This window comes from Nannobrachium achirus, assembly GCF_963921795.1.
Source record: "Nannobrachium achirus genome assembly, chromosome: 24".
Taxonomy (NCBI): domain Eukaryota; kingdom Metazoa; phylum Chordata; class Actinopteri; order Myctophiformes; family Myctophidae; genus Nannobrachium; species Nannobrachium achirus.
In genome coordinates, this window is record NC_137831.1 from 5,531,697 (window position 1) to 5,603,785 (window position 72,089).

The 72,089-nt window shown below is 41.4% G+C and overlaps 1 protein-coding gene across 1 annotated transcript; it reads right to left on the reverse strand.

The window, feature by feature from the left end:
* Positions 1 to 1,360: 1,360 nt before the first annotated feature.
* On the reverse strand, positions 1,361 to 57,635 carry LOC308279912 (NACHT, LRR and PYD domains-containing protein 3-like; the record flags this gene model as incomplete). The annotated part of the gene is made up of 13 exons (XM_080720133.1): positions 1,361 to 1,392; positions 11,194 to 11,285; positions 30,352 to 30,465; positions 30,628 to 30,832; positions 37,316 to 37,362; positions 40,046 to 40,216; positions 40,836 to 41,009; positions 43,406 to 45,221; positions 47,042 to 47,086; positions 48,747 to 49,037; positions 50,312 to 50,608; positions 54,149 to 54,445; positions 57,491 to 57,635. 13 exons carry the CDS (start codon positions 57,633 to 57,635, stop codon positions 1,361 to 1,363), a joined length of 3,726 nt encoding a protein of 1,241 aa, XP_080576259.1.
* Positions 57,636 to 72,089: the final 14,454 nt, after the last annotated feature.

Sequence of the window (72,089 nt, forward strand, 5' to 3'; positions counted from 1 at the left end):
CATAACTTCTTTCAACACAGGTGTACTTTATAGTTACAATCTGAATCACTCACACAGGGCCGTTCTCCCCCCATTAAGATTTGTGTCCGATTTAGAGCTAAATGAGGGGGGTCCAAACCTTTTTCAAAGGGGACCACATTGGAAAATATGAAAACACTGAAGGGCCGACTATATCTCCTGACAAAATGTGCTTTTGGTCGGACCATAACTATCATCAAAACACAAAACACAAATAACTTACATTACCAAATGTAACCAGACGTGCAAGGTAAAAGAAAATCAACAAAGTAGCCTTTCTTCGAGCGCTTCAGATTGAGACAGAAGGAATCTGAGTAATTATACTATAAAATGTGTCCTTGGATGGATTATAGATATAACTGTCTATAGCTATCTGATCATTATACTACTGTTGAAATGAATAGATTATAGATATAACTGTCTATAGCAGGGGTCTTCAACAGGGGGTCTGGGACCCCTAGGGGGTCCTCAGAGTTACTACAGGGGGGCCGCCAAATCTTTGTGTGATAAAAAACTTTTTTAATTTTTTTTATATTAACCACTTGAACCCTGGCATCCCTATTCTGAGTGGAACATTATCCAAAAATAGCCGATCTACAAGCTTACAACGCCGACTGTTAATTAAACAGTCGGATTCCCCTGGTCCGCACCAGTTCTAAGTCAGCTGCTAGGCGCCAGCCGAGGCAGCCCGCCGATCTACAAGCTTACACCGCCTCGGCATTGAAAGCTTGTAGATCGGCTATTTTTGGCAAAGAGGTTTGTAGAGGGAAAAGAAGAGCAGACTAACGTATTTGACGGTTCAAGTGGTTAAATGTCTGAAAATACACATTACTCCAATAGGATGACAGTGGTGCCAAACAAGACTAAGCTGTCTAAGAAATGGTTACACCCCGCCATTCCGAAACACCGCTATTCCGAACGTTGACTTCTAACCCTAACCCTACCCCTAACCCTAACCCTAACCCTTACCCTAACCCTAACCCTAACTAACCCTAACCCTACCCCTAACCCTACCCCTAACCCTAACCCTAACCCTAAACCTAACCCTAACCCTGCTTCGGAATAGCGGTGTTTCGGAATGGCGGACTGTTGCCCTAAGAAATCTATGAACATTTTTAATCTTCAACACAATTGCATACAATATGTAGTGGGGGTCCCTGCTTCATCTCTCTTTCAACTAAGGGGTCCTTGGCCTGAAAACGTTGAAGACCCCTGGTCTATAGCTATAGGATCATTATTCTACTGTTGAAATGAATGGATTATAAATATAACTGTGCATCAGTTTGTGACTTATGACATTTGTGTTTGACCTTCAGGGTGGATCCACTGTTGAGGGAGTTGATCAGGATCCTGATGCAGAGAACTTCACCTTCTCTACGAGACCACACCATGTTAGCGTGTTACCAGAGGGTAGGAAATTAACCAACACACCATTTTAGAGTGTTACCAGAGGGTAGGAATTTAACCAACACACCATGTTAGCGTGTTACCAGAGGGTAGGAAATTAACCAACACACCGTGTTAGCGTGTTACCAGAGGGTAGGAAATTAACCAACACACCATGTTAGAGTGTTACCAGAGGGTAGGAAATTAACCAACACACCATGTTAGTGTTACCAGAGGGTAGGAATTTAACCAACACACCATGTTAGTGTTACCAGAGGGTAGGAATTTAACCAACACATGTTAGTGTTACCAGAGGGTAGGAATTTAACCCATACACCATGTTAGAGTGTTAACAGAGGGTAGGAATTTAACACGCACACACCATACATATATATCCTAAACACCACAAGAATTGACCCTAACATCAAAGGGCCATTAACACTATAACGATGACCATATGGTTCACCATTGTATTTCATAGTGCTCAGTGTGAACTGCCCTCAACACCACAAAACAACACTTTTGGGACATTAAAAACGGGTTCTGTATGGGCATATTGTTAATGTTATTTTAATTGAATGGTTAATTGGAAATGTTATTAATTAATTGATTGTGTTTTCCTTTAATAATTATATCTGAAACACAATGGAATTTCTTTTGACAGACGTTTATTAATATGCATTTGAGGCAATAAAGATGTCATGAAATCAAATCCCACCTTGTCGTGTTTTTGGATGACATAGGATTAGTTATGTTTTTGACAGTATTATTTTACATTATTTTGTCATAGGATAGTGTCATATGATTTTCTTTTTTTTACTATATTAATGGTTGTATTGAATGTAGTAAATTATGACATGAAGGTTTTTATGTTGTAACAAAGACTATGGAATAGAAGTGGTTGGAATCTATTTTATGTAAGTTTCAAGTCAAACAGGCAGGATGCTGTCTAGAATCAGTTAAAAAAGTGAATGCAGTTGATAAGTATGTGGCTCGGCTTATAATTGTTCATTATTGTGATATGCTGCATGCCATGAGTGATATTTTTCAGTTAAACTGCATGGCATGAGTGATATTATTCAGTTAAACATTTACGTTTGGGTTTTAGTACGACACGTCTGAAACTTTATAGCCATTAATTAGTTTAATGTAAAGACCAAAATGGTTGTAAAACCCCAAGTTTGATTCGAAAATAACTTTTCTAATCAAATTACTCATATATAAATGGTAAATGGTGCATGTACAGGTATATAGCACCTTTCTCCAAGGTGCTTTATGATGGAAAAAATAGAAACCACATTAATAAATATGCGAATATTTAAATATTTGTATGTTTTGACCTGCGGTTTCTTGCCTCGACTTCAAATATGACCTAAAATATCTTCTAGGTGTGAAAGTCCTGGTGGTGTAGAGGTAACACACAGGACTCGTAAGCAGATGGTTGGGGGTTTGAATCCGGGTCTCAGCATCTTCATATTTTTGTCCATAAGAGGAGTCTAGCCTGCCTCCCTCAGGTGGTAGAGGGAGGGGCTTAAAAAAAAAAAAAAGTTTTGTTTGCTTTTTCCTTATCCCCTTCTTCCCTGCCTCCTCCTTTCGTCACCGCCAGCTCTTCTTCTCTGCCCACTTTCGTCCCTCCTTTCGTCACCGCCAGCTCTCCTTCTCTGCCCACTTTCGTCGCCGCTAGCCTGCGGCACCGTCGCTTTTGGAATCTCGTAAGTGTCTGACATTTTACTTTCTGATGTTTCCCATCTTTCGGGGATTTGCCAGTTCTGCTTTGACCTTTCGGAAATTCTCCATTTTGCCATCTTTTAGGTTTCTTCTTTGCACTTTCACCATCTTTCGGGGTTTCTTTGCATGATTTACCCATGTGCTCTCTTTCTGGGTTTTTTCTTGAACCATTTTCAGCCTGTACCTTCACCATTTGTGAGGTTCGAACTCGCAGTCTTTGAACTTTGAGTCTTTTTTCTTAACCACTGCACCACTGGTTCATACTTAATCTGTTGTCTTGCATGTTTTTAAGTGAAAGATCAGAGGTAAAGGTACAAAACTTTGGAAAATCCCTAACCTGGGATTGAACTAGGAACCTTCTGCTTCTGCATCCAGTAACTTCTCCACCACACTACCATGGCTCATACAGGATTTGCTCTCCTGCACAATTTCAAGTAAATATTAGTTAAAGTTATAGGAACAATGTAAGATTTTAAATGATTTCCTTGACATTTGCCAGGATTGAACTAGCAACCTTCTGGGCTAAAGGCTTTAGCCTTAACCACTACTCTATGAAGGTCTGTTTGAAATCTCTTCTTTTGCACATTTTCACTATAAGATTAAATAAAGGTGCAAGAGTGAGATAAAAACAAGAAGGATTCCTTGCTGGATTTGATCTAGGATCCTAAGGATTGCCAGTCAGGGATCTTACCACTGAACCACTGGAACTTTCAAAGTATATTCTTTCAAGTTTAAATAAAGCTAAAAGAACTAGATGAAAAACGGAGAATATTCCATGCTGGTTTTGAACCCAAAACCTCCTGCTTATAAGGGCTGCAACTTAACCATTATACTATCAAATCTGATATCTGGTCTGTCCAATTTTACAGATTTTACTGAAAGATGAAGTTACAAAAGCCAGGCAAAAGTAAGGTAACAGAGCCAGATAAAACTGACAGAAAGTGATAATCCAGGATTGAACTGACAACCTCCTGGCAGCAAGACCCAGACCATAACCACTCCTCCAACTATGGCTAACTTTTTGTTGTGTCTCTTGCACATTTTTAATAAAAGATCAGAAAATGTGTATGAGTAATGTAAAAGGTGGAGAATATCTATGCTGGGTTTTACCAAAGACTTGCGAACTATGTTTTTACCATTGCACTCAACCACCAGGGTAAAACTTTAATTAACATCCTTGACTATAGCAAGATTTGAACTAGTGACCTCCTGGTCATGAGACTTTTGACTTGATTTGATTTAATCTAGGACCCTTTGGATTGCCAGTCAGGGATCTTACCACTGCACCACTGGAACCTTCCAAGTATCTCCTTTCAAGGTTAAATAAAGCTAAAAGAACAAGATGAAATACGGAGAAAATTCCATGCTGGTTTTGAACCCAAAACCTCCTGTTAATAAGGGCTGCATCTTAACCACTAGACCATTGAATCTAATATCTGGTCTGTCTAATTGCAGTTTTTAATGAAAGATGAAGAACATCCTGATTATCCACTGCATCAAAAAGCCAAATAGAAAGAGGAAATAAAGAAAGATAGAATAAATAAACAACACATGGTTCTGCTTGTGGTAATGCCGGTTCAACCTTGAAAAATACACCTAGCAGTTTCGAACCCAGAACCTTCAGAATATAAAACCTGCACCTTAACCACTACCCCACCATGGCTTGTCATGATGAGCTCATTTGTATGTTTTGTTTATTAAAACATTACATAAAGGTATAAAGGTAAACTATGTTTTTATCATTGCACCAACTGTAATTTGCACCTCATTTGGTCTCTTGTGTTTTCTTCAATGTAAGATTAGATAAATGTAAAATATCTAGGTAAAAGTTGGAGAACAGGCAATATCAGTTTTGAACCCAGGAGTTTCTACATTGCAGGTCTGTTTCTTAACCACTATACCACCAACTCACTGCGATAATTGACTGGTTTTCTTTTCAAAATGTTAGTAAAAGATAGGGTTACAACTTAAGAGCCAGTTGAAACTTCGGGAAACTGTCCGGTCTGGAATTGAACAAGGGGCCTTATGTTTTTCAATCACATTTCTTCACCACTGCACCATCATGGCTTATATTTAAACCGTCACCTTGCACAGTTTCCAGTGAAAGATTAGTTAAAGGGGCCCCACCATGCTTTTCAAAATATATATTTGATATAAATGTTTGTCCATATAGAGTTTTGTACAGGTTTTAGCCTAAACAACCACTCTGATATTTAAATTTCCATGTTCTGTCTGTCTCTAATTCCAAGCCATTTCAGATGCAATACCAAGACGTACTTTGTTTGCAACACGGCACTGTCTTTGGGCTAAAATTGGAACGATACAGCGAAGATCAGCATGGTACCACAATGAGAACCGTGTAGAGTCAATCCAATCCAAGCCAATGTTAGTACCACTTTACCTCATGGTTCCAACTCATATAAATATATAGTGTCAATAGAATATTGCCTCCCGAAAAGTACCGCCCCCTTCTCGAGGGGTTCGATTTCAAAAGAGTACCGTTCAGACCTGCCCATTCAGAAAATCACTGAAATGAAAGGCAAGGCTTAGGCCGGCTACAGACCTAAAGGCACAAAAACGAGTGCGTGTCGTGTGGGGGAGGCGGGGGGCAGACACAGCACAATGCATTGCGGATGGAAGTCGAGTGGTTTGAAGTCGAGTGCGAGTCGTGTGGTGTTGTGTGGTTGCGTCCAACTTGCTCACGACTCGCACTAGACTTCAAACCACTGGACTTCCATCCGCAATGCATTGTGCTGTCTCTGCCCCCCGCCTCCCCCACACAACTCTCACTCAACTTGTGCGTTCCAGTCTGAGTGCAGCCTCAGAGTTAATGAATGGGTTTTTTGGGGGGCTGGAAGAGACACTGGGAAGACCATGAAAAAAAATTAAAAATGTGAAATTCATGGTGGGGCCCCTTAAAAGTGGGCATTGTACCCAGAACCTTCAGTGCACAAGACTTGTGTCTATACCACTGCTCCACTAGTTCTTGTGGTAGTTCCAGTTTGAACTCGGAAAAACATGGTCAATGGATTCGAACCCAGAACCATCAACATGAAAGACTTGTTTCTTAACCACTACGCCACCATGGTTCCCACCCATCCTCTCGCATGATCTTGACTAAAATATCACATGGCAATAAGGCCCATTCCATAACCACGACTACATCAAAGTTAACTCAATGAAACTACTCTTGTACGTTTTTAAAGGGGTCCCACCATGCATATGGTAATATCTTATATAAATATTGGTCCATAATACATGTTATACATGATTTAGTCTAAACACCCACTCGGATATTTAAATATTATATTATGCTCTCTAATTCCAAGCAATTTCAGATGCAATACCAAAATGCTCTTTGCTGGCACCAGGGCACTATTTTCAGGTTATCATTCGAACCATTCATAGAAGATTGAAGTTAGGCAACGTAAGTCAATTAAACCATGTAGAGTCAATCCATTCAAGCCAATTTTAGTACCACTTTACCTCATGGTTCCGTCTCACATTCTAATTCTATGTCTTTACCACTGCACCACCTGTAGTTTGCATTTCATGTGTTCTCTTGCGTGCTCTTCAGTGTAAGATTAGATGAGGGTAAAAGAGTCTGGTAAAAGTTAGAGAAAACGTGATGCTGGATTTGAACTCAGAACCATATGTGCAAGGATGTGTTAGATTTTACACTTTTTAGTGAAATATTACACAGTTAAAGACATTACACATAAGCTACTTAATAAAATTATGGCCAGTATTTACAATCATTATTATTGAGTAATATTGGCTTGTAATTACATTACTATGACTCATATTAGTTCATTTAATGTAATTTATATTCTAATACTGTGTTTCTTCAACATAAGTCATATATTATCCACAACACAACTTGTTTTAAGTTTAATTTCAATGTCCAAATCAAGAATATGCATATTTCCAATTTTGGTTTTATTGATAATATCATACATAATATATTCAATGGAGTGGTTCAAGTTTTTTTTACATATTTCATATGAGTTGGAACCATGAGGTAAAGTGGTACTAAAATTGGCTTGTATTGGATTGACTCTACATGGTTTATATTATGGTACCATGCTAATCTTCTCTGTATCCCAATTTTAGCTCAATGTTAGCTACCCATCGCCAAAGAAGGCCATTTATGTATTGCATCTGCAATGGCTAGTAATTAGAGACAGACAGAACATGAAATATAAATATCTGAAATGATGTTAAGGCTAAAACCTGTATAAAGCCATGTAACCCCAATCTTTGACTAAAATTTTCAAACCAGTTAAGTATCACAGTAATTAATGGTGTAGTGGTTTAAATACAGGTACCGGTATTGACTGTTCCCCATCTTTACCTAGCTATTTTACATTTATCTAATCTTACATTGAAGAACACACAAGAGACCATATGAGGTGCAAACTACAGTTGGTGCAATGGTATAAACAGAGTTTGCAACATTAAAGTCCTTGGTTCAAACCCATATAGATATTCTCCACCTTTTACAATACTCATGCATCTTTTTCTGATCTTTTAGTAAAAATGTGCAAGAGACATGAAAAAATGTCAAGTGTTGTTGAAGGAGTGGTTATGATATGGGCCTTGTCGCCAAGAGGTTGTTGGTTCAATCCTGGGAAAGATCTTTCTGTCACTTTTATCTGGCTCTGTTACCCTTATCTAATCTTTTAATCAAGAACATGCGGGGGGACTTAACAGAATGAGCCATGGTGGAGCAGTGGTTAAGGTACAGTTCTTACAATCTGAGGGTTCTGGGTTCTAAACCACTAGGTGTGTTTTTGAAGTTTGAACCGGCATTACCACAAGCAGAACCATTTGTTGTTTATTTATTCTATCTTTCTTTATTTGGCTTTTTGATGCAGTGGATAATCAGGATGTTCTTGGCCAGCAAGATATTAGATTCAATAGTCTAGTGGTTGAGATGCAGCCCTTGAAAACAGGAGTTTTTGGGTTCAAAACCAGCATGGAATTTTCTGTTTCATCTAGTTCTTTTAGCTTTATTTCACCTTGAAAGAAAATGCCTCAAAGGTTCCAGTGGTGCAGTGGTAAGATCCCGGACTGGCAATCCATAGGGTCCTGGTTCAAATTCAGCAAGGAATCATTCTAGTTTTTATCTCACACTTGCACCTTTATTTAATCTTATATTGAAAATGTGCAAAAGAAAAAGTTTAGAATAAACCTTCATAGAGTAGTGGTTAAGGCAAAAGCCTTAAGACCAGGATGTCACGAGTTCAAACCTGATGAATGTCAAGGATGTTATTTAAAATCTTACTTTGTTCCTATAGCTTTAACTAATATTTATTTGAAATTGTGCAGGAAACCACTTATGTAAAAGCCATGGTAGTGTGGTGGAGAAATTACTGGGCTAACAAGCAGAAGGTTCCAAGCTCAATCCCTGATTAGGGATTTTTCAAAGTTTTACCTGGCTCTTGTACCTGTACCTCTGATCTTTCACTTAAAAATGTGCACAACAACAGATTAAGTATGAACCAGTGGTGCAGTGGTTAAGAAAAATGCCTCCGAGTTCAAAGACTGCGAGTTCAAACCTCACCAATGGTGAAGGTAGAGTCTGAAAATGGTTCAAGAAAAAACCCAGAAAGAGGGTACATTGGTAAATCATGCAAAGAAACCCCGAAAGATGGTGAAAGTGCGAACCATGCAAAGAAGAAACCCGAAAGATTGGTCAAATGGAGAATTCCGAAACATGGTCTAAGCGGACTTGGCAAGTCCCCGAAAGATGATAAACATCAGAGAATCAGATGTCAGACACTAACGAGATTCCGAAAGTGCCAGCCCAAGCTGGCAGAGACAAAAGTAGGCAGAGAAGAAAAGCTGGCGGTGATGAAAGGAAGAAGAGAAAAGGAGCAGGGAAGAAGGGGAAAAGCAATACAAAACTTTATTTTATTTAAATTTTAAGCACCTCCCGAGGCGGTCTAGACTCCTCTTATGGACAAAAATTAAAGCTGCTGAGGCCCAGATTCAAACCCCAAACCTTCCACTTGCAAGTCCTGTGTGTTACCTCTACACCACCAGGTCTTTCACACCCAAGCAATATTTTAGGTCATATTTGAAGTAAAAGCAAGAAACGGCAGGCCAAAACATACAAACATTTAAGTATTCGCATATTTATTCATGTGGTTTCTATTTTTTCCATCATAAAGCGCCTTAGAGAAAGGTGTTATATACATGCACCATTTACAATTTTTATGAGTAATTTGATTAGAAAAGTTATTTTCTAATCAAACTTGGGGTTTTACATCCATTTTGGTCTTTACATTAAACTAATTAATGGCTATAAAGTTTCAGACGGTGTCGTATTACCCCCAAACGTAAATGTTTAACTGAAAAATATCACTCATCATGCCATGCAGCATCACATTAATGAACAATTATAAGCTGAGCCATATAGTTACCAGTAAGACTCCCTAATCGGGAGATAAGCGACCGTCAGGTCACAGCGTGATTTTTGGGCAAAATGTGTAGGAGCAGTGTCCAAAAATGTGGTTGGAAAAATCAGCCTGATGGTGGCACTATATGGGACATCCATATTGATGAGATGAGTGTAGACATACTGTGTACCGATTTGCGTGATTTTAGGGCAAAATCTGTAGGAACAGTGTCCAAAAATGTGTTTGAAAAATCGGCCTGATGGTGGCGCTATATAGGACATCCATGTTGATGACATGAGTGTAGACATACTGTGTAGCGATTTGCGTGATTTTAGGGCACAATGTGTAGGAGCAGTGTCCAAAAATGTGTTTTAAAAAATCAGCCTGAAGGTGGCGCTAAATGGGAGAGATCGGTGTTGATGACATGAGTGTAGACATACTGTGTAGCGATTCGCGTGATTTTAGGGCAAAATGTGTAGGAGTAGTGTCCAAAAATGTGTTTTAAAAAATCGGCCTGAAGGTGACGTTAAATGGGAGAGATCCATGTTGATGATATGAGTGTAGACATACTGTGTAGCGATTTGCGTGATTTTAGGGCAAAATCTGTAGGAGTAGTGTCCAAAAATGTGTTCTGCAAGAATTGGCCTCACGGTGGCGCTAGAAGAGGGCCATGTGAGAGATGGGTGGAGGTTGTGGTTTGGCAGGCAAGGAGTGTGTGTGCAAAATTTGGCATGGATCGGGGCAACGGTTGCGGAGATATGAGCAGGGCAAAAGTGTGACGTGTGACGTGTGACAGACAGACTGACTGGCGGACGGACTCACAGCTGGTCGAGGTTTTGACAGTAACTGCGACCTGATGGTCGCAATCAACTGCATTCACCTGCATTCACTTTTTTAACTGATTCAAGACAGCATTCTGCCTGTTTGACTTGAAACTTACATAAAATAGATTCCAACCACTTCTACTCAATGTCTTTGTTACAACATAAAAACCTTCATGTCATAATTTACTACGTTCAATACATCCATTAATATAGTAAAAAAAACTCATATACGATGTATATATGTAATATAATACTGTCAAAAACATACTGTAATATAATACTGTCAAAAACATATAACTTACTTAACCCTATGTCATCCACAAACACGACAAGGTGGGTTTTGATTTCATGACATCTTTATTGCCTCAAATGCATATTAATAAACGTCTGTCAAAAGAAATTCCATTGTGTTTCTTTGTGTCGTGAGTGTGTGTGTGTGCGTGTGTGTGTGTGTGTGTGTGTGTGTGTGTGTGTGTGTGTGTGTGTGTGTGTGTGTGTGTGAGGAGAGCAGATATAATTATTAAAGGAAAACACAATCAATAATACATTAATTAATAACATTTCCAATTAACCATTCAATTAAAATAACATTAACAACATGGCCGTATAGAACCCGTTTTTAATGTCCCAAAAGTGTCGTTTTGTGGTGTTAAGGGCAGTTCACACTGAGCACTATGAAATACAATGGTGAACCATATGGTCATAGTTATAGAGTGAATGGCCCTTTGATGTTAGGGTAAATTCTTGTGTTGTTTAGGATATATATGTATGGTGTGTGGGTTAAATTCCTACCCTCTGGTAACACTAACATGGTGTGTTGGTTAAATTCCTACCCTCTGGTAACACTAACATGGTGTGGTCTCGTAGAAAAGGTGAAGTTCTCTGCATCAGGATCCTGATCCACTCCCTCAACAGTGGATCCACCCTGAAGGTCAAACACAAAGGTCATAAGTCACAAACTGATAAACAGTTATATTTGTAATCCATTCATTTCAACAGTAGTATAATGATCAGATACTATAGCTATAGACAGTTATATCTATAATCTATTCATTTCAACAGTAGTATAATGATCAGATACTATATCTATAGACAGTTATATCTATAATCTATTCATTTCAACAGTAGCATAATGATCAGATAGCTATAGACAGTTATATCTATAATCCATCCAAGGACACATTTTATAGTATAATTACTCAGATTCCTTGTTCCCTGTCTCAATCTGAAGGGATGGAAGAAAGGCTACTTTGTTGATTTTCTTTTACCTTGCACGTCTGGTTACATTTGGTAATGTGAGTTATTTGTTATTTGTGTTTTGATGATAGTTATGGTCCGACCAAAAGCACATTCGGTGTTTTCATATTTGCTAATGTGGCCCCCTTTGAAAAAGGTTTGGACACCCCTCATTTAGGAGGTCTAAATTGGCCTCAAATCTTAATGGGAGGAGAACGGCCCTGTGTGAGTGATTCAGATTGTAAGTACGCCTGTGTTGAAAGAAGTTATTCATTTATAATCAGTGACCTGCTGCCATTTGCTATACAGCATTTACCCTAGAACACTCACAGCCTAGAACACTCACAGCCATGGTACTTTGTTTCAGTAAAATAGTCTGATAACAACAAAATGATGCTCAAATTGGGGCAGAGGTTCTTCCTTGACCTACTGGGAGTGTGCATGCAGAGTTTGAGCTGCACTCGCACATGCGCACACGTCGTTCACACAGTGTGAAGGGAGCGGTGCCGTTCATGAGTTAACAACACACATTGAGCACTTTGTGCCAAGATGTAGGCCAGATGTAGGCCACGCTTCAGAGCCCGGACAAAGCCAGATGTTGGAGCTTAGCTCCTTCCAGGAGCACGCTTATAAACGACATCTGTCCCATCTGCACTGGGACCACAACGCTACACCATTGATAAATAACATCATAATCAAACAATAGATTAAAACCTGGATCAGTGACGTTACAATGAAGGCATTTAGCAGACACTCCAGAGCGACTTACACATAGACCTACAGTACATAGAATGCAGAGAGATGGTGCCTCAGTAAACTATAGGATCACATACTGTAGAGGGGGTCACAAACAATAGGCCTACAGTACATAGAATGCAGAGAGATGGTGCCTCAGTAAACTATAGGATCACATACTGTAGAGGGGGTCACAAACAATAGGCCTACAGTACATAGAATGCAGAGAGATGGTGCCTCAGTAAACTATAGGATCACATACTGTAGAGGGGGTCACCAACAATAGGCCTACAGTACATAGAATGCAGAGAGATAAGTGTAGTGCCTCAGTACACTATAGGATCACATAGAGACAGTGTAGTGTCTCAGTAAACTATAGGATCACATAGAGACAGTGTAGTGTCTCAGTAAACTATAGGATCACATACTGTAGAGGGGGTCACAAACAATAGACCTACAGTACATAGAATGCAGAGAGATGGTGCCTCAGTAAACTATAGGATCACATACTGTAGAGGGGGTCACAAACAATAGACCTACAGTACATAGAATGCAGAGAGATGGTGCCTCAGTAAACTATAGGATCACATACTGTAGAGGGGGTCACAAACAATAGACCTACAGTACATAGAATGCAGAGAGATAAGTGTAGTGCCTCAGTACACTATAGGATCACATAGAGACAGTGTAGTGTCTCAGTAAACTATAGGATCACATAGAGACAGTGTAGTGTCTCAGTAAACTATAGGATCACATACTGTAGAGGGGGTCACAAACAATAGACCTACAGTACATAGAATGCAGAGAGATGGTGCCTCAGTAAACTATAGGATCACATACTGTAGAGGGGGTCACAAACAATAGACCTACAGTACATAGAATGCAGAGAGATAAGTGTAGTGCCTCAGTAAACTATAGGATCACATAGAGACAGTGTAGTGTCTCAGTAAACTATAGGATCACATACTGTAGAGGGGGTCACAAACAATAGGCCTACAGTACATAGAATGCAGAGAGATGGTGCCTCAGTAAACAATAGGTTCACATAGAGACAGTGTAGTGCCTCAGTAAACTATAGGATTACATAGAGACAGTGTAGTGCCTCAGTAAACTATAGGATCACATACTGTAGAGGGGGTCACAAACAATAGACCTACAGTACATAGAATGCAGAGAGATGGTGCCTCAGTAAACTATAGGATCACATACTGTAGAGGGGGTCACAAACAATAGACCTACAGTACATAGAATGCAGAGAGATAAGTGTAGTGCCTCAGTAAACTATAGGATCACATAGAGACAGTGTAGTGTCTCAGTAAACTATAGGATCACATACTGTAGAGGGGGTCACAAACAATAGGCCTACAGTACATAGAATGCAGAGAGATGGTGCCTCAGTAAACTATAGGATCACATACTGTAGAGGGGGTCACAAACAATAGACCTACAGTACATAGAATGCAGAGAGATGGTGCCTCAGTAAACTATAGGATCACATACTGTAGAGGGGGTCACAAACAATAGACCTACAGTACATAGAATGCAGAGAGATAAGTGTAGTGCCTCAGTAAACTATAGGATCACATAGAGACAGTGTAGTGTCTCAGTAAACTATAGGATCACATACTGTAGAGGGGGTCACAAACAATAGGCCTACAGTACATAGAATGCAGAGAGATGGTGCCTCAGTAAACAATAGGTTCACATAGAGACAGTGTAGTGCCTCAGTAAACTATAGGATCACATAGAGACAGTGTAGTGCCTCAGTAAACTATAGGATCACATAGAGACAGTGTAGTGCCTCAGTAAACTATAGGATCACATACTGTAGAGGGGGTCACAAACATTTTACATTAACCACTTAATAACTTAACCAGCATCCCTATTCTAGTGCGAACATTCGCCAAAAATAGCAGATTTACAAGCTCACAACACGTCGCAGTGATTTGGTGAAGAGGGGAAAACCAATACAAGTAGCCAAAGGTCATGTTAAATGTCTGAAAATAAACATGAACATGAATCCAACACAACAACGATGACAGCGCTGTCAAACAAGTCTATGAAATCCATCAGAAGGTTTGATCTGTACACTGAAACTATGGGATAGCAGGTAAACAATGAACCTAGCATCAGTCTAAAGTGTGGTCAGGAAAAAACAAGCCTAAGTAAACACAAGAATGACCAGCATATACAGTATGTACATCTGCATGGTCGTCATATCTAGGTCAGTCACTAACATCAATCGAGCACATTGTGGAAGAGACACGCTCTCTTCTCCTCCAGGCTAGTTTGTTAGTCCAGTGGTTCTCAACCGTGACCCCCAAAATAATCATATTTGAACTGGGGACCCCCCACCCTGACAAGCACTGTCTTGTAATTGTAAGAGTTGAGGCATTACATTTAGTTTGACTCGGTTCCACAGATATTGTGAAAATAGCTGATCGACAAGCTCAAACCGCTGCGAGGGATTGTGAACTTGTAGATCGGACATTTTCAAAATGTTTTCCTCTTTCTTATATTATTTGACAATTTGGCCAATGTTTGACCAGTTTTTATAGTATAGTTAATTAATTTTGATACAATAACATTGATATTTTTCTTAAAAAGTAATGGTATTTACAGTAGACAGGTCAGGGGGGAGCCGGAGGCTACTCCCTCCAAAATCATGTGGGGACCCCCTTGGGGGTCCTGACCCACAGGTTGAGAACCACTTTGTTAGTGGAGCAGCCACAGCCCACTCTGTAGTCACTAATGTCAGCTGTTATGGTGGAAACACTGAGTGAAGGCTTACGGGGAGGGGTGTGCGATATGGAAAAATACAATATCACAATATTCTTCCAAGCTGTATCACAATAATACACAATCTCATTATGATTCTTTTTCATGTTGGTTTTTATGGTTATTTTTCAATTTACTTAACAGTACAACCATCTACAAGGTAAAACATAAATACAAGAAAAAGCAGTAACAGACCATTTAGACCAGTGGTCCTCAAAGTGGGGTCCAGGGACTCTCTGGGTTCCTTTTGGGAGGTCTAAATGGACCCTTACAAGTATGTAACTCTGACAGTGTACAAATGAAACCAAATGGACCCTTATAGGTCCATTTGGTTTAATTTGTATACTGTAAAAGTTAGTGGAGACCTTGACATTTTAAAGTTTGAGAACTATACTGATTTAGACCAAAATTTAGGTTTAAATGCATTCTGCAATGAATCTCTGTATTAACAATTCAACTGGATTTTCTATAAGGCTCCCTCATTGTATCACGACACATAAAATATCTCTTAAAAGGAATATTGTGGAGATATTGTATCGTCTCAACGATATTTATCACCATATTGTCCACCCCTACTGTAGTTACGGGTTGAGGTGGAGTCTGAAGATGTGTACGATGGAAAGTCAGGAGTGATTCTGCAGTTCTAACTGCAATGGGGAGTTACTGTAGATCCACAGTTTGTGAGCCAGAAGGGAGAAAGAAGAGTCCGGGACATGTGGAGCGTTGTCCCGGATGTTGTACCAGAGTGAAAACCTTGGCTGGTTGGAGACCAGGCATGCTGCATTTGCTGGGGTTTCAGTGCACAAACATGCTGGGAGGGCCAGTGAGGGGCCGAGTAGTGAGTAGCAGTAGTTTTGATAAGATTGAGGTCTGAACCTTACAGCGTTACTGAGCAGTGGTTCCCAAACTGGGCGTCGGGACCCCCAGCCGTGTCCCCAAATGTTGTTTTCTCACTCAACAGCAAACCAACACACAAAGTGTATACATTGGTATCTGCTCATTATTTAAGTTAAAATGTAATGATTTTTAAGGCCTTTTAAATACCAAATATTACATGAGAGAGAGGCAACCGTCCACCCACCACGGAGGTTGTGGGTTTGAATCCACAGCGGTGCATGCAGACTTTGTCGAGCATCTGCATGCAACACAACAGGGCCGTGTTCAGGGGAGAGAAGCCGGGCAGGGGGAGGGTGATAATGGTCACTGCATGTACTCCTACAGTATGATGGGGGGGGGGTTAGGGTGGGGGGGCACCCGTCAGCGTGGAGTATTAGGCGGGAGGAGTAGGACGAAGGCTCCACCACAAGTTATCAACTGGCATAATTGTGGGCTCGCCTATAAGGCGAGCACACTTTAGATATTGTCATTATTGTGGGCTCGCCAGTACCTGGCGAGCACACTTTAGATATTGTCATTAGTGTGGTTGCCCAACAGGGCAACACACTATAGTTCTAGGGAAACTTTATTTCTTTCTAGGGTAACCAAAAGTTTGACGGCTTTCTTCGCCCACAGTTTTTGCGCCACACACTCGCGCCATATGTCAAATCGACCAGCTTCATCGGGAATCGTGTGCTATGATTTTGCTAAGAGAATCGTTGTATAGTTTAATTGATATTAATTTATTAGTGAATTAATTTTCCCCATTGACTTATAATGGGAATCGCAAAAACTCACATTCAATTATTTTTCCCTCGCAAACCATAGGGTCTACAGTTTCAAAACTTGGAGAGGAGATTCATAATAATTGTAAGAATTAATTAAAAAAAAATTACATCAGTCGGCCACATGGTGGCGCTATAACACCCCACTTTACGTTTTGCCCTATAACTCTTGAACCGTAGGTCGGAAAATTAAAATTCCTTTTTCCCTGGATTCGTTGGGTCATGACGCAACTCCCCATATAGGCCACGCCCATTTGCGTCAGGATAGATTTTCCGCCATTTTGAATTTTCTTCAAAACACACTTTTTGCTCCTTTTCCCGCATATTTTCTCCAAATGTCACAAAAATCGGTACATGAGATCTCTGGACCCATGCGATGAATATATTAAAGCGATATTTCGAGAGTCCATACCGTTCGTCCGGAACAGGCTTACGAAGTTAGCGAGAGGGGCCTGTTTCGCCAAAAATAGCCATAAATCACAAACGAAACATCCAGTCAACACCAAATATTAACCACAAGTCGGGGATGGTATACTCAACAAATCCCCAAAAGCATTTCCATTTCGACCCTTGGGGGGCGCCACAAACGCGAGAAACATAACCATTCCGTGCCAAAACGCGTTTTTCGGGGGGAACGACCCCCTCAAAACGAAACACAGACGATATCGGGAGCGACGTAACAACGCAATCGCCTGGCAAAACTCGTGGGAGGAGCCTATTTCTTAAAAACAAGAAGCCGTATCCTTACATCAAGAACGCAGGATCCCAACGGCACCTTTTCGAATCGCGCGTCGCGCGGCCCCGACGGTATCCGTCCAGAAGTCCTCTCCCTCGGGCCCCGGCGTTTTCCTCGGGGTCCCGGAGGCGCATCCTGCCGCACGCGCCAGGGCGGGGCGGGCAACCACACTCGCAATTTCCCAAATTGCAAATTTTCTAGTTATTTATTTATTAGTGTGGTTGCCCAACAGGGCAACACACTATAGTTCTAGGGAAACTTTATTTCTTTCTAGGGTAACCAAAAGTTTGACGGCTTTCTTCGCCCACAGTTTTTGCGCCACACACTCGCGCCATATGTCAAATCAACCGGCTTCATCGGGAATCGTGTGCTATGATTTTGCTAAGAGAAAAGTTGTATAGTTTAATTGATATTAATTTATTAGTGAATTAATTTTCCCCATTGACTTATAATGGGAATCGCAAAAACTCACATTCAATTATTTTCCCCTCGCAAACCATAGGGGCTACAGTTTCAGAACTTGGAGAGGAGGTTCAAAATGCAGACAAGGATTAACTGAAAAATAATTACATCATTTGGCCACATGGTGGCGCTATAACAGCTCACTTTACGTTTTGGCTTATAACTCTTGAACCGTAGGTCGGAAAATTAAAATTATTTTTTCCCTGGTTTCCTTGGGTCATGACGCATCTCCCCATATAGGCCCCGCCCATTTGCGTCAGGATAGATTTTCCGCCATTTTGAATTTTCTTCAAAACACACTTTTTGCTCCTTTTCCCACATATTTTCTCCAAATGTCACAAAAATCGGTACACAAGATCTCTGGACCCATGCGATAAACACATTCAAGCGATATTTCGATAGTCCGTACCGTTCGTCCGGAACAGGCTTACGAAGTTAGCGGGAGGGGCCCGTTTCGCCAAAAATAGCCATAAATCCCAAACGAAACATCCAGTCAACACCAAATTTTAACCACAAGTCGCGGGTGGGATATTCAACAAATCCCCAAAAGCATTTCCACTTCGACCCTTAGGGGGCGCCACAAATGCGCAAAACGTAACCGTTTCGTGCCAAAACGCGTTTTTCGGGGGGAACGACCCTTTCAAAACGAAACACAAACGATCTCGGGAGCGACGCGACAACATAATCGCCTTGCGAAACTCGTGGGAGGAGCCTATTTCTTTAAAACGAGAAACCGTACCCTTACGTCAAGAACGCAGGAACCCAACGGCACCTTTTCGAATCGCGCGTCGCGCGGCCCCGACGGTATCCGTCCCGACGTCCTCTCCCTCAGGCCCCGGCGTTTTCCTCGGGGTCCCGGAGGCGCATCCCCGCCGCTCGCGCCGGGGCGGGTCTGGCAACCACACTCGCAATTTCCCAAATTGCAAATTTTCTAGTTTATTTGTTTATCTAGTAAGTAGACGGGATTTTCGGTTCCTTTCTACTCCTACATACTTAGTGAGAAAATGAAAATAAAAACATCAATGTGTTCAGCTTACAGTGGTGAAGTGTGCTATTACTTTTTACAGCAATCGGCCAAATGGTGGCGCTGTAGGAAGCCTTCGAAAGTGCGATCTTTGAACAGGTATAGCTCATGCTGTGTTTGAGGTACAGCCATGAAACCTGTATACACTTATGCGTCTCCTCATGCCGAACAACTTTTACCCTCTAACTTTTGACCTCTGACCTTTAGGTCTCCCACAATTCGGAATTATATGAAAAACAGTAAAAATCTATCTCCTCCTGGGATTTTTGCGATACGCGCATGAAACTTTTTTCACATGAACTTTGGACCAATACGGTCAAACTAATCTCGGCGGATTTCTTTTAAAGTGAAACATTATTTTTTAATAATTCAATAAATATTGCGGTTTTATGCAAATTATTCTTCTGCCTCTAAATCATGCATGCAAAGTTACACGTTCATGGCATTTGGCAAAGATGTAGAGGGTTAGTCAAAGTATCACTAAAACCAATTTTATTCCAATCGGCCAAAGGGGGGCGCTATACAAAGCGTTTGAAAATTCAAATTTCAAACGGGCATAAGTCATGACTCGTTTCATTTGAAGACACGCAACTTGCTTACACGCGTGCTTTGACTCAAGCGGAAGACATCTGTGTCTTTGTTAAGTAAGCTCCGCCCTTACATTTTCCGCCATTTTGAGCAGTTTGTAAAACGCTTAAACACGCTTTTATTCTGGAATTTTCGCGTCATGTGCACAAAACTTTTTTTACATGAACTTTGGACCAATATCTAAAGATCTGTCAGATCGGATTTCTTTAAAATTGAAACATGCTTTTTTAAATAAATTCAATGAATATTGCAGTTTTATGCAAATTATTCTTCTGCCTCTAAATCATACATGCAAAGTAACATGTTCATGGCATTTGGCAAAGATGTAGAGTGTTAGTCCAAATATCACTAAAACCAATCTTACCCCAATTGGCCAAAGGGGGGCACTATATCATTTTGAGCAGTTTGTGAAACGCTTAAACCCGTTAGGATTTTTTTTTGCAATTTGCATGAAACATTCTACACACAATCTAAGGACCTTTATCTAATATGCCTATGAAGTGCACACACACACAAAAAAAAATAATAATAATGAATATAGCTGCAAGCAGCGATAAAGTGGCCAAAGCCAAAAACACCTCAAATCATGAACACAGCCTGCAATGTGCGTGAAATCTTGCAAGCACATTCCCAATAGGTCAAGGAACAGATACCACCCTTCTTACATTGGCCTGTTATAGCGCCACCAGCGGGTCAACTTTTGCACAACACATTTTTGGAACAAAATGGACCAATCTTTGACGTCAGTAACGTCAAAGAGAGCACTGCCTGCGATCTTGACGTTTTGTACTTTTATAGCCATTGTTTTCCGGCTTGAAGCGAGCCCACAATTGTTTCGAAGGAACAATATTTTTCTAGTTTATCTATCAGTCAGTCAGTCAGTCAGTCAGACAGTAGACGGGAACTTCGGTTCCTTTCTACTCCTACATACTTAGTGAGAAAATGAAAATAAAAACATCAATGTGTTCAGTTTACAGTGGCGAAGTGCGCTATTATTTTTTATAGCAATCGGCCAAATGGTGGCGCTGTAGGAAGCCTTCGAAAGTGCGATCTTTGAACAGGTATAGCTCATGCTGTGTTATACATACAGCCATGAAACCTGTATACACTTATGCGTCTCCTCATGCCGAACAACTTTTACCCTCTAACTTTTGACCTCTGACCTTTAGGTCTCCCACAATTCGGAATAATATGAAAAACAGTAAAAATCTATCTCCTCCTGGGTTTTTTTCGTTACGCGCATGAAACTTTTTTCACATGAACTTTGGACCAATACGGTCAAACTAATCTCGGCGGATTTCTTTTAAAGTGAAATATATTTTTTTAATAATTCTATCAATATTGCGGTTTTATGCAAATTATTCTTCTGCCTCTAAATCATACATGCAAAGTTACACGTTCATGGCATTTGGCAAAGATGTGGAGGGTTAGTCAAAGTATCACTGAAACCAATTTTATTCCAATCGGCCAAAGGGGGGCGCTATACGAAGCGTCTGAAAATTCAAACTTCAAACGGGCATAAGTCATGACTCGTTTCGTTTGAAGACATGCAACTTGTTACACGCGTGCTTTGACTCAAGCGGAAGACATCTGTGTCGTTGTTAAGTAAGCTCCGCCCTTCGATTTTCCGCCACTTTGAGCAGTTTGTAAAACGCGTAAACCCGCTTTTATTCTGCAATTCTCGCGTCACGTGCACAAAACTTTTTTTACGTGAACTTTGGACCGATATCTAAAGATCTGTCAGATCGGATTTCTTTAACATTGAAACATGCTTTTTTAAATAATTCAAACAATATTGCATTTTTATGCAAATTATTCTTCTGCCTCTAAAACATACAAGCAAAGTCACATTTTCATGACAAAATAGTGTAGAGGGTTAGTTCAAATATCACTGAAACCAATCTTACCCCAAATGGCCAAAGGGGGGCGCTATATAATTTTGAGCAGTTTGTAAAACGCTTAAACCCGTTTTTATTCTAGGATTTTTTTTGCAATTTGCATGAAACATTCTACACGCAATCTAAGGACCTTTATCTAACATGCCTATGAAGTGCACACAAAAAAATTATAAAATAATAATAATAAATATAGCTGCAAGCAGCGATAAAGTGTCCAAAGCCAAAAACACCTCAAATCATGAACACAGCCTGGGATGTGCGTGAAATCTTGCAAGCACATTCCCAATAGGTCAAGGAACAGATACCAACCTTCTCACATTGGCCTGTTATAGCGCCACCAGCGGGTCAACTTTTGCACAACACATTTTTGGAACAAAATGGACCAATCTTTGACGTCAGTAACGTCAAAGAGAGCACTGCCTGCGATCTTGACATTTTGTGCTTTTATAGCCATTGTTTTCTGGCTTGAAGCGAGCCCACAATTGTTTCGAAGGAACAATATTTTTCTAGTGACAATATCTAACCGTCATATCAAGTTCTCCTCAAAACTTCGGTTCCTTTCTACTCCTACATACTTAGTGAGAAAATGAAAATAAAAACATCAATGTGTTCAGCTTACAGTGGCGAAGTGTGCTATTATTTTTTACAGCAATCGGCCAAATGGTGGCGCTGTAGGAAGCCTTCGAAAGTGCGATCTTTGAACAGGTATAGCTCATGCTGTGTTATACGTACAGCCATGAAACCTGTATACACTTATGCGTCTCCTCATGCCGAACAACTTTTACCCTCTAACTTTTGACCTCTGACCTTTAGGTCTCCCACAATTCGGAATTATATGAAAAACAGTAAAAATCTATCTCCTCCTGGGATTTTTGCATAACGCGCACAAAACTTTTTTCACATGAACTTTGGACCAATGCGGTCAATCTAGTCTCGGCGGATTTCTTTTAAAGTGAAATATAATTTTTTAATAATTCAATATATATTGCGGTTTTATTCAAATTATTCTTCGGCCTCTAAATCATACATGCAAAGTTACACGTTCATGGCATTTGGCAAAGATGTGGAGGGTTAGTCAAAGTATCACTGAAACCAATTTTATTCCAATCGGCCAAAGGGGGGCGCTATACGAAGCGTTTGAAAATCCAAACTTCAAACGGGCATAAGTCATGACTCGTTTCGTTTGAAGACATGCAACTTGTTACACGCGTGCTTTGACTCAAGCGGAAGACATCTGTGTCGTTGTTAAGTAAGCTCCGCCCTTCGATTTTCCGCCACTTTGAGCAGTTTGTAAAACGCGTAAACCCGCTTTTATTCTGGAATTTTCGCGTCACGTGCACAAAACTTTTTTTACGTGAACTTTGGACCGATATCTAAAGATCTGTCAGATCGGATTTCTTTAACATTGAAACATGCTTTTTTAAATAATTCAAACAATATTGCATTTTTATGCAAATTATTCTTCTGCCTCTAAAACATACAAGCAAAGTCACATTTTCATGACAAAATAGTGTAGAGGGTTAGTTCAAATATCACTGAAACCAATCTTACCCCAAATGGCCAAAGGGGGGCGCTATATAATTTTGAGCAGTTTGTAAAACGCTTAAACCCGTTTTTATTCTAGGATTTTTTTTGCAATTTGCATGAAACATTCTACACGCAATCTAAGGACCTTTATCTAACATGCCTATGAAGTGCACACAAAAAAATTATAAAATAATAATAATAAATATAGCTGCAAGCAGCGATAAAGTGTCCAAAGCCAAAAACACCTCAAATCATGAACACAGCCTGGGATGTGCGTGAAATCTTGCAAGCACATTCCCAATAGGTCAAGGAACAGATACCAACCTTCTCACATTGGCCTGTTATAGCGCCACCAGCGGGTCAACTTTTGCACAACACATTTTTGGAACAAAATGGACCAATCTTTGACGTCAGTAACGTCAAAGAGAGCACTGCCTGCGATCTTGACATTTTGTGCTTTTATAGCCATTGTTTTCTGGCTTGAAGCGAGCCCACAATTGTTTCGAAGGAACAATATTTTTCTAGTTTATTTCTATACTAAGCAGTGCAAGTATCCCAAAAACTTCGGTTTCCTATAACTCCTACATACGTAGTGAGAAAATGAAAATAAAAACATCAATGTGTTCAGTTTACAGTGGTGAAGTGTGCTATTACTTTTTACAGCAATCGGCCAAATGGTGGCGCTGTAGGAAGCCTTCGAAAGTGCGATCTTTGAACAGGTATAGCTCATGCTGTGTTTGAGGTACAGGCATGAAACCTGTATACACGTATGCGTCTCCTCATGCCGAACAACTTTTACCCTCTAACTTTTGACCTCTGACCTTTAGGTCTCCCACAATTCGGAATAATATGAAAAACAGTAAAAATCTATCTCCTCCTGGGTTTTTTTTGTTACGCGCACAAAACTTTTTTCACATGAACTTTGGACCAATACGGTGAGATTGATCAACCAGATTTTTTTTAAAGTGAAATATAATTTTTTAATAATTTAATCAATATTGCGGTTTTATGCAAATTATTCTTTGGCCTCTAAATCATACATGCAAAGTTACACGTTCATGGCATTTGGCAAAGATGTGGAGGGTTAGTCAAAGTATCACTGAAACCAATTTTATTCCAATCGGCCAAAGGGGGGCGCTATACGAAGCGTTTGAAAATTCAAACTTCAAACGGGCATAAGTCATGACTCGTTTCGTTTGAAGACATGCAACTTGTTACACGCGTGCTTTGACTCAAGCGGAAGACATCTGTGTCGTTGTTAAGTAAGCTCCGCCCTTCGATTTTCCGCCACTTTGAGCAGTTTGTAAAACGCGTAAACCCGCTTTTATTCTGGAATTTTCGCGTCACGTGCACAAAACTTTTTTTACGTGAACTTTGGACCGATATCTAAAGATCTGTCAGATCGGATTTCTTTAACATTGAAACATGCTTTTTTAAATAATTCAAACAATATTGCATTTTTATGCAAATTATTCTTCTGCCTCTAAAACATACAAGCAAAGTCACATTTTCATGACAAAATAGTGTAGAGGGTTAGTTCAAATATCACTGAAACCAATCTTACCCCAAATGGCCAAAGGGGGGCGCTATATAATTTTGAGCAGTTTGTAAAACGCTTAAACCCGTTTTTATTCTAGGATTTTTTTTGCAATTTGCATGAAACATTCTACACGCAATCTAAGGACCTTTATCTAACATGCCTATGAAGTGCACACAAAAAAATTATAAAATAATAATAATAAATATAGCTGCAAGCAGCGATAAAGTGTCCAAAGCCAAAAACACCTCAAATCATGAACACAGCCTGGGATGTGCGTGAAATCTTGCAAGCACATTCCCAATAGGTCAAGGAACAGATACCAACCTTCTCACATTGGCCTGTTATAGCGCCACCAGCGGGTCAACTTTTGCACAACACATTTTTGGAACAAAATGGACCAATCTTTGACGTCAGTAACGTCAAAGAGAGCACTGCCTGCGATCTTGACATTTTGTGCTTTTATAGCCATTGTTTTCTGGCTTGAAGCGAGCCCACAATTGTTTCGAAGGAACAATATTTTTCTAGTACAAGTGAGCTTGTAGATCGCCTATTTTCACAATATTTATATGTGGAACCGAGTCAAACTAAATGTAATGCCTACAATTCCAAGTGCTTGTCAGGGTGGGGGGTCCCCAGTTCAAATGTGATTATTTGAGGGTCACAGCCTGAAAGATTGGGGGACCCTTGATATAGAGTGTAAACCTACAGGATCGGAGAGCTGACTGTCCAGGACAACACCAAGGCTCTGAATGAATGAATGAATGACTGTCCAGGACAACACCAAGGCTCTGAATGAATGAATGAATGACTGTCCAGGACAACACCAAGGCTCCTGGCTGTTGGAACCGAAGTCACCAGAGATGGAAACAGTGAGATCCTGCATGGGGCAGGACTTACCTGGGAAGAAGAGAAGCTCAGTCTTGTCTGGGTTCAGCTTGAGGTGGTGAGAAGAAAACATCCACTGTGAGATGTCAGCCAGACATGCAGCGATGCACTCTTCAACCTGAGTGGTAGAGGAGTGGAGAGAGAAAAACTGTTCAGTGTTTACAACGGTTACAATCAACCAATAAATAGTAAGGACTTTAAGGATCAGATCCTACTGTAGATCAGTGTCACCATCATGACATTTCACTTCATCACTGATTGTCATACAAATAATTGCACAACAATTTACTTTTCTTTTTTCCTTTGAACATAGGAAGGAATATATAAATGATGTTTCTGTTTAGCTTTTCAAAATAAATAATATGCTATGGCCAAAATATCATAAATATTTCAAGTAGTGAAAAATAGTAGTGGAAATAGCCGATCTACAAGCTCACAACGTGTCAGATTGCGATGCATTGTGAGCTTATAAAATCAGATTTGTAAATATAATAATAATAATGCCCTCCTGTGTCAGTGACATTGTGAAATGTAAGTAATGTCATCACAGCCATTCTAGGGCGGAAGTTGTCAGACAGCGTCCATACTCACTCAGAAACCTGTTGAAATGTCTCCCACCCTCTCTTCTCCTCCAGGCCAGCAGCCACAGTCCATCTGGTAGTTATTAATGTCAGCTGGTTATGGTAGAAATACTGAGTGAAAACCCAGCTCCAAACACACAGACATTTAGATTTAATTCATAAACATCTCTGTTTTCACCTGTTTCTCTCACCCACAGACTGTTTTCCTTCCTGCTTCTTTTAGCCCCACCCCCTCTTGTACCTGTCAGGTTGTCTAGAGTTGATTGACACCTGGATACCCAATGATTGCTTCCAAGATCTTGGTATAAATCTAACACATAACTGACCAAGTAGCTGCATGTCTGCCCCCTTGTGGACCTGGTACTTTAGTGCAGCTGCAGTGAAATGACAAACCTGGGTTCAAATCCTCATGTGAACTCTTGTCTCTGATGTTTGATGATCTCAAGGTTAAGAGATCAAACTTCACTCTGACTCTGACTACATTTAAAGTGTTCATATGAAAATAATAATACTGGTAGACTGGAATGTAACAGGTAGGCTAAAATATCATGCGCTCCATTTATGTTAAGTTAGTAAATCAATATTAAGCTCATCTGCTATTTGTTGGGCTCGAGTTTATGATTTAAGCATATACTGTGTTTTCCTCCCATGCACACCTTTTGATACTTGAAGATTTTAGTTCAAAATAAAATAAAAAAGTGTAAATATATAATGGTCATTAAAAGCAAACAGATAAAGAGTCAGAAGGAGAATGGTAGATGGAAAACGACTTTATTGTTTTATTTTATTTTGTACAAGAAAAGACATGAATGTAAAATTTACACAAATACAACATACCCTGAATAAAATAGGAAAATAAAAAAACACAGGATGAAATACATCAACATTGTTTCAACTGACTGGTTTTCATCAGAGCAAAACTTTCTATGACAGAGTTTAAACAGCAACACACCATAACAACAACATCCCATAATAAATGTACTGTTGAATCTATGCATTATTGATGGATTATTATGTTAAACATGTTGAACAAATGCAAAAGGAAACATGGGTCAATCTTCACACTCTGAAGCCCATATGAAGCATATTATTTACAAAGTGTAAATATAATCATCATTACATTGTATTCATACAAGCAGTGGTGGACAGTTACTGAGTACTGAACTGAAGTGGGAGCAATCAGGGGTTCAGTGTCTTGCTCAAGGACACTTCAACACTAACTCTGAGGAAGCCCGGGATCGAACTAGCAACCCTCTGTTTCCTGAGCGGCCTCTCTACCTCCTGAGACGCTGGACACATATTCACACCTCGGGTGGCATTTCTTCCACACCCACAATTATGACATGAGAGCAAAATGGCCGCCGTGTGAATATGGTATATACTCTAACTCAAGTAAATACTCAAGTATTCAAAAGCACACATACACCCTTATTGTGAAGGGCTGAAGGCAGAAGTTTCTAAACCTCGCGCACAGCATGTGTCCGCGTTGGTTAAAATAGCTGATCTACAAGCTCACGTTGTCTCAGGGATGCGACGCGTTGTGAGCTTGCAGATCAGCTATTTACGCCGTGCAACACACATACGACAAAGTATAGTCAGGCTTGCTAGACGTAACGAGGAGGACGAGGAGATTCACAGTGCAGCTGCAGAGTGCAGACAGCACCGCATATCAACGTTCACGAGGAGCTGCGTGCAGTGCGTGCTATTGGAGCATGTGAATGAAAAGAGAAACGAGAGGACAGACGACCACGGAGGCGCGGACCGCCGAATGAACGGCCGAACGCCGTTCACGGGCGTCAGAATGACCGTGTTCGACAATATCGTTCATCAAGCGAAAACAAGAACGTTCAGTTCACATTCGCCCAAAATATGAACTTGTTCATGAACGATCGTTCTTTGAACGCGTTCGGGTACAACACTGGCTAAGGGTCCTTGAAGACCCCTGACACCATAACAGAACACCATGTTATCTTCATTATTTATTTACCAACTAAGGGTCCTTGAAGACCCCTGACACCATAACAGAACACCATGTTATCTTCATTATTTATTTACCAACTAAGGGTCCTTGAAGACCCCTGACACCATAACAGAACACCATGTTATCTTCATTATTTATTTACCAACTAAGGGTCCTTGAAGACCCCCGACACCATAACAGCACACCATGTTATCTTCATTATTTATTTACCAACTAAGGGTCCTTGAAGACCCCTGACACCATAACAGAACACCATGTTATCTTCATTATTTATTTACCAACTAAGGGTCATTGAAGACCCCTGACACCATAACAGAACACCATGTTATCTTCATTATTTATTTACCAACTAAGGGTCCTTGAAGACCCCTGACACCATAACAGAACACCATGTTATCTTCATTATTTATTTACCAACTAAGGGTCCTTGAAGACCCCTGACACCATAACAGAACACCATGTTATCTTCATTATTTATTTACCAAGTTCCGTCACAGACAGGACAAAGGCAGGGCCCTTAGCCAATGAGGTGCAATTGGCGGAAAAACATCTGGGAGTGGTGTTAGCTGGAGTATTGGTTGAGCTTCACATGACAGTTAGCACGCTGCAGAATATAGTCACGTTGGTAAACATTAGGGGTGTAACGATACATTTTAATAGCGATTCGGTACATATCACGATACATGGTTGACGATACGATACATGGACGATATTGGTTCATTCATAGCGATACGATACGATTCGATTCAATGATTTAAAATCGATATAGTAACTATTTAGCAAAGCAATTAAATATGTGTGAATGGTGTGAATAGTGCAGGTTTTTAAGGAAAACATGTATTATTATGGATATAAATAAGTAAACACAGTGATTATCTGCCAAATACATGGACATTGTATATTGACAAACCTGCACCTTGACATGAACCCAGAGATTACACACATTTATCGATAGACGATATGGAAAGAAAAAGTAATTAAACCCCTCGTTTTACATTTTTCTTTAAAAAAATGCTAAATACGTTAAATACGATGCACAAGCAGGTAGTTTCGATACAATCGATTCTTTGCACTGCCGATTCGATACGATACAAAATAAAACGATACGATTCGATTTTAGCTGTTTTCATTTCGATATACTTCGGTTTTTTAAGTTAAAAACGATATTTCGATACAGTTACTATATTGTTACACCCCTAGTAAACATAAGAAATGAAGGAAAAACAACAAGTTTTTATTTTAGTTTTTTTTTATTATGTACAAGCGAGCGAGTAGCGAGTTTCGTAGGAACAGTACTTCTAGTTATTATTGTATTATTACATGTTATTTATGTATCAACAATGCATCATTATCTACACATTATGACATGTTGAATCACACTTCTGTTGGCAGTGCTTTTATAATCACACACCGTTATTCAAACAATGACATTTTAAAAGTGTAGAGTAGGAAGCAGAACAGCAGAACACAGGCTTATGACTGATGGTAAATTGAATTGCATGGTTTTGCTGCCACCTTCTGGATAAAAACGTTAACTACAGTCTGCATCACAGGGCATCATTATCTTAGACTTAGAGCAGTGGTTCTCTCTCAAAGTGATCCATCATCCAGGGGTCCTTGAAGGAGGTTCCAGGGCACAACCAGCTTAACCACTTTAACCATGGCTGTTTTATACCTTGGATTTATTTTTAAAATGTTGAAAAACAATCTTCTCTCTTGGGGGTCCCTGGCACAAGGTCTTTTCAGATCAGGGTCTGTGGACCTGCATATATTAATCTGGGGGTCCTTGACATTAATATGGGGGTCCTTGACATTAATCTGGGGGTCCTTGACATCAATATGGGGGTCCTTGACTTTAATCTGGGGGTCCTTAACATGAACATGTTTGGACTGAATAATAAATCAAAAACAAATTCAAAAGAATTCGAAAGAAATAGCAGATCTACAAGCTCACAGCGCGTCGCATCGCGCCACATTGTGAGCTTGTAGATCTGCTATTTTCGAATGGCCAAAACATAAAATCGGTCATAACTGGTTAATGATCAACAATAGTAGTTTTAATTAATAACATGATTAAATATGACTCTGAAATACATTCTGCATAACGAGTACTTTTACTTTTGCTAAGTAGAATTCAGAACGCTGGTAACAGTTATTTCTACATTGTGGTATTTCTACTTTTACTCAAGTCCAAACTATATGAGTACTTCTACCAGCACTGCAGCACCTGACCCCCCCCCCCCCCCCCCCCCCCCCCCCTCTCTCTCTCTCTCTCTCTCTCTCTCTCTCTCTCTCTCTCTACTACATCTTACACAGCCCTGCTGTTTTTCCATAAGTAAAAACAAATATCCCTGCATACAGAGGTTGTGTGAAGGTGGTGTGTTCTGTATGGAGGAGGGTCATGGTGTCAGTAACACTGTAAAATGACAGAGTCCCTGCACTGTGATCCAGGTACACCCCCACTCTGCCTCCTCTGGAGGGACAACGTTCTGACACTGCAGTATAAACATTGTTGTGTTTGAACCTGTAGCTTCCATCAGAGCACTGTAAACACCATGACTTGCTATTGTTTCCAAACCCTGACTCACCACCCTGTCTGTTGGTGTCTTTATAACAGACTGCTATACGGACCCACCCTGCTCCACTGCATTCCACTTCCCAGTAGGACCTCCCACCTTCACACAGACTCTCTTTACTCAACACCTGATAGGCAGAGGTGAATCTCTCTGGATGAGCAGGGTAACCTTGGTGTTGTGGTGTTGCAGTCACCTTTCTGTCCTCCTCTGACAGGGAGAGGTTGTTGTGCGCTGTGTTCACATCCAGTGATAGTGAACAGGAATCTGTGAGAAAACACATGACAAAACATCACAACTAATTAAAACCTCATCAATATTATTATTGTTGTTGTTTATAGAGTTTAGAGTGTTATTGTCACCGTGGGGGGGGGGGGGGGGGGGGGGGGGGGGGGGGAATATATACCTGTGTGTGTGTGTGTGTGTGTGTGTGTGTGTGTGTGTGTGTGTGTGTGTGTGTGTGTATTTACATCACTTGTGGGGACATTACATAGACTTCCATTCATTTGTATGCAAGTCCTGTGGCCTTACCCTAACCTCTATCCCCTAACCCCTAACCCTAACCCTAAACCTAAACCTAACCTCTATCCCTAAACCTAACCCCTAACCCGAACCCGAACCCTAACCCTAAACCTAACCCTAACCCTAACCCTAACCCTATAACCCTATAACCCTAACCCTATAACCCTATAACCCTAACCCTATAACCCTAACCCTATAACCCTATAACCCTATAACCCTAACCCTATAACCCTATAACCCTATAACCCTAACCCTATAACCCTAACCATATAACCCTATAACCATATTACCCTAACCCTATAACCCTAACCCTATAACCCTATAACCCTATAACCCTATAACCCTAACCCTATAACCCTATAACCCTAACCCTGGCTATAACCCTATAATCCTATAACCATATAACCCTAACCCTATAACCCTATAACCCTAACCCTATAACCCTACCAGTAAGACTCCCTAATCGGGGGATAAGCAAAATAGGCCATTGTTTTACCAATTATCAAGACATACGGGCAGTTGACAGTTTGCCATGGTTACTCATTGAAGTTGAATCTCCATATATGGAGATAACCTACGCATCACACTAAGTCTGACCTCACCAGCCCATATTTGGGCATGAGCAACTTATGTCTCCATATATGGAGATATGATGACATCACACAGTCCTCAGCCGATGATGTGGCGTGATGTCATACAATACACAAACGAGCCCTACAGTATAAAGGGGCAATTCTTGCCAGGAAAGAAGCATTTCTTCGACTCAGACCTTATCGCCAGGGTTGGCTTATAGCAGCTGTCGGTAGGACCATATATGGATTCTGTTAGTGTGGATCTCCTAACAGGGCATCATCTGGGATACAATCCCTTTTATGCCCATATATGGAGATCCCTAACAGAATCCCTTTCATGCCCATATATGGAGATCCCTAACAGAATCCCTTTTATGCCCATATATGGAGATCCCTAACAGCATCCCTTTTATGCCCATATATGGAGATCCCTAACAGAATCCCTTTTATGCCCATATATGGAGATCCCTAACAGAATCCCTTTTATGCCCATATATGGAGATCCCTAACAGAATCCCTTGTATGCCCAAATATGGAGATCCCTAACAGAATCCCTTTTATGCCCATATATGGAGATCCCTAACAGAATCCCTTTTATGCCCATATATGGAGATCCCTAACAGAATCCCTTTTATGCCCATATATTATGGAGAAATCCCTGCTCTGAGTATCTGACATCAGTGTGATGTCACCTGTTTATGCCCATATATGGAGATCCCTGCTCTGTGTATCTGGTTGCTATGGTAAACAGTTGGTTGCTAGGGTAAAAAAACATGGTTGCTATGGTAAACAGTTGGTTGCTAGGGTAAACAGTTGGTTGCTAGGGTAAAACCATGGTTGCTAAGGTGGTTGCTAACGTACACTAACAGACCAGCAACAACAGACTGTTGCCACAGCAACGTACACAAAGGTTTGTGTACACATGTGGTGTGATGTCATACTGATGCGGAGATATGAGCAGGGCAAAGGTGTGACGTGTGACGTGTGACCGACGGACGGACGGACGGACGGACGGTGGAGGTTTTCATAGTAAACTGCTCCCTGACGGTCGCAAGAACCCTAACCCTATAACCCCCATAACCCTATAATAACCATATAACCCTAACCCTATAACCCTAACCCTAATCATAACCATAATCATAACCCTGTGAGTGAGTGTGTGTGTGTGTGTGTGTGTGTGTGTGTGTGTGTGTGTGTGTGTGTGTGTGTGTGTGTGTGTGTGTGTGTGTGTGTGTGTGTGTGTGTGTGTGTGTGTGTGTGTGTGTTTAAGGCAGAAAAAATTCATAAACCGAAAACAGGAAAGATACCTCTTAGGAGTGGACAAACCCAAGGCTAGAACCATGTATCTTTTACCAAAAATACATAAAGATCAACCAGTTGGACAATTCCCTACGAAATTCCAACAGGGCGTCCGATAATCTCAGACTGCGGTTCTGAGACTTATGGTACGGCTGAATTCATAGAATATCACCTTAACCCCTTATCCATAAGACACAAGAGCTATATTAAGGATTCCTATCATTTTGTGGAAATAATAAAGAACATTGTCATTCCAAAGAATGCGATATTATTTTCGATAGATATTGACAGTCTATACACAAATATTGACACAAACGCAGGGCTACAAGCCATCAAGGACATATTGCGGAAATAACCGGACAGAAGGCGACCAGACAAAGAGCATGGAAAAACATGTAACAAAAAATGATTTCCAATTTAATGGCAGGACGTTTCTCCAAATCAGTGGAACAGCGATGGGCAAACGGTTTGCCCCGTCACTGGCCAACATCTACATGGCATCCTGGGAGGAATCAGTAATGGAAAGATGTCCACTCAAACCATCACATTATTACAGATACCTGGATGACATATGGGAGGAATCAGTAATGGAAAGATGTCCACTCAAACCATCACATTATTACAGATACCTGGATGACATATGGGAGGAATCAGTAATGGAAAGATGTCCACTCAAACCATCACATTATTACAGATACCTGGATGACATATGGGGCACGTGGGAATACACCATGGAGGAATTCCAGGATTTTATTACAATCCTAAACACACATCACAGAACAATAACAGTCAGATATGTCACAGACATGACACAAATTGATTTTTTGGACATCACTACATACAAGGGTAAATATTTTGACACAACCGGAAAACTTGACCTGAAAGTATTCTTCAAAGCTACGGATACACACGCTTTATTACATAAGAGCTCGTTCCACCCACCACACTGCTTTTCAGGAATAGTCAAGTCACAGCTACTGCGCTTTAAACGGATTTGTACCCAAAAAAAAGACTTTGAAACAGCATGTAAAATTCTTTTCAAAGCCCTAAGGGAACGAGGCTACACAAGAACTTACCTAAGAAAGGCCTACAGCACCTTTGAGGAGGTCAAGATCAGAGACCAGAGACCCCTTTTAGCCTTAGTAACAACTTATTCCAGCCAAAGCATATTGGCCAACAAACGCCTAAAAAGCTACTTTGAAAATAGGCAGAACAATCTACTACAGGATTACAAGATAATCTCAGCCTATCGCAAAAATAAAAATTTAAAGGACTACCTGGTCTGTAGTAACTTGAAACAAAGTAACAGGGCTACAAAACCAACTCCAAGTTATTTTAGCCCACAGAAACAAATTATAAATAGATCAAACATAAATGTAGTTGGAATTAAACAAATGATACCCTACAACACACACAATGTGATATACCTTATCACTTGAGACATTTGCAAACTACAGTATATTGGAGAAACGGGAAACTCCATAGCGTGTAGGCTTAACCAGCATCGCTATAATATTAATAACCATAAAGAAACACATTTACTTATTGTAAAACACTATTTAACACATGGGATCCAAGCCCTTAAGGTGTGTGGTCTAGAACACAACAGAAACTGGACTGTTGGAGAGAGGAAATTTCAGGAACGGATCAAAAGACTAAATACTAGATACCCAGGAGGGCTAAATCTATAAATGTTAAACACTCTACCTACACAATCCCTAACACAAAGGCCCCCAATGCCTTTGTGATTAAACAACAATGAGCCTACTTGGCCTTTGTCATGCCTAGGGAGTGGGTGCCACAACACACCCTAACCATAACAATGACCCAAGTGATGGACCATTATCACACCTGGAATCCTTTGTTATGCTCAAAAAAATGGAGATTTGAATAAACCTTACAAGCCTTGTCATACTTGAAGTAAGTGGTCCTGACTGTCATACAACAGTCAGGACTACTTAATCTCCAAGGAGACCTTTTGAAACCTATTGAAATGTAAAATTAATAGAATGAGAATTATCATGGCATTTATCGATTGCATCCACCACGGCTTCGTAACTCGCGCGGCGCTACGCCGGCCGTGCGGCCCTGGCCCGCTCTAAGGTCTGCTGGCCTTCGCGCCGCTTGCAATGTCATGGACAATAACTGTGACATCTATTATTGGTTAGAATAGGCTAAAATGTTTTGGAATCTTTCTTAGTTTCAAAGAATGGTGCGTGCAATCATTATCTCGGGACTGGGTACATTAGGGAACCACAAACAGTGTTTCTTGATGTGACAATCCTGATTGAACTCAAAACCCTCTACCTAAACCTATAACCCTAATCATAGCCCTAACAGTCTCACACATAAAACCCACAGGACATAAACTACAAGATGACCTGTATGATTTTATGAACTAGGGGAACCAACCCAATCTAAAATTGCAACATTCTTTCTTTTTAAAAAACAAGATGGCGAAAGCACTATTCTCTATACTGCATCTTAGGCATTGACTTTGCCTATAGGACAATATATTGAAGTCTTCACTCCCTAACCTAACCCTAACACTGTGTGTGTGCGTGTGTGTGTGCGTGTGTGTGTGGGTGTGTGTGTGTGTGTTTGTGTGTGTGTGTGTGTGTGTGTGTGTCAAGGTCACAAAGCGTTGCGGACGTGACACATTGTGAGCTTGTAAATCGTCTATTTTGTATGTGCGCGGCCCCGTACGACAGACCAAGTACACATTCATTGCTAACAGCGCAGTCACTCTGTGCAGAGGCTCCTTTTCGGACCCTTTTCAGACTGGTTGGAGAAAGACCATGTGACCTACTGTAACATAATGATATTCTTCGGGCGTGTCATCACATCTCCATACCGTCCGAAACCCAACTTTTCTTCAGAGAGTTCCGACTTTCCTACGTGCAGATTTCTGAACTCTAATTCTGGGTAGTGCTTTTCAGAAGTTGCTTATGACGTCATTTTCTAGTTGAAACAGACCTTTCTGAGTGTATGGACAGGCCTTTAACCACTTTCATTGTCACTTTTGTATTGCAAAATAGCCGATCTACAAGCTCACAACGTGACCCATCGAGTTGTGAGCTTGTAGATCTGGTAAATAGTTAACTATAAGAGGCGTCTTACTAGTATGTACAATAACTATTAATAAGTATGTACAGTCTAAGCCTGTAACGGTTCACTAAATTCACAGTTCAGTTTGCCACCATATTTAAGGGTTACGGTTTGATATTATTTTCGATACGGCAAAAAGTATAAATGACAGAAGAATTTCAGAATAAGAGAAATGAAAGTGAAACCACTGTAACACTCTGTCCATCCGATTTCTGTTTGTATCTCTCTGTCTCTCACACTTGTACGCACTCACGTTTGCACGCACACACACACACACACACACACACACACACACACACACACACACACACACACACACACACACACACACACACACACACACACACACACACACACACACACACACACACACACACACACACACACACACACACACACTTTAGAGTGAAATTGATTAGAAAACAAAAATGGATAATGATAATGTTGTATCAATGGTTCTATATGTAGACGTCTATCAATTGTATTTATGATTGAGTCATCTATCACCTATCAATATGTAGACTACAATAGTGTATTTATGAATGAGTTTGCATCACAATTTACGATCACCAATCAATCAAAGCTGTACTTTTTACAGCCCTATGTCATACTTAATCTATTCAAAAATAGCTGGTATACTAGCTCACGTTTCACATGCGATCTTGTAGATCTGCTATTTTCAAAAGCATTTGACAAAATGTTTAAACTTTTGAAATAACATGTGAATGGTCCATTGTGGAGCAACTACAGCAGACACATAAGAGCCCAGGAGTCCTACCAGCAGAGCTGCTGCGTCTAAAAAAACATATCTCTGAATTCAAGTCCCATGGGGTGAGTAATCAATAGATAAAAAGTCATTTTAGGGGTGAACTATCCCTTTAAGACTCTGTTTCCTTAAAAACATTAAAATCACACTTACTATCTAACCTTGTAAACCCTCAATACTTAGTAAATTTCACCTTTGGCTCTGTACTTGGTCTGCTCTTTTTTCCATCTACATCAACCTCTTCACCAAAACATTTTCAGCGTATGTTCCTCCCAGAATAGGAATATTATTAAAACCATCAACAATCAACTTTTGCTTCATAGAGAAGTTACATTAATTCAAGTAATTAAAGACCTATTTGTTCATTTAATTACTGATGATTATGATCATCTAATCTTCATTCACAGTAGGATGTTAATGAGTGAATGTCACATGCTGTTTGTGCTGCTTTGATTTCATGAATAAAACAGAATAAACACTTACACTTCCTCAGACCTGGTTTCAGCATCTTCTCTCCACCATGGTCCACACTGTGGGAGGAAGAGAGACAAAGTCAGGCCTTCATAGTCTATAGCAGAGGTTCTAAAACATGTTTGTCTCAGGTCACCCTGTAAACAACTTCATCCATAACCCATTTAGACTGGGAACGTATTATTAAACTTTATTTTGTGCTTTAACTATTGAAAAATAGCAGATATACAAGCTCACAGCGCGGCACCAGGTGCCCCGCTGCGAGCTTGTAGATCTAAAAATATTCTGACTTTCTGAAAAATATTCAGTTCCAGGGCCCCAGAAGCAACATTTACAAATGTTTGCTTAAAGGGGAACTCCACCACTTTTCAACCTATCTTCATATAATAGGTCCTCACTAATGTTCATGATAAAATATCACAATTTTTTTCTACTCAGTTTGGGTCTCATAGGAGAGCTGTGGGTGGGTCAAATCCTTACTAAACATTAGCTATTTTTCAATAGCTAAAGTATAAAATAATGAAGGCCCCTCCACCTTGGGCCCTGGTAACTCAGTCCCACTGAGTTACATTATTTTCTCAAATACATGTGACCCTTTACAGTCTGTCAGTCAGCACAGACATGGTAGGCATCAACCATGTTGTGATGGAGTGGAGTCTCTTCACATTTAGAACCAGAATTCATATTATCGTGACTACTAATTGAAGCCGAGGCCGAATTGGACCAAATCGCATGGATGAGCCCTGACAGCACATGGTTGGTTCTACAGACTCCAAATTTCACACGCAGATAGCTCAGACCTTTGCCTACGTTCTTAGCTAGGCCTCGACCCGACCCGATCTGCGGTTTTCCGGAACCAACACGAAAGGTTCGGAATCTCCATATGCGGAGTCCTGACTACTAATTGAAGCCAATGGACGCCGAATCCGAATTGGCCCGAATCGCATGGATGAGCCCTGACAGCACATGGTTGGTGCTACAGACTCCAAATTTCGCACACAGACAGCTCAGACCTTTGCCTACGTTCTTAGCTAGGCCTGGACCCGACCCGATACACAGTTTTTCGGATCCGGCACAAAAGGTTTGGAATCTCCGTATGCGGAGATGACTGACATCGGGCTGTTCTGGAGCAAGCGCTGACTCATTGTGACATCACTTCATAAAAGGCTCTGACATCACATACGCTAGATGACTCAACAAAAAATCTCTCGGAGTGTGGCATAAACTAAAGTCTTTCTTTCTCACTTCGAGGTGAGCAAAGTTCAGGGTGCTCTTCAGAGCGGTTGGGTTCAGGGGAATTAGCGGGCTGTGCCTTTAAGAGAACCAGGTGAATAATGTGGATAAGCCCGGGCAGTTCCCTCTCACGCTAAACTTAAATAATAAAGGGGAATAAGGAGCCCAGGGGCTAGGGAACTCCGGGGCGCTCTTCAAGTAAGGGGTGAGCTACGAAGGCTCTCACTTGCTCTCACGTCATACGGGCAGTTGACAGGTTGCGTATGGTTACGTATTGAATGTTGAAACCCATATATGGAGACACCCGACACATCTCATTAAGTCTTCGGAATCTCCTTATGCAGAGCTGATTGTTGACATCAGGCTGTTCCGGAGGAAATCGGCGCAAGCGCTGACTCATTGTGACATCACTTCATAAAAGGCTCTGACATCACGTACACCACATGAGTCAATGGGCATAAATGGACACAGGCAAACAGATGGTCAAAACGGGTCCTATGACAACAGGTATAATGGGGTTTGCATTAAAGGGGGAACCGGCACTGTCTGCAACACAGTCGGAGGCACAGACAGATACAGAGATCTCCATAATGGGCATAAAGGGACACAGACAACAGATACAGAGATCTCCATATGGGCATAACATGGATGCAGACAGACATATACAGATATCTCCATATATGAGTATAAATGGACACAGGCAAACAGATGGTCAATACGGGTCCTACAGATAACTCCATATATGGGCATAAATGGACACAGGCAAACAGATGGTCAAAACGGGAACTACAGAGATCTCCATATATGGGCATAAAATGGACGTAGACAGACAGATATCTCCATATATGGGCATAAATGGACACACGCAAACAGATGGCCAAAATGGATCCTATGACAACAGGTATAATGGGGTTTGCATTAAAGGGCGGGGCATTCATTCCCTATTTACATTGTTCCCGAGTTGGCCAGGGCGCCGACTAGAAGCTCGGCCGCCCATCTCCATATATGGGCATAAAATGGACGTGGACAGACAGATATCTCCATATATGGGCATAAATGGACACACGCAAACAGATGGTCAAAACAGATCCTATGACAACAGGTATAATGGGGTTTGCTTTAAAGGGCGGGGCATTCATTCCCTATTTACACTAGACGCTCGGCCGCCCATCTCCATATATGGGCATAAAATGGACGTAGACAGACAGATATCTCCATATATGGGCATAAATGGACACACGCAAACATATTGTCAAAACAGATCCTATGACAACAGGTATAATGGGGTTTGCATTAAAGGGCGGGGCATTCATTCCCTATTTACATTGTTCCCGAGTTGGCCAGGGCGCCGACTAGCTTCTAGTGTTTAGAATTGATGAAAGGGACTCTTCAAACTGTCTAGGGCACAGAACAGTTGAAAAGCCCTGCTATACAGCATCAGAGTATGATTTCCCTCCTCTAAACCTACAAGAAGCCATTGGCACTGAGTGGCAGCGTGTCTTTCCCTACCTGAGAGTCTTCAATCCCCAGCCTGGATCCTCCACTCCAGCAGAGAGATGCTCCAAACCGTCTCCCAAATGATTATAGCTCAAATCAAGCTCTTTCAGGTGGGAGGGGTTGGATCTCAGAGCTGAGACCAGAGCAGAACAGCCTTCATCCGAGACCATACAGCCTGACAACCTGCACAAACACACACACACACACACACACACACACACACACACACACACACACACACACACACACACACACACACACACACACACACACACACACACACACACACAGGGTTGTTATTGTGTTTGAAATCTGTCAAAAGTACACACACACACACACACACACACACACACACACACACACACACGCGCGCACACACACACACACACACACACACACACACACACACACACACACACACACACACACACACACACACACACACACACACACACACACACACACACACACACAGGGTTGTTATTGTGTTTGAAATCTGTCAAAAGTAATTTGTATTTTGGTTAATCTATGTGCGCGTGCGTGCGTGCGTGCGTGCGTGCGTGCGTCTCTGACAGGTTACAGCCACTCAGCCTGGAGAAACATTAGTGATGAAATAATTTGTTTTAGTGATAAAAAAAGAACATTAACATGTTGTCTTTATTTTTTCTGTAAAAGAAAGATAGCACAATGTATCAGACTTTGTTTGCCTCCCCCTAAAATTATATAAATTAGACAGGCTAATCTCTATATGTATTTAAACCAGGATATGAATGGTGTTCTGTACATGTTCAGGAATACTGACCTGAGTGTCTCCAGTGTACAGTCTGGACTCTCCAGTCCAGCAGAGAGTTTTTTCACTCCAGAATCGGTCAAATCATTGTTACTGAGATCAATTTCCTTCAAACTAGAGGAGTTGGAGCTGAAGAGTGATGATAACTCCTCACAGCATGTCTCTGACAGGTTACAGACACTCAGCCTGGAGAAACATTAGTGATTAAATACATTTGTTTTAGTGATAAAAAAAAACATGACCATGTTGTCTTTATTTATTTTTTCTGTAAAAGAAAGTTAGCACAATGTATCAGACTTTGTCTGCCTCCCCCTAAAATGAATTAGACAGGCTAATCTCCACATGTATCTAAACCAGGATATGAATGGTGTTCTGTACATGTTCAGGAATACTGACCTGAGTGTCTCCAGCCTACAGTCTGGACTCCCTAGTCCAGCAGAGAGTTTTTTCATTCCTGAATCGGTCAAATCATTGTTACTGAGATCAATTTCCTTCAAACTAGAGGAGTTGGAGAGAACTGATGATAACTCCTCACAGCATGTCTCTGACAGGTTACAGCCACTCAGCCTGGAGAAACAAACGTTTATGGATGAAATCAATATGTTTGTGTTTTGTTTTAAAGAAACATGTAATTGTAAATATTAATTCATACCATATATTATATTAACAATGCTATCATTATTTTACCATTATGTTGTCATTTCCATTCCATAACATTCTTTGCAAGTCTATCTGTCTGCAAGTCTATCTGCAAAATACATTGTAAATGTTGCTTCTGTTTTTTAAAACTCTGTTGTGCATGTACCGGTATACAGACTCTGAAGCGCATACACGCGTACACACGCTCACACACGTGCGCGTGCACACACACACACACACACACACACACACACACACACACACACACACACACACACACACACACACACACACACACACACACACACACACACACACACACACACACACACACACACACAGCTGCTGATTTTAATGAACTTTCCACTTAAGCTCTATGGGAGGCTACAGACAGTGTTAACCTCCCTATTTTGGGCATGTCATAATAAATGATCAATTTTCTTCATTTAAAAAAATGTAAAACTTTTTAGGTCAGTCAATCTAAGAGAAAATATGGCTTAACCCCAAAAAAATTGATACAAAAGGTTTTTCAATGGATTCTGGTAGTATTGGGAGTGCTAAATAACATACTCAAAATCTACCAAAATCTACCTCCCAGAAAGCCGCCATTTCCAAGATGGCGTCCCAGATAGTTGCGTGGAGATTAAAATGGCTATGTCTCGAATGGAAAAGATTTTGCAAATATTTTGTCAACTGATTCTGGTACCTCTGGACATGCCTTAGAGCATACTAAAAATAGAGGAAAATATTCCTTTCAGAAAGGCTTCATTTTCAAGATGGCGCGTGACTCGCGTCCACGTTGGCTGGCGGGAGCTTAAACTATAAACTGGAATTTAATATGTAAAAAATCATAACAATTATGCACTTGGTGACATATTTTTTACTTTTGGCATGGTGTTGGGTATGGACTTAAGGTTTTCAAAAAACATCGGCAACAAGTTGGGCTTGCCCCCTAGCGGTCTGTTTGAAATTAATCCATTATTAAATAGGTCTTTTCAATGGATTCTGTTACTATTAGGTATGCTAAATGACATCCCGAAAGCTTAGGAGATACAAACCACTGAAAAGGCATAATTTTCACGATGGAGTCCATGGGAGCTTAAAATGCATATAAATTGGGAGGGAATATGTGCCATCTTGAAAAGTATGCATTTCCAGTAGTTTCTTTTCCCTAAGCTTTTAGTATGTTATTTAGCATACCCAATAGAATCCATTGACAATTCTCTTCCATCAATTATTTGGGGTTTCAACCATATACTGACCTATTTAATATTGGATTCATTGCAAACAGACCACTAGGGGGTGAGCCCAAATAGTTTGTTATGTTTTTTGAAGACCTTGTGCCCATACCTAACACCATGCCGACATTCTAAAACTAGTTACCAAGTGCATAATTGTTATGATTTTTTACATATAAATCCCAGGTTAAAGGCATTTTAAGCTCCCAGCGGCCATCATGGATGCGCCATCTTGAAAATGAAGCCTTTCTGGAAGGTGTATTTTCCTAAATCTTTAGTATGTTCTCAAGCATGTCCAGAGGTACCAGAATCAGTTGAAAAAGCATTTGAATTTTTTTATATACATAGCCATTTTAAGCTCCCTGCAACCATCTGGTATGCCATCTTGAAAATGGTGGCTTTCTGGGAGGTAGATTTTGAGTATGTTATTTGGCACATCCGATACTACCAGAATCCATTGAAAAACCTTTTGTATCAATTTTTTGGGGGTTAAGCCATATTTTCTCTTAGATTGATTGACCTATTTTCAACAATAGCACACATAGCATATCTACAAGCTCAGATCACATGCTGTGAGCTGTAGATCTGCTATTTTCACTATTTGTCATATGAGGAATGCTGAAACGGTTTAATGCTTGAATTCTCTTTCCTATAATAGAACAATGATATAATATATTAAATGTATCCAGTTATCAATGCACTTACACTGCTCTACTAGAGGCTTTGACCAGTGGCAGCAGCCCCAGGAGAGCCTTCTCTGAAGCTAGGTATTTCTTCAGGTCAAACACATCCAGATCCTTTCCTGATGACAGCAACATGGCAGCTATAGTTGACCACTGAGCAGTAGAGAGTTTCTGTGTGGAGAGATGTCCTGAACTCAGGGACTGTTGGATCTCCTCTTCTAGAGAATCATCATTGAGCTCATTCAGACAGTGGAACAGATTGATGCTTCTCTCTAGAGAGGGATTCTCCCTGATCTTCTTCTTGATGTACTCGACTGTTTCCTGATTGGTCTGATCGCTACTTCCTGTCTCTCCCAACAGATTGAAGCTCTCTGGAGATGGATTCTCTTTGACCTCAACTGTTTCCTGATCGGCCAAAAGTTTTTGTAAGAGACTCTGATTGGTCTCCAATGAGAGGCCCAGCAGGAAACGGAGGAACAAGTCCCAGTGTCCATCTTCACTCTGTATGGCCATGTCTACAGCACTCTGGTTGAGGTGTTTGATCTTAGATGTGGAGGTTGACAGTAGGTTGACACCATCTTTGATGAATGTGACAAAGACATAAAGAGCAGCTAGAAACTCCTGAACACTCAGATGAACAAAGCAGAACACCTCTTCCTTGGCCCACCCAGCCTTCACCTCTTTAAACATCTGGGTGAACACTCCAGAGTACACAGCTGCATCTGTGATATTAATGCCGCACTCTATCAGGTCTGCTTCATAGAAGATCAGGTTGCCTTTCTTCAGCTGTTCAAATGCCAGTTTTCCCAGAGACAGAATGGCCTTATTCCAATCCCAGTCAGCCGATGTCTGATCTTTGTCATGATACTTCACATTGGTCTGTTCAGACTGAACATCCATGAAACGGAGGTACATCTCAGTCAGTGTCTTTGGCAGTGATATTTTCACCGCTTTTTTCAACATGCTCTCCAGAACTGAAGCAATGATCCAACAGAATACTGGGATGTGACACATGATGTGGAGGCTTCGTGATGTCTTGATGTGTGAGGTTACTGTTCTGGCCTGTTTCTCATCATCACTGAATCTCTTCATGAAGTATGCATCCTTTTGGGGGTCCGTGAACCCTCTGACCTCTGTCACCCTGTGAACATAATCTCTAGGGATCTGAGTGGCTGCTGCAGGTCGTGTGGTTATCCAGATGCGAGCAGAGGGAAGCAGGTGACCACTGATAAGGTTTGCCAGTAACACGTCCACTGATGTTGACTTCGTTTCATCAGTCCAGATTTCCTGGAACGGTAGAGAAGACCGAAACTCATCTAGACCATCAAAGATGAACAGAACTTTGGAACTGTTGAAGCTGGAGATTCCTGCATCCTTGATTTCACCAACAAAGTGATGAATTAGTTCCACCAGGCTGTAATTCTTCTTCTCTTTCAACATCAAATTCAGCTCTCGGAAAGTGAATGGAAACACAAAATGGAAAATGTCATTGGCTTTGTCTTCTGCCCAGTCCAGAGCGTACTTATACGTTAAGACTGTTTTGCCAATACCAGCCACTCCCTTTGTCATCACTGTTCTGATTGGTTCATTTTGTCCAGGTATGAGCTCAAAGATGTTTTCTAATTTGATTGGTGTTTCTGATTTGGCTGGTTTCCTGGATTCAATCTGTCTGATCTCATGTTCTTTATTAACATCTCCACTGCCTCCCTCTGTGATGTAGAGCTCTGTGTAGATCTGATTCAGAAGTGTTTTTGGTCCTTCTTTTGTCCACTCCAACAAACATTCAAATTTCTGCTTCAGAATAGACTTGAGTTGCTGACACACAGGATCAGGAGTTTCTAAATGACCAAAGAACAGAACATGTTATGGTAGATGTGGTCCTCCAATGAGAGGTCTTGGTCATTCTAATGTTAAAAGGACATCATTTTTCTGCTGCTGTAGCCACTGAGCTATGGAAAATCAGTTTGATCTCAGATTATCTAAATTATTGATTAACCAGTCAAACTGTACATAATGTGTCATATTATGAACAGCAAAAATAGGTGATCTACCAGCTCACAACTCATCGCTAAGCAATGTAAACATATTTTGTTTGACATTTGATCTACATTATGTACTAATTAACCACTTAAACCTACACAATTTCTCAAACAGCAAAAAATTGCTGATAAACAAGCTCACAACACGTCATGGTGCAACACATTAGGAGCTTGTAGATTTGTCCTATCTTTTCTTTTTTCATGAAACGAACATAATGTGTTAACTTATGTGTTTTGGAAAATATAGACACAATTTTGTACCCAAAATAGGCATGGCCGTTTTTTCAACAACAGTTTAGAATTTGTGGAGATCCCTGATGTCATCAATATTAAGCCCATATTTGACAATGCCCATATATGGATGCTCCATATGGCTAAGACAGAATTAATTAGCAAATCAAGACTGCTGACTATCATCACCTGGATCTCCATATATGAAGATCACGACACTGACCTCATCAAACCCTGGATATCCATACATGGAGACTGGATCATCACTTAGGGTACACACACATGTGCGCGACCTCGCCCTTAGGGGGTCTTACTGGTAATAAACAATAGACAAGTAGTAACTAAAGAGAAACATCCTGTACATACCATGCTCTGGTGGATCACTGTCTGGTGATGGAAGATCTCTTAGTGGATATTCTATGACACGCACGCACGCACGCACACACGCACGCACACACGCACACACGCACACACACGCACACACACACACACAATTAATTCAGTCCTAGAATGTGAAAGTAATAGTTTTACAATGGAATTGCACATCGCCTGACAATACAAAAAGTTAAGTAGGGCATTTTTTCAGTCAAAATCAGTCAAAAGATTATTCAGTTTTTCCTGTTTGTTTTCATTTTCATTTTTTCCCCCCTATAGACTCTATTAATACACAGCTTCATTAATTTCTCCATCACCCAGCTTCATATCTAAAACCCAGCTTCATTCGCGCCGGTGTGTGAGCTTTACTTATGCATTGCGTTTGGTTGTTGAAAACAAAGTAGAAGATTAATGTGAAAATTAAAATGCAATACACAAAGTGTTTATAAATCCAATTAAGTTGCTATTGTTTTATTATTAAATGTAAACATTTTAATTCATTTGGAGGCCATGCAACATGTGATTAAAATGTTGATTGGATGTTCATGACATGGATTTATTTACTACATCAGTTTTCAAAAGAGAATTTAAATTCTCTTTTGCAGTGGAAAACTATTAGCTATCCTACACACTCTGAGGACTGTTTGATGCTTGAGATTCCACATGTCTCCACTAGGGATGGAAAGTCAGCTTTCAGGTGTTGTGCCTCACAGACCTGGAACTACTTACAGGCTTCACTTAAGTATAACTCTCTTGTTCTCCTACTGTAGGTTGCTTTAAGATGTATCTACTTAGGTCAATCTACATTTTACTAGTTTTAATTGTTGATAAATCATGTGATGAAATGTTATTATATTCATTTACATATTCTGTTATCTGTATTCTTTTTCTTTTCATATTGTTGTTGTGTTTTGTGTTGTGTAATGTCAACACAGAAAAAATATTATTAATTAGTATGAGGTTCAACTCCAGACCAGGTTACATCACAAACTGCAGTTTTCAAACTCACTCACCTTCAGGACCACGCTCAGGTGATGAAAACATCTTCCTGATACGATCTGAGATGAAATTCAAACACAGTGACAACATGTTATGACAATGACAAACAGTAACATTAGCTGTGTTCGAAGGCGCAGCTAGTCTACCTCCACATATAAAAACAATACTTTAAAAATCCCCCAACACACTGTGTGAAAGGCACAGCCAAGACTGTGTGTTATACAACTGTGAGAGGATGGGCACAGCAGAGTGCATCTCTCCATTCTGACGTGTCTCCTTTCCGACATGTCTCCATTCCGACACTAACACTATCTCTTACCCTAACCCTAACCTTAACCTCTGTGGAAGTGTTGCCACTCTGACAATAAGAAGTCACTGTCGGAGTAGCGACATTTCGGAATGGACAGCGCCCCCCGGCACAGCTGAGTGAGGTTAGAAGAGCCAAGCCACAGCCAATCAGCGACACGCAACAGACCCATGTGACTGAGTGTTACACCACAGTGTGACCTGCCTTCATGGATGGAATGGGAGGGAGGAACTGAAGTCAAACAAAATGTAACAAAATGTAGTGTATTAGCGATGCGTGACAGACTCACTGACGGACATGAGGTGGAGGTTTTGATAGTAACTGCAACCTAACGGTCGAAACAAACAATTGAGTGCATGAATTCCACATATCTCTAAAGTATGGCATATTCCAGCATGTATAGATATGCCCACATACTGTACACATACTGTACAGCATATAATATTAAAGGCAGTGCAACGTCTGACCAACTAATGTTGTATGTTACTTTAAATCAGTAGAGAAACTTACTATGAAATATCACCCCCAGCACCAAACCAACTGCAACGATAACTCCTGCAACAATAACACCTCCCACAATGGCTGCTGTGGCTGCTGTGAGTGTAGGTTTGGGTGTAGGTTCAGGTGGAGGTCCTGAGGAGAAAAAAGGGTTTAATCTGTTTCCAATTCAAGAAAAATAAACACATGTTCTGCATTTTGTTGACAATTTGATTAAATAATGGAAATTATTTTAAACACACTCAAGAAAGTAACATATTTTCAGAAAGCAACTGGTTGCCCTGTATGTCTGGTCTAGCTGTTAGAATGAATAAGAGCTGCTTCACTAAAATTAAACCTAAAACCTGATGCTTGGCTCGGTCTATCATTTTAGAAAGAAGGATGATTTTAGGGTAAAAGTTCTGAATCATTTGCAATACAAATTACAATATAGACTACATTTTTGTTCTAATTTCAATGCACTGCTGTATATCCCCAAATATAGGCTATATACATTTTTTTTAACTTATTTGCAATAAGGCTTAAGTGGTCAATTTATTTAATACGCACGCACGCACGCACGCACGCACGCACGCGCGCGCACACGCACACGCGCACACGCACACGCACACACACACACACAGGTGTTAGGAGCCTAATATGTCAACAGCTCAACACTGCATCCTGTTATATAACACTGTTTGTTATTCAATGTGTTCACATGATGTGCAGTAGTAAGCTACATGGTATACACATGATAAAGACTGTAACAGTGATTCAATTTGTTCACATGATGTAGTAAACTACATACCTTCATGATAAAGACTGTAACAGTGATTCAATGTGTTCACATGATGTAGTAAACTACATATACCTTCATGATAAAGACTGTAACAGTGATTCAATGTGTTCACATGGTGTAGTAAACTACATACCTTCATGATAAAGACTGTTGGGTAGAGGTTCACTCCGCTCCATGCTGAACTCGTTCTTCACTTCACAAGTTAATGTTTTAACTTTCCCATCTTTATCCCTGGTGACATTCAGCCAATTAGAGTTTGGTCCAGAGTCAGACACCATCCATTCCCCTTCATCTTTCTTCCAGAGATAGGTGACTGGCCCTGACTCTGTGATGTTCCCACGCACATGCAAACAGTGCACTTCACAGCTGGTGGAGTTAGAATCACAAGGTTCCTTGGTGGCCACCACTGGCTTTGGGACTTTCTCTGTTGAGGAAACAGAATAAAGACAACTTACTGCTGATGTTGTCTCCAGACTGCAGTTAAAACAAAACACATGTTGGCTGTATGATCTTCCTCAGGCAAGGGTTGTTGCAGATATATTTTAGGGCTGGGACTTTAACTGATTAATTGCGATTAATTAATTACAGAAAATTAACACGATTAAAAAAATTAACGCATTTTAATCGCACTTAGTTTTTGCAGCACAGAACCTTCAGTTTCGGGCATACCGATCATAGCGATGCACCAACCAAGAAGAGACAACAAACGCAAAGGGAGAAGTAAGCCGGCCCAGTGGATGCGAAATTTAGATTTAAAAAACTCACTTGTTGATTCACTCGTACAACAAAATGTGTTTTACTTGAAAAAAATGCTTCTCAGGTCAAATATTGATGTGCGATTAAAATGCGATTAATTGCGATTAATTAATCACAGAGCCTGTAATTAATTAGATTAAAATCTTTAATCGCATCCCAGCCCTAATATATTTATATTCATTTTCTATAGAAGCAGTGGGTGTTTAGTGGCATTAAAGGTTGTAATGTTTTCACTTTACTCAAAATCATCATGTGGGCCAGACAGGACACCGCTGTTAGAGGGATTCACATTTTGAACACAGTTTGCGTATCAACACACCCACCAGCGTCAAACAATGTGATCCACTATGTACAGTATATGTATGTGTGCTGTTATGGTTAAAGCCATAGTCACACTGCAATGAGTCACACATTAATACGTGTTCATTTCATATGCACCTGTTACGACAAGTTTAACTTAACAAAGGTTCTGGTCTTTTACAGCTTTGTAGAATAGAACAAAGCACCGATTCTCTTCAGCATCACAAGTAACAGACATAACAGACAAAACATAATCTTCCCATTGTTCTCTCTTTTTCCTATTTTCTTTCTGGATTATAACTGCAATATTTTTGATTGCTATTTATTATGTCCATCAATTAAATAATAGAGGGCTATGTAAAAAAGACCACAAAAAGTCTTATTTGATATGTTCCTTTTAGCTTTTAAACAGGGTGTTTAACTGTACTTGTACTGTACTACATTTCTATTGTATTGACTATACTACACTGTTCTCCATCTTTGTCCAATAACATAATCAATCAATCAATCCCCCACCCTCACACACTCTACTAAAAGTTAAAACTTCAATTCAAATGAACATTTATGTGGACAGTAAACATTGTAAATTATGATAGACCCATGATGATCACATGACGTTCACAGGACACAGTTCATACTCACTCATCTGTTTAACCGTTGTCTTGCTCAGCAGTCGACCGTTGATGTGCACAGAGTATTCTCCAGTGTCGTTTATGGTCATATTGTTGATGACCAACTGTCCAGTTTGTTTAGCCAGTTCTGTGCGTTTTTTAAATGTCCCGTAGTAATCCACATCAGGACCAAAACCCAGATCCCATTCTGCTGCTTTATTGGGTCCATGTTTCCACAGGATGCCAGTGATGGGTTCAGTAACAGAGCTGATATCTGGAAGCAGGCGAAGGACTCCTTGTGGTGGAATGTAAATCACATCTTGTTGAGCTGTGGAGAGAAGATTATTTCAGTCAACTTGAACAGATAAAGTCAACAATGAGACAGTATGAAAGGTTTATCAGACATAATAATAATATATGTCCAAAGAGATACAGTACAGTAGAATGAAATGTTTATCAGACAGAATAATAATAAGTGTCCCGGTGAGTCTTCTGACCATGGCTTATCATTTAGCAGAGCAGAAAAAACCTCCATAGATCTTCTTTTTTCTTTTCTTTTTCCCACTTGAGCAAAGGAAAATAGCCAATCTACAAGCTCACTGCAGCATAGGACTGTATCAGTCTGTGGTTGTACTGGTCAGCTCCCAGTACAACAGTAGACTGTGGTTGTACTGGTCAGCTACCAGTACAACAGTAACACACTGTGGTTGTACTGGTCAACTCCCAGTACAACAGTAGACTGTGGTTGTACTGGTCAGCTCCCAGTACAACAGTAGACTGTGGTTGTACTGGTCAGCTCCCAGTACAACAGTAGACTGTGGTTGTACTGGTCAACTCCCAGTACAACAGTAGACTGTGGTTGTACTGGTCAGCTCCCAGTACAACAGTAGACTGTGGTTGTACTGGTCAGCTCCCAGTACAACAGTAACACACTGTGGTTGTACTGGTCAGCTCCCAGTACAACAGTAACACACTGTGGTTGTACTGGTCAGCTCCCAGTACAACAGTAACACACTGTGGTTGTACTGGTCAGCTACCAGTACAACAGTAACACACTGTGGTTGTAGCTCCCAGTAGTGTTGATTTCGTCAACTAAAAGTATGACAAACCTTTTGTATCAACAACCTTTTCTGACTGACGAAAACAATTAAACTAAGCTATTATGACTGACTAAACCTAAATAAAAAAATAAAAAAAAGAGGAACAAGTGGAGAAGAGATCCAGTAGAACAACAAGACAAGATATTTTATGTTTGATTGTGCTCGGGTGTTATGCTCTGAAATTAGCAGATCTGCAAGCTCACAACGTGTCGCGCTGACCATATGCAGATCGGGTATAGATCTACTTTTAGAAGTGGAGTCAGATCTAGCCTAGTGCTTTTTCCCCCCACCAAATACCGGCTAATGTCCCTGATTAGAATAGCAGATCTACAAGTTCGCAACTGATGTCCCACCAGAATATGGATGGTGGTCCTTCAAGTCGTTAAACTCTTTAAATGTTCAGGCACGTTGAAAAAGTGGTTCTCAAACATTTTCATGTCAAGGAGACCCAAATTGAACACAATGTAATTTATTTGAGGAACCCATCTGAAAATATATTGTGCCAGGGACCCCCATAAGAGAAGATCTGTGTTTAATAATTGTTCAAAAATGTTCAAAATGATTGCACATATTCAAAATGTTTCAATATGTGTCTAATTCTTTTTTGAACAACAGCCATGTTACTAGGTTAAAACTAGAACATTTGCAATTTGTGAAATTGCAAGTGAGGTTGCCCTGTGGTTCAAATAATATTTGAGTTTTGGGAAGTGAATTTCCATTATTTTGGGGGCTATGTTGTTTGTTTACCAGTAAGTGCTGCATCTTGTGCATTGTAATGCATTACTGGGCTGATTTGACCTGTGGGAGTGGGACCAGAGCCTGCTTTCAGTGTGTCAATGAACAAAGTTCATCCAGATGCCTGGGGATCCCCATATATGAGTATAAGGGGGTACCCTAACAGGGCATCTATAAACCCTAACAGGGCCTAACAGGGCATCATCTGGGAATGCCCATTCTGTATATGGACATTTTATTTATTTTATCTGTTAATATATATCCATATACATATATGGACTTAATATTAACGTTTTCGGGGGGAATGCCCATATATGGACATATGTGGTCTCATGTAGTCTATGATGTCAGTCATCTCCAGATTTGGGGAAAGTAGAATTTTTAATTAAAGTCAGTGGGGGAAATTAATTCACAAAAAAATGTATATCAATTAAACGATACAACTTTTCTCTTAGCAAAATGCAAATTGAAAATTCCCGGTGAAGCCGGTCGATTTGACATATGGCTCGAGTGTGTGACGGGAAAACAGTGGGAGGAGTACGTTTAGTTACTCTAGAAACAGAATGAAGTTTCCCCAGGACAATAGTCTCGTTGCCAGACAGTGATTGCACATATTTCAAAATGTTTCAATATGTGTCTAAATGTTTTAACAACAGTCACGTTACAAGGTTAAAACTATGTACGGTATTTATAATAATAGTACTAAAGTCAATATCATAAGTCAGAGTAGCAGCAGTAGACCAATGTTACCAGAAGAGGGCAACGTGACTCCACACATAAACTGTTAGCTCCCTTTCTGCACATACTGTAGTCAACATACTGTAGTCTTGGTCCTTTGCTGTTCTCTGTCTATATGCTTCCCCTAGGTCAAATCATTCGTAAACACAACATTCAATTCCACTGTTATGCAGATGACACCCAATTGTACCTCCCACTTAACACCTCATACCCAAATTGTCTTTCCTCCCTAAAAGCCTGTTTAACTGACCTCCAAAACTGGATGTCTGCTAACTTCCTACAACTCAATACTAACAAGTCAGAAATCATCCTGTTCGGCCCTCCCACTGCTAGATCTCAACTACAAAACTGTCTCGACTCCATGTCTACCAATGTTACACCACAAAATGTGTTTTACTTGAAAAAAATGCTTCTCAGGTCAAATATTGATGTGCGATTAAAATGCGATTAATTGCGATTAATTAATCACAGAGCCTGTAATTAATTAGATTAAAATCTTTAATCGCATCCCAGCCCTAATATATTTATATTCATTTTCTATAGAAGCAGTGGGTGTTTAGTGGCATTAAAGGTTGTAATGTTTTCACTTTACTCAAAATCATCATGTGGGCCAGACAGGACACCGCTGTTAGAGGGATTCACATTTTGAACACAGTTTGCGTATCAACACACCCACCAGCGTCAAACAATGTGATCCACTATGTACAGTATATGTATGTGTGCTGTTATGGTTAAAGCCATAGTCACACTCTAATGAGTCACACATTAATACGTGTTCATTTCATATGCACCTGTTACGACAAGTTTAACTTAACAAAGGTTCTGGTCTTTTACAGCTTTGTAGAATAGAACAAAGCACCGATTCTCTTCAGCATCACAAGTAACAGACATAACAGACAAAACATAATCTTCCCATTGTTCTCTCTTTTTCCTATTTTCTTTCTGGATTATAACTGCAATATTTTTGATTGCTATTTATTATGTCCATCAATTAAATAATAGAGGGCTATGTAAAAAAGACCACAAAAAGTCTTATTTGATATGTTCCTTTTAGCTTTTAAACAGGGTGTTTAACTGTACTTGTACTGTACTACATTTCTATTGTATTGACTATACTACACTGTTCTCCATCTTTGTCCAATAACATAATCAATCAATCAATCCCCCACCCTCACACACTCTACTAAAAGTTAAAACTTCAATTCAAATGAACATTTATGTGGACAGTAAACATTGTAAATTATGATAGACCCATGATGATCACATGACGTTCACAGGACACAGTTCATACTCACTCATCTGTTTAACCGTTGTCTTGCTCAGCAGTCGACCGTTGATGTGCACAGAGTATTCTCCAGTGTCGTTTATGGTCATATTGTTGATGACCAACTGTCCAGTTTGTTTAGCCAGTTCTGTGCGTTTTTTAAATGTCCCGTAGTAATCCACATCAGGACCAAAACCCAGATCCCATTCTGCTGCTTTATTGGGTCCATGTTTCCACAGGATGCCAGTGATGGGTTCAGTAACAGAGCTGATATCTGGAAGCAGGCGAAGGACTCCTTGTGGTGGAATGTAAATCACATCTTGTTGAGCTGTGGAGAGAAGATTATTTCAGTCAACTTGAACAGATAAAGTCAACAATGAGACAGTATGAAAGGTTTATCAGACATAATAATAATATATGTCCAAAGAGATACAGTACAGTAGAATGAAATGTTTATCAGACAGAATAATAATAAGTGTCCCGGTGAGTCTTCTGACCATGGCTTATCATTTAGCAGAGCAGAACAAACCTCCATAGATCTTCTTTTTTCTTTTCTTTTTCCCACTTGAGCAAAGGAAAATAGCCAATCTACAAGCTCACTGCAGCATAGGACTGTATCAGTCTGTGGTTGTACTGGTCAGCTCCCAGTACAACAGTAGACTGTGGTTGTACTGGTCAGCTACCAGTACAACAGTAACACACTGTGGTTGTACTGGTCAACTCCCAGTACAACAGTAGACTGTGGTTGTACTGGTCAGCTCCCAGTACAACAGTAGACTGTGGTTGTACTGGTCAGCTCCCAGTACAACAGTAGACTGTGGTTGTACTGGTCAACTCCCAGTACAACAGTAGACTGTGGTTGTACTGGTCAGCTCCCAGTACAACAGTAGACTGTGGTTGTACTGGTCAGCTCCCAGTACAACAGTAACACACTGTGGTTGTACTGGTCAGCTCCCAGTACAACAGTAACACACTGTGGTTGTACTGGTCAGCTCCCAGTACAACAGTAACACACTGTGGTTGTACTGGTCAGCTACCAGTACAACAGTAACACACTGTGGTTGTAGCTCCCAGTAGTGTTGATTTCGTCAACTAAAAGTATGACAAACCTTTTGTATCAACAACCTTTTCTGACTGACGAAAACAATTAAACTAAGCTATTATGACTGACTAAACCTAAATAAAAAAATAAAAAAAAGAGGAACAAGTGGAGAAGAGATCCAGTAGAACAACAAGACAAGATATTTTATGTTTGATTGTGCTCGGGTGTTATGCTCTGAAATTAGCAGATCTGCAAGCTCACAACGTGTCGCGCTGACCATATGCAGATCGGGTATAGATCTACTTTTAGAAGTGGAGTCAGATCTAGCCTAGTGCTTTTTCCCCCCACCAAATACCGGCTAATGTCCCTGATTAGAATAGCAGATCTACAAGTTCGCAACTGATGTCCCACCAGAATATGGATGGTGGTCCTTCAAGTCGTTAAACTCTTTAAATGTTCAGGCACGTTGAAAAAGTGGTTCTCAAACATTTTCATGTCAAGGAGACCCAAATTGAACACAATGTAATTTATTTGAGGAACCCATCTGAAAATATATTGTGCCAGGGACCCCCATAAGAGAAGATCTGTGTTTAATAATTGTTCAAAAATGTTCAAAATGATTGCACATATTCAAAATGTTTCAATATGTGTCTAATTCTTTTTTGAACAACAGCCATGTTACTAGGTTAAAACTAGAACATTTGCAATTTGTGAAATTGCAAGTGAGGTTGCCCTGTGGTTCAAATAATATTTGAGTTTTGGGAAGTGAATTTCCATTATTTTGGGGGCTATGTTGTTTGTTTACCAGTAAGTGCTGCATCTTGTGCATTGTAATGCATGACTGGGCTGATTTGACCTGTGGGAGTGGGACCAGAGCCTGCTTTCAGTGTGTCAATGAACAAAGTTCATCCAGATGCCTGGGGATCCCCATATATGAGTATAAGGGGGTACCCTAACAGGGCATCTATAAACCCTAACAGGGCCTAACAGGGCATCATCTGGGAATGCCCATTCTGTATATGGACATTTTATTTATTTTATCTGTTAATATATATCCATATACATATATGGACTTAATATTAACGTTTTCGGGGGGAATGCCCATATATGGACATATGTGGTCTCATGTAGTCTATGATGTCAGTCATCTCCAGATTTGGGGAAAGTAGAATTTTTAATTAAAGTCAGTGGGGGAAATTAATTCACAAAAAAATGTATATCAATTAAACGATACAACTTTTCTCTTAGCAAAATGCAAATTGAAAATTCCCGGTGAAGCCGGTCGATTTGACATATGGCTCGAGTGTGTGACGGGAAAACAGTGGGAGGAGTACGTTTAGTTACTCTAGAAACAGAATGAAGTTTCCCCAGGACAATAGTCTCGTTGCCAGACAGTGATTGCACATATTTCAAAATGTTTCAATATGTGTCTAAATGTTTTAACAACAGTCACGTTACAAGGTTAAAACTATGTACGGTATTTATAATAATAGTACTAAAGTCAATATCATAAGTCAGAGTAGCAGCAGTAGACCAATGTTACCAGAAGAGGGCAACGTGACTCCACACATAAACTGTTAGCTCCCTTTCTGCACATACTGTAGTCAACATACTGTAGTCTTGGTCCTTTGCTGTTCTCTGTCTATATGCTTCCCCTAGGTCAAATCATTCGTAAACACAACATTCAATTCCACTGTTATGCAGATGACACCCAATTGTACCTCCCACTTAACACCTCATACCCAAATTGTCTTTCCTCCCTAAAAGCCTGTTTAACTGACCTCCAAAACTGGATGTCTGCTAACTTCCTACAACTCAATACTAACAAGTCAGAAATCATCCTGTTCGGCCCTCCCACTGCTAGATCTCAACTACAAAACTGTCTCGACTCCATGTCTACCAATGTTACACCAGTAGCAAGGAATCTGGGTGTGCTACTGGACTCTGACCTCCGTTTGGAGGCCCAAGTAAAAACGGTGGTACGGAATTGCTTTTTCCAACTGAGAAACATTTATAGAATTCGAGCTGTCCTTTCCACCCCTAACCTCCATAAAGTTATTAATGCCCTCATCTCATCACGTCTGGACTACTGTAACTCACTATATTCTGGTATCAGCAAGGGAATCATACATCGCCTACAGTTAATACAAAATGCGGCCGCCAGGCTTATTACTGGGACTAGGAGGTCTGAACATATAACCCCGGTACTGGCTGCATTACATTGGCTGCCTGTAGCATTTAGAATTGATTTTAAGATTTTATTGTTGACTTTTAAAGCTCGTAACGGCCTAGCACCTCAGTATCTAGTTGATCTTTTAAAACCGTATGTGCCTGCCCGCAGTTTGAGGTCCTCTGGTTTGGCTCTTCTGGAGGTTCCCAGCTCAAACAGGGTAACCAAGGGTGACAGGGCCTTTGCGGTCAGGGCCCCTACGCTCTGGAACAGCCTTCCAGTGGCCCTCAGATGTGTTAGCTCCATAACTGTTTTTAAGTCTCAACTTAAGACCTATTTTTATAGAAAGGCCTTTTTAACCCCCTAAAGTGCATCTTTTCTCACTGTTAACCATTGCTGTATGTTGTTTTTATACTTATTTTATTGTTACTGAACCTGTTATGATTATGACTCACTGTTGATGTTATTTTGTTGTTAAGCACTTTGTAACATTGTTTTAAAAGGTGCTATATAAATAAAGTTTTATTATTATTATTATAACAATGTGACCATGTTGACGTTCATTCACAAGTTTAAACATTAGTTTAATTTACAGATCTACCATTTCAAAACATCACACGTCCTGCCATGGCAAGACGGATGATTTTCAGGGGATTGAGGGTATGCACGTCCACTGGGACCCGCCCCCCTAATCTAGACTGAGTGGCAAAACATTGAGCAGCATGGAGCATTGGAGTTTGGAAGTGCTAGTTGCAAATCACTCAACGGTCCTGCATACCAGCTGTTTCTAAATTGCAGATAATGCAGGAGGCAGCAGGATGTTGTGTTTTTGAAAACGAGGGTTTCCAAACTCTGACACTTGGAAAAATAATCCCCTGCACAGAATGTCTTGACAGAAAGAAAATCATAACATGTCTATGGTGGATTTTTATGAAACAAAAACTTTGCCGATAGAAAGAGGATAATTCAAGCTTTTAGTACAGCCACAATGTTGGTGGGTTTAACTTTGTTTAATACAATCAGAAAGGACTTTTCTGTTTGGATGTATGGGCTGTCAATGGCAGGACCGCAGGAATTAGCTTTTTGCCACTCAGTAGGCATTTCCACATAACTTAAAGCAACAGTGATGTCACGTGCATACCCTCTATTGGCAGATTTTTTGGGAGTCATTTTTTCCTTTATAGTATAGTGTATACTGTATAGTAAGTGAATGAGACTGAAGATTACCCTAGCTGTCAAACATTTTGCCCGCATTTTTGCGAGGGCCATGGGAGCTCAATTTGTTATGTAACCTTCATAGTTGATAAAACCACTGAGAAACGGACCTTTGCTCTCGTGGTCACGGAAGTATCGGATTCGCCTCAACTATAATGTGGCGATGTAGATCAGCTATTTGAAGTATTTAAAATGTTTTAGTCAAACATTTTGTCCAACTTAAACAACCAACCGCAACTCGAATCACACTTGCAAATGTATTCTGTCCTGTGCGACCTCGCCGCTTCTCGCCCTTAGGGTGTCTTACTGGTTATTATTAACATGCACTGCACATGTTTACATCATGTATACTTTACATTACTTAAGACCACAGGCTTTCAACAAGGGGTCGGGGACCCCTAGGTCTTCAATAGGGGGTCGGGGACCCCTAGGTCTTCAACAGGGGGTCGGGGACCCCTAGGTCTTCAACAGGGGGTCGGGACCCCTAGGTCTTCAACAGGGGGTCGGGGACCCCTAGGTCTTCAACAGGGGGTCGGGGACCCCTAGGTCTTCAATAGGCCATAGGGGGTCGGGGACCCCTAGGTCTTCAACAGGGGGTCGGGGACCCCTAGGTCTTCAACGGGGGGTCAGGGACCCCAAGGTCTTCAACTGGGGGTCGGGGACCCCTAGGTCTTCAACAGGGGGTCGGGACCCATAGGTCTTCAACAGGAGGTCGGGGACCCCTAGGTCTTCAATAGGCCATAGGGGGTCGGGGACCCCTAGGTCTTCAACAGGGGGTCGGGGACCCCTAGGTCTTCAACGGGGGGTCGGGGACCCCAAGGTCTTCAACTGGGGGTCGGGACCCATAGGTCTTCAACAGGGGGTCGGGGACCCCTAGGTATTCAACAGGGGGTCGGGGACCCCTAGGTCTTCAACAGGGGGTTGGGGACCCCTAGGTCTTCAACTGGGGGTCGGGACCCATAGGTCTTCAACAGGGGGTCGGGGACCCCTAGGTCTTCAACTGGGGGTCGGGACCCATAGGTCTTCAACAGGGGGTCGGGGACCCCTAGGTATTCAACAGGGGGTTGGGGACCCCTAGGTCTTCAACAGGGGGTTGGGGACCCCTAGGTATTCAACAGGGGTCCTCAGAGTTACTGCAGGGAGGGCTGTCAAATCTTTATTTATTTATTTATTCATTGACCACTTGAACCCTCCCATCCCTATTCTAGGGGGAACAGTAGCTGAAAATAGCAGATCTACAAGCTCACAACGTGTCTGCGAAGAGGTTTGCGAAAAAGAGCAGACCAAGTACAGATGCAAAAAAGTTGACTAAGTATTGAGGGTTTAAGTGGTTAAATGTTGTGAGTAATCAATATAAATAAATACATTTTGGGGGTGAACTACGCCTTTAAACCCTCGTTAACCAGGCAGAAGCAAGTACATGCACACTAGAGCTTAAATCTGTCCTAAATATGTGAGCCTGGCCCAGCCCAGCCCGCAGAACGTCAGCCTGGGACCGACCCAAAGCCTGATACATAATTGACAATTGGAGACCGACACAACCTGCAGCCCAACATTCTAAACAAGCTTAATTGCTGCAGGCTGCAGAACAGAGTCATTCTACCATTTCCCAACTGTCTTTATATATACAGTATATATAAAAGACATTGTAGCAAGCAGCACCGTCCTAATTATGGAACAAATAAACATGGGAGCCTTGCTGGAGAACACAGCTGACGGCCGCCGCTAAATCAGGAAGCAGGTCTGGTGTACAGGCTGTTAAAGCTACAACATTCACACTACGTCTATAATATTATTAGGATATACAAAAGTGACTGTGAATGGTTTCAACAATCTCCTCCGCTATGCTCAGGCAGTGCATGCACACACACGCCACAGCAACCACCGCCACACACACACACACACACACAGTCGCACGGGAGCACACTCACACACTCAGCTGTCTGAAAGTTGCGCAGCAGCGCACATACAGTCACACACGCTCAACTGTGTCGAACCTGTTCATGCAACTCCACAAAGATTTGACTGAACAGTTGAATTTGGATAAAGTGCTGAAAAGGTTTGGGAAGGACAATCGCACACAGTACTTTGGGAAATGTGGGTGAAACAGCGGCTGCTAGACATAGTTCTGCATTGTTTGGATGTACAGTATATTAGACCCAAGTTTATTTTGCCTTCCTTGTAGGCCTACCTTCCTTATTCCTAATTAAAGTGCATTGTCTTTTGTTTAAATTAATGTGTCATGGAGTTCTTCTAACTTTCATTGGAGTAAGCTTGAATTTCCCTTAAATAGAAAGACAACATTACTTTTGCATTTACAATGTGGTCTTTATCCAGAGCTAGAGCTGTGAAATCTTACAGCAGACTTTCTGACATCACGACCTGACAACGCCCACATTTATTCCTGCTGACAGAACAGAGGCATGTTGGTGAACATACCGTGGTGGTCAGCCAGATCTCTGGAGAAAACACGGCTGAGCATGATGGTGTGGTGAGGGCCAACCACCTCTGGCTTAAAGGAGTAGAGTAGAGTAGAGTAGAGTTCAATAATATTTTTAGTTTTTTGCCGCATTCCTAAGACAAAAATGTGATGACAATAAAGGGGTGTGGCTAGCAATTCAGGGTCTGGAACCAGGCTAGAATGGTGGCCAAATAATTACCCAAATAAGGCCATCCCAAGTGTTAAAGGAGTAGTTCACCCCCAAAATGACTTTACCACAATTGATTCCGGATGGGGACCCGTTTCGAAACGTCCGGAATCAATGGGGTTAAATTTACTCGACTCAAATCCTTGTCTTAGGAAAGTGACAAAAAACAAAAAATATTATTGAACTCCACTCTCCATGGCATGAGTAATCAATAGAAGAAAAAAAAACATTTTGGGGGTGAACTACTCCTTTAATGCTAGTAAGACCAAGAAGATGGTGGCGTCCAATCGAGTACCCCTGGTGCCAAGCACCATTAAAGGGGAGGTGGTGGAGTTTGTGGACAACTACAAACTCCTAGGAATGCACCTGAACAGCTCATTGGACTGGTCCGACAATGCTGAGGCGATTCACAGCAAGGGGAAGAGCAGGCTGTTCCTCCTGAGAAGACTGAGATCTTTTGGCATGTGCAACAGGATGCTCAGATGTTCTACCAGTCTGTTATGGCTAGTGTTAATTAACTATATGAAACCAAATGGACCCGTAGTCTAGTGGGAATGTCTTGCTGGGGCGGCAACATCAGAGCGGCGACAGAGTCCACACATCAAAGATTTCTGAAATATCCTAAGAATCCTACCGTGTCTCCGACGTCTCCGTTTGGCCCCAGCAGAGTGGAGGTGCTCTGGGGCCAGACCACCGTCACCAGGGTGGGCTCCCCCATCAGAACCTTCCTCACGTCCTCCGAGCCCCTCACCAGGGTGGGCTCCCCCATCAGAACCTTCCTGACGTCCTCCGAGACCCTCACCAGGGTGGGCTCCCCCATCAGAACCTTCCTGACGTCCTCCGAGCCCCTCACCAGGATGGGCTCCCCCATCAGAACCTTCCTCACGTCCTCCGAGCACCTCACCAGGGTGGGCTCCCCCATCAGAACCTTCCTCACGTCCTCCGAGCCCCTCACCAGGGTGGGCTCCCCCATCAGAACCTTCCTCACGTCCTCCGAGCCCCTCACCCTGATGAGGGGCCGGCCCAGCAGGAGGGTCTTGAACAGGGTGGAGTACTTCTGTCTCCTGGAAGCGTGGAACCCCGAATCCTGAGGAGGGGGGAGGGGAGGGGAACCCTAAGAGGAGAGGAGAGGAGAGGAGAGGAGAGGAGAGGAGAGGAGAGGAGAGGAGAGGAGAGGATGGTTAATTGGATATTCAAGGATAGTTAAAGTTTCAATAGAGGGTATGCGTGTGACATCATCATAACAAAAAACTACTTCCTGGCCTTGACATCCAAACAGAAAAGTCATATCTGATTGCATTAAACAATGTTAAACACACTTTGCCCCTTGATTTGCCTCAATTTGAACCGATTACACATGCATGTGTGAGTACGTGCGTGTGTGAGTGACTCTAGAGGTCAAAGGGTGAAAGGTGAATGAGATCAACACAGGAGAGGGCGGCATAGCTCAGGGGTAGAGAAACCGTTATTAGAGCACGAAGGGTTCCCGAAGGGTTCTCAGTTCGAATCCTGGCTCCCCCTGAGTTAATGTCGAAGAGTCCTTGAGCAAGACTCTGAACCCCTATGCTCCCGGTGAGCAGGTTGGTGCCTTGCATGGTTTCCTCCATCACCGGTGTATGAATGTGTGCGTGAATGGGTGAATGTAATGCACAATCTCTGTAAAGCGCTTTGGATAAAAAGCGCTAAATAAATGCACCATTTACCATTTAGGAGAGGTGTTCAAAACAGTCACAACACGCACACACACACACACACACACACACTCGTGCTCAAAGACATACAGCGCCATAACCAGCTGACAGGGTAATCCGGTTCGACTCTATACGATTCAGCGTGTGTGTGTGCATGCGTGCGTGCGTGTCTGTGTCAAACTGTTTTCAGAGAGACCACGTGATTTACTGTATCATCACTTGGGGCCGTGTCATAGGAGCTTTACAGTACATTCTGTTGGGCGCTCCTAAACTTTTAAACTGCATGTTAGCACCGGTGCTACCAAGTCAAAAAGTTTATTTTGAGCCCTGACAAACCCATGCTTCAGGAAGTCAGAATGGGACTGGGTTGTGCATATGAACCAGAGCCAGTGATGTAAAGTACATTTACTAGTACTGTAGTCTCAAGTACAAGTAGGTATTTGTATTTCATTAGAGTATTTCCAATTTCCAATACTTTTACTTATACTCCACTACATCTCGGATCCAAATAGTGTAGGCCTACTTTTACTCCACATTTGAAAACTTTAGTCACTAGTTACATTGTAGATTTTGATTATTATTACAAAACATACATTAACCACTTCCACCCAATATACATTTCTGCCATTTAAAAATAGCAGATCTATGCTCTCTACAGGGTAGCGTTCAGGAAAACGGTCTATGGGAGTGTTAAGTCAATCATTTTGTAGTCTGGTGCCTACACGGCACCAGCTCTGTCCACAACCATTCAAAACACCAATGTTCAAATCCGTGAATCTCTTTACATTAACCTCATTTTTCAGAAAGGAAGCATGAGAGTTAAAAAGGGTCTTAATGCTTCAAACTCGAATAGAATTACTCATGTAATTGTTCTCCCACGGGGCATAATAAAGGTTAGTTCTGGTCCATAGCGTTAGGAGTTCTCCCTGACGCTAAGTCACTAATGAGCCTTTGCACTCGCATTAAGGGCGGTGCGCCCACTTGTCTGTAGTAAAAATAAAGGTTTCTCTACTCACCAAAACAAAGACAGATTAAGGGAGTTGAAAGCCTACTTTCCTTGGTGGGAAAACTCTAAGCCTCCCACATCACGTCTAAAATACACTTTTTAGCCAGAGAAGAGAATATTTCATCGTAAGGCAAAATCTGGTCAACACATTTCAATTGACAAGATCTGTAGAGGCCGGTGTGGAGTAACTAAAACCTCCGGTGAAAAAGTTTCTTCTCTGGCCAAAAAGTGTATTTTAGATGTGATGTGGGGGGCTCTGAGTGTTCCCACTAAGTAAAGTCGGCTTACAACACCCTTACGCCGTCTTTGTTTTGGTGAGTAACGAACAATATTGATTTTTTTTATTTTTACCACAGACGAGAGGGTGTGCAGCCTTTCCTGCCTCGCAAGGGCTCATCGGTGACATAGTGTCAAGGAGAACTCATTCCAACACTATGGACCATAGCTGATTTGATTCTGAGATTATTAGATTATTAGTTATATTTTCAATATATAAGGATAAAAAACACATTCTTATGGATGATTTTGGGGTAAGTATGTGATTTCAAGGAGGATATATATATTGATGAAATGAATAGTTTCAAAACGCTGTTATTATCAGCATGGAAGACAGAGGCTGTCTGTCTGTCTGTGTCTCTCTTCCCCCTGCGCTGCTCTCGCTGGAGCAGTGGTGGAAGAAGTACTCAATTGTTTTACTTAAGTAAAAGTATCAATACTGTAATACAGAAATACTCTGTTAATGCAATGGCGTAAAAGAACAATATTTGGATCTAAGATTTAGTGGAGTAGAAGTAAAAGTATTGGAAATTGATAACACTCAAGTAAAGTACAAATACCTCAAAAGTGTACTTAAGTACAGTACATGAGTAAATGTACTTAATTACTTTACACCACTGCACTGGAGAACCAGAAAGGGCTCGCGTTTTTGCCATTTCAATAAATAAGCATGCATGAACAAACATATTCACATGAACAATGTTGATGTAACAACCAGATTTCTGTGGAAATATATTTCTATATACCCAGATGTATTGTCGAGTCATTTCCTAGTTTGTAGCCTACACAGTTATATGCGAGTCGAGGAAGTTGGAGGGGGCTGCTGTGGTACATGGAGTGGATTAAGAACAGACTGATACTTTTAACTTATGTAAAACATTGGAGTAATTTTTCCACCACTGGAAACATTGCAGCATTTCCTCTTCTCTTTCTTGTTGACAGGAAAGTGGTAGAATTATACTTTAGTTGGTATTTTTGTCTTAAACCTGCTTGGCACCAGCGGGGGGTCTGACAACAAAATTATGTCACGGCTTAAGAAGGGGATAGCAGAGGGAGAGTTTCAGAAAGGAGCTGATAACCTTAACTTTACCTGTGACAGAAGCGCTGTAACAGTCGGTCCATAACATGTAGAGATAAATCACCATCCATGACTTCAGAGTCCACAGAGTGACTTGGAAGGAACGATGTGAGACCGAGCGACCCGCCATCTTGTCTCTTTCAGCTCATTGAAGAGATAAGCTGCAGATAGGAAGTTGCAAAATCACACCGTCTATAGTTGCATTTCCTACCATCTCCGCCTTCTCCGGCTGTTAGGGCATTCATTTGACGTACCTGTTTTGTCAACTTGTGTCCTATCAATGTATTTGGCAAATAAGCTTACACTTATAGTTTTAACTTGAAAGAATGGCTCTTGTTTTTGACATCCACATTGATGTGCCCTTTCAACTCTTCGTTATTTACTACACATGATAAATTGTTGTTAGTTTCTTTCCATGTTTTGCCTTCATAATTTTGATGGAGAATGGAGCGTATTTTGGCAGAAAATTGCAAATGGCAAGACACCACTCCATTCCCATTGAAAAGCAGAATCCGACTTCATTTAAACTCAGAGAAGGTAATGAAAATAGCAAAATAGCTGATCTACAAGCTCAATGCTCTGCCAATCCACTGGAAATCTACTGTCTACATGTGTCCAAATATGGTCATCTGTGATGTGTCACCAATGCCATGCATGCCTACTCGCCCTTGAAAGCTGCAAGGCTGTATTCTGTATTCTAGACGTTGATTAGAACAATTTTAGACAGACGTCTAATAGACGACTATGGCTCCGTAGGTCCTTTTCCTTGCTCTCTCTTTTTCTCTCCCCTCCATGATCCCCCGCCCCCCCCCCCCCAGGAGGCCGAGTGGCCCCGAGCTTTATAGGGCAGCATGTGCCACAGTGCCAGTGTGTACATATTGTAGCTATAGGGCTGCACATAGACATAGAAAGGTAGACGCCTCCTTCGGCTAGGGGGCGTATGCATTGAGCAACTAAGGGAATCTTCGGTGCTTCCGTGTTCGAAGCTTCCGTGTTCATTGCTTCCGCGTGCGTCACACATACGGAAGTCGGTAAGCCAATCAGAGGCAGGTAGGGGCTGGTCTTTACGTAGCTCTGGTCCATCGCGTCACCTCCCGGTGACGCTCTGACAGACCCGTCGGGAAATGGCTGGACTCCAGTATCTCAGCCCCTCCGAGCGCTCAACATCAGTCAAAATAAACAAAACTATTTCACTACTCACCAAACCAAAGGTAGTTTTGCGTTGTTGAAAGTCTATTCTCCGCGGTGGTAAACCTCTCAGCACCCCACCTACTCTGTAAAATACATTATTTTTGTCATGAAATAAAACGCACCCACCTCGAGCCACCTAGCGGCCACCGCAGATACAATGGTTCACAACCCGGAAATAAGCAGCGGTCGAGTTGGGTGCACTTTATTTCATGCCAAAAATAATGTATTTTACAGAGTAGGTGGGGTGCTGAGGGGTTCACCACCGCGGAGAATAGACTTTCAACAACGTAAAACTACCTTTGGTTTGGTGAGTAGTGAAATAGTTTTGTTTATTTTGACTGATGTTGAGCGCTCGGAGGGGCTGAGAGCGCTCGGAGGGGCTGAGATACTGGAGTCCAGCCATTTCCCGACGGGTCTGTCAGAGCGTCACCGGGAGGTGACGCGATGGACCAGAGCTAGTCTTTACGTATGCAGCCTATAAGAACAGCTGAGCAGCGCAACATCGGAACTGGCTCTGTTGAATTGAATTGTGGTCCTTGGATAAGTCACGGAAAAGACACACTGTGATTGGCCAGTAGTCACTTTGACTGACAGCGTTCCCTTAGTTTTTTCAGGAAGTCCGGACTAGAACTTTTGCACATCGCTCCTATTAACTGCAGAGGCGAACGAGGCATCTAGCTCTTTATATCTGTGGGGCTGCATGTACCACAGTGCCAGTGTGTACATATTGTAGCTATAGGGCTGCATGTGCCACAGTGCCAGTGTATTGTAGCTATAATGCAGCATGTGCCACAGTGCCAGTGTGTTCATATTGTAGCTATAAGGCTGCATGTGCCACAGTGCCAGTGTGTTCATATTGTAGCCATAAGGCTGCATGTGCCACAGTGTGTTCATATTGTAGCTATAGCAGCATGTGCCACAGTGCCAGTGTGTACATATTGTAGCTATAAGGCAGCATGTGCCACAGTGCCAGTGTGTACATATTGTAGCTATAGCAGCATGTGCCACAGTGCCAGTGTGTACATATTGTAGCTATAAGGCAGCATGTGCCACAGTGCCAGTGTGTTCATATTGTAGCCACTAGCCAGAAGGCAGCATGTGCCACAGTGCCAGTGTGTACATATTGTAGCTATAAGGCTGCATGTGCCACAGTGCCAGTGTGTTCATATTGTAGCTATAAGGCAGCATGTGCCACAGTGCCAGTGTGTACATATTGTAGCTATAGCAGCATGTGCCACAGTGCCAGTGTGTTCATATTGTAGCTATAAGGCTGCATGTGCCACAGTGCCAGTGTGTTCATATTGTAGCCATAAGGCTGCATGTGCCACAGTGCCGGTGTGTTCATATTGTAGCTATAGCAGCATGTGCCACAGTGCCAGTGTGTACATATTGTAGCTATAAGGCAGCATGTGCCACAGTGCCAGTGTGTACATATTGTAGCTATAGCAGCATGTGCCACAGTGCCAGTGTGTACATATTGTAGCTATAAGGCAGCATGTGCCACAGTGCCAGTGTGTTCATATTGTAGCCACTAGCCAGAAGGCAGCATGTGCCACAGTGCCAGTGTGTACATATTGTAGCTATAAGGCTGCATGTGCCACAGTGCCAGTGTGTTCATATTGTAGCTATAAGGCAGCATGTGCCACAGTGCCAGTGTGTACATATTGTTGCTATAGCAGCATGTGCCACAGTGCCAGTGTGTTCATATTGTAGCTATAAGGCAGCATGTGCCACAGTGCCAGTGTGTTCATATTGAAGCTTTATAGGGCAGCATGTGCCACAGTGCCAGTGTGTACATATTGTAGCTATAAGGCTGCATGTGCCACAGTGCCAGTGTGTACATATTGTAGCTATAGTAGCATGTGCCACAGTGCCAGTGTGTTCATATTGTAGCTATAGGGCTGCATGTGCCACAGTGCCAGTGTGTACATATTGTAGCTATAAGGCTGCATGTGCCACAGTGCCAGTGTGTTCATATTGTAGCTATAGGGCAGCATGTGCCACAGTGCCAGTGTGTTCATATTGTAGCTATAAGGCTGCATGTGCCACAGTGCCAGTGGGTTCATATTGTAGCTATAAGTGACACAGTGCCAGTGTGTACATATTGTGTGTATAAGGCAGCATGTGCCACAGTGCCAGTGTGTTCATATTGTAGCTATAAGGCTGCATGTGCCACAGTGCCAGTGTGTACATATGTAGCTATAAGGCAGCATGTGTCACAGTGCCAGTGTGTACATATTGTAGCTATAAGGCTGCATGTGCCACAGTGCCAGTGTGTACATATGTAGCTATAAGGCAGCATGTGTCACAGTGCCAGTGTGTACATACAACACATTCTCACCTCTAAAGCGTCATACAACCGACGCGTTGTGAAGTACTGTACTGCGTCGGACGATAGACGCTTTGGGATTGCCTACTGTTTCAACGGTTGGACGCATTGGGTATGGCCAGTGGTCTAAGAAGAAAGAAAAAAAAAGTAGTTCCCGAAGCGAGATTTGATACCGCTATGAAGGGTTTACCAGCCACCCGACGCCACCGCTCACGACACTATAAACGACGGAGCCGCGCCGTCTCAGGCGCCGGTGAACGCAGAGAGACGCCGCCGAGGGAGCGGCAGTGACCGAGTCGCCGCGGCGAACGGTGTGAACGGCGCATGAGCCGACTCAGCGGCGTTACCGAATTATGTGCCGTTATGGACAGAATAGTACATTTTGACCAGGGGACTGCTTCCGCGTCCGAATACGGCTCAAAGAATGGACTACGTTATCATCCACGTTGTCAAAGATAAAAGCACAAAAAAAAAGTAATTTCCCAGTCCTCTGCTTAGCTCTGTCGGTAGAGCATGATGACAGCTAAACCAGAGACCCAGGTTCGATAAAAGCGAGAAAGCAAGTTGGGAACGCGTCGGGAGGGTGACACAAAGGGGGTGAGAATGGGTTGGTACATATTGTAGCTATAGGGCTGCATGTGCCACAGTGCTAGTGTGTACATAATATTGTAGCTATAGGGCTGCATGTGCCACAGTGCCAGTGTGTTCATATTGTAGCTATACACGCACAATACATACGAGGGGGACACAACAATACACACAACACGACACAACCCAAGCTACAATATGAACACACTGGCACAGTGTGGGATCAGTGAAGCCACAGGCAGGCAGTGATGCAGTTGATTTATTCTTCGTTGTATGGCAGTGTCACGTGGCAAACCACATAATTTCCAAGCACACAATGTGTTGCATCAATGACGCATTGTGGACTTGTAGATCAGCTCAACGGTAGCGGGTTTGTTTTATATCAAACAGAAACAGCAGAAATAATTACTACCAGTCACACAGACTGGGAACAGCACCCGACACATCTCGCTTTGCTCTTCCAAGTCAATTACACGCCCAGAAGCCTGACCTACAAGCCCTACAACGTGGCGCGGAGAGACACGTTTTGGTCTTGGAGATCTATTGTTCTGTGCGCTACACAGTCAATCAGTCATACGACTAATCATAAATCAGGCACCATGAGAAGCAGACGACACGCAGCAGCAGCTTGACTACTTTAGCAGTGGAGAGACAGGGGGAAAGTCAGAGTTGAACAGATCCATGGATGGAACATGAAACGTGTCAAAATGAACTCATATTATCATCAAAAAAAATATATATGAGGTCTATATAGCTCACAACGCTGTGAGCTTGTAGATCTGCTATTTTTCAAACATTTTATACTTTTACTTTTGGTACTTTAAGTTCATAATATTGATGCTAATACTTTCATACTTTTACTCAACTTTGTACATTTTGAATGTCTGACTTACTTGTAATAGATTATTTCTATATTGCAGTATTGATACTTTCACTTAAGTAAAAAAAAAAAAGAGTAATTTTTGCCACCACTGTGTGACATTTGACAAAGCCGGATGCACCACGGTGGATTTGTACTCTGCATGTGGGGACTTTACCCAAGCAACCCTGCAACTGCCATTTTGTGCTCAACATGATCTATGATATACCACATCCTTCCTCCTTCATTCCTCACTAACATACACACAACCAACACTTAAATGATGTTGATGTACTACTACTACCACCAGGGTGCCTCGGCCTGTTTATAGTATGTTTACATACTTGAAAAAAAACAGAAAAAAAGCAGTGAATAAAGACAAAAACAATTAGAACACGTGTAGAAAAGATTACTTGGGATCAAATTGAATTTGAGAAAATATAATTGTGTCAATTTCTTGAGAGGAAAAACTGACCTATAAAATGTAATGAGCTTGTCATTCAAAAACCTAAGCTGAATCTCAACTGAATGTATAATTAATTGGTGAGATCCTTAATTCACAAAAAAAAAAAGCTGTATCCAAAACATCAGAATCGGTCACAGAAAAGCATGGTGATGAATTTAACCACCTTGCCCTAACGTCTGCTGATACTGTGATGAGTATGGGACAGATTGGGACATTAAGATCAGTTGACTTTTAGATATAGGCCTCCAGTGACACTGTAAAGGAATCCGGGAGTTATCTTTTATTTGACAAGAGGAGGTCCTCAACCTTTTTCAGTCTGTGACCTCCAAAATGACCCCCCCACCCTAACAAGCACTAAACGTTGAGGCATTACATTTTGTAGGCATTACATTTTACAGTATAACACGGTTCTATTGTGAAAATAGCAGATCTACATGCTCACAGCGGCTCGCGTTGCGGGGCGTGGTGAGCATGTAGATCTGCTATTTTCACAATTTCTGCCTATTAAAAATTGTCACTTTAGAAATGTGCATAGGGTATCTACTTAAAGGGCCAGTTCACCTCTGGGACAACCCGATCTTATTTTATTGTTGTTTGGGACACGATCAACACAAAGTTATTTTTTGTGTTCAATCTGTGTTTTTAGATATTTTAGTATTTCAGCATGTACTAGTGATATGATCATACCCGTTTCATGTCATCACAATGACATGAAACGGGTAATTATAATCAAACCAATGGATCTTTTTTTTTTTTTAAAGGTGTAGGCTACAACTACAACAGAGAAATGTGACATGGGGGGAGTTTTACTCAAGTCAAGAGTCAAAATGGACTCTCCGAGGCACCACTTGTGTGTGTCTGCGGTGGGATCAGTGAAGCCACAGGCAGGCAGCCAGTGATGCAGTTGATTTATTCTTCGTTGTGTAGCGGTGTCGCGTGGCAAACCACATAATCTACAAGCCCACAAAGTGTTGCAGCAATGAAGCATTGTGGACTTGTAGATCGGCTCGCCTTTGCACACGGCACCGTCAAAGCCTGAAAGCCAAGAGGGGAGACTCCTCCCTTCTGCCTCTGAGTGACGGCTCTCCCTCACAGCAGGTTTTTTTAAAGAAAAGAAAAACATTATTATATTAATACTTTTTTAAAGTATCGATGCCAAATTAGTCCTCAGGTTACATATCGATATATATCGATATAAATATCGATACGCACATCACTAGTCCACAATGCAAGAGGCAGCTCCACTAATCACGTCCAACGTCCGACTCCCACAAAGGGTTAAATTAATTCTCGTGCCTATGCCCTACCGACGGCCTTAAAGGAGCATAAATCCCTACTTTCCTTTAAAACCGCTCAGAAAAGTCTCTTACAGGTGGCTGCAACTCGCAAAGCCTAAGCCTACCCATAACCCCA